The following is a 72,089-nucleotide window of genomic DNA, read 5'->3' as shown; positions in this document are numbered from 1 at the left end:
TGAAAATATTCCGTTGTCCAAACTCTGGTATATTTCATTATTTAATTCAGACTTAATACCTATAATGTAGAGGACAGTATTATTATATGACATTTTGCAGATGAGAAAATGGAATTTTGAGACAGAAGCAAACTGCAAACTGCTAAGTAAAATCCTATAAAACAAGGGGGATAGAGATAGGATTTGAATTTTGGTCGATTAACCTCAAAATCCAGTTCAGCACCCTACACAGCACCTGTTTCCCTGACCTGTGAGGAAATTTGCACCCATGCTTTGATTTCATGTAACCAAGGTCTTGTGGTAAATGGAACAGGAGCCCTTGGTTCTTTCCCCTGAAAATCTCTGCATGCCTCACTGTTCCAGGGCAAAACTGGGATTGTCCCACTTTGCAATAAACAATGATAAGATGGCACTGGATAGAGGACATGGGAAGGCAAATCTGTTGTAATATTGGCAAAAAAAAAAAGCTTTTAAAGTTTGCTTAGGCCAGAAAAAATTATGCTTAGGCCAAAAAAAAAAAAAAACCCCACAAAAAACCCCAAACAAACAAAAACAAAAACCAAGCAAGAGAGAGTTGAAAAATAGAAAGAATGGTAACTTTGCCATCTGAAAAAACAGAGATCCTGGTGGTATAAGACCTAGTGATTTATAGGTATGAAATTTCAGGGTAATCATAACATGCAGGATGACGCCACATGAGTCAGAGAGTTAAAGGAGATTAGAAGAGAAGGTTTGATGCAAGAGTTCAAGGGTCTGAGACTTCAGAAGGTTGGGGTCATTCAAGTACATGTTAAAGGCCCTCAAGTTGATTGCAGAATTCAGGATGGACAAGTTGAATTTATTTCAGGAGATGCAATTTTTGTGAAAGAGAAAATAACATGAAAGCCAATGTAGGCTCATTAAATATCATGAGTTTCTTTGGAGCAGAATTTTTTCAGAGGAGGACGTAAAGTGATAATCTGGAAATGGTAAGGGGATTCTTATGGGTCCCCAACTGTTTGTCAAGTACAGACCAGCGCCACCTGCAGGACGACAGAAAAATAGCAGCACGATTGAGTGTGCTTTTGAAGAAATGATGCCTACAGGGGACAGCTTCCAGAGAAGTCTTCTGCATTCCAAAGGCTTACTTTCTTCCCATCCCTGACACTGTTTATATGAAATAAATGGCAATAACTATTTCTATAGTTGAGTAGCATGATGTTGAATCTCGTCCATTCAGAAACTGCTGAAAATCCTGTGGTAGTTGGGGGAAGAAACAGACACCACTAAAATTATAATACACGCACAGCTATTTATAATAACCAATGGTAGCCTAAAATACTTAGTTATTTATGTTTTTTCTTAATAACTGCCAGGACAAAAGGTAGATGGATCAAAAGAACAAGACACTTCCTAGATTGAAATCTGAGTTTGGATTCTCTTCATTTTACTTTGGTGTTTGTTTTATAAGGATGAAAAATTCATCTGATTGAAACAAAGACATAGGCTCTGAATTAAAGACACCTCAAACTTTGTACTTATAATTCATCTCTTAAAATGGATGTTGGCACATGGAAACCTTTAGATAAGGACTGAAGTACAAGTTTATTTGCAAAAGAAAGGAAACATCAGCAAGAGTCAAGAAATGAGCCAAAGAAAGTCATTTAAAAGTACATTATTAAGCCATTTTTCATTATAGTTCATATTGCCCACTAAAATGATTCAAAGTATAAAGTTTTACACATACAAGGTGTATATTTGAAAATCCTAGTTGGAAAATACCCATTGCACTGCCCTGCAGATGTGCACACTGTCAGACTGACGTTCAGAAGTCCTCAACACTAGAAAAAGAGAAACACAAATTAATATATTGAGAAATCATCTATTACTGTATTCACTGTAACCTAAATTAATATCACCTGTAGATCTACATACACCAAGTTTTATTTAAAAGAGTAAGATTAGCCCTAGCCAGGTGGTCTGTTTGGAGGATAGTCCCATACACCAAAAGTTTGCAGGTTCCATTCCTGATCAAGGCACATACCTAGGTTGCAAGTCTGCTCCCCAGTCAGGGCACATCCTGGAAGCAACCCATTGATGTTTCTCTCTCTCTCCTTTTCTCTCTCTTTATTTCTCCCTTCCCCTCTCTCTAAAAATCAATGAAAGTATCATTGAGCAAGTATTTTTTTAAAAAGATGAAGAAAAGATTAATTAACAATTTTCTGGTAACAGGCGAAATTAGCCAGAGTCCCATATGATACATTCTTCACCAAATCCCTTACTGGCCAAAAAGAAATCGCCACCTTACATAACATTGTCAAGAAAGAATTACTTCCATCAGGCAGCAACATGCCAAAGGTGGTAAGATTAATTAAACAGCAACAACAGTGACGAAAATAATAGCAATGGTATTCACTGAGGTTTTACTGAGTTCCATTCATTTTCAATATACTAAAAGTTTGGTCCTCACAAGCCAACCTGTGGCATAGCGGCAGAAGAAAGAGAAGCCCACTGGAGGTAAGCAAATATCCCAAATTCATGCAGTTGGTAAATGACACAGCAACAACCCCAACCCAGGCAGGCTGGCTTCATTCACAGTGTGCCCTAGGACAGTGCTTCTCAAGCCTGAGTGTGCTCCAGAAGCACCCGAAGACCTGGGGACAGCCAGGTTCCTGGGGCCCCCTCTCTGAGCTCCTGATTCCGGAGGTCTGGGGTGGAGGCCAGGTCAAGCTCCTGCCGATGCTCATGTTGCCAGTCAGTGTCCTCTGTAGAGCACACCTTGTTTAACGAGTCATTGAGGCATTTTATAGCTGTTTTTCTTAGGCAACAGGCCAGAGGCTAAGACATTCTTCTGAGAATAAAGATGTCCAGGTTCTAGACCAGGCAAACAAATATTGACAAATCTACCAGAATCTTTCTGGTTCTCTTCTATCCCATAAAAGGGGGGAGATAAATTTCTTTCCTATATAAACCTGGTGTGTGAACAGACTACCTTCTGTAAAAGAAAGTGCTAAGAAGCAAATGTGTGAGAAACAAGGTGGTGAGATAAGTGTAGCACTAAACGTAACATTTCAGGGGAATACAGGAGCTGAGTTGTTCTTTTGAAAAGTGCGTGGGACATGTGTGAGAAGCAACTGATACAATGAACAGCAATGCATTTAAGGAACAAGAATAGGACTGAAGAGGCACACACAACCGCCAGGCAAAATTTTTTTCCAAAAACAAACAAACAAACAAAATGTTAGTGTGTAAAGCCTGATTAAGTAGAATCATTTGTTCAAGCCAGCATTCATAGGTTTGATGCAAAACCTTTAAATACTCATTTGTGGTTTTTACCAGGAATGTACCACAAAAGCGGGAGTGTCTCTTCAACATTAACCAGAGGTAATATCCTAGAGATTCTCCTCAAAGGGGCCTGAATTGCCAACTGTATCTAATGAGTGTTGACAAGCACACTAGGAGATGGAGATCCCCCTGTGAAATGATTATTGGGGTAAATCTCCAGATTTGCACCCACCTGTGGAGACAGGGAAAGAAGCAGGATTGGACACATGCAGAAGCTGGGCTGTAATGTAGTCACGAGGGAGGCCCCAGCTAAACCTGAGGGAGCTATCAAATTGGGATGGTTGTTCTAAGTCATCAAGGTGGAGAGAGGTAGCCTGGTATTTACAGTTCCTGACTACATTGATCAGTTCTTGTATGTAGGCTGCCTCGGAGAAGGGAGTATGCTCCTGGACAAGAGACGAGAAGGCAGGTAGTGGAGCTGCCCAGGGAAGGACTCCGGCTGCGGAGGGATAAGTGCAGAAAGGGCCCTGAGTAGTGCATCAGGGCATCCACTGCAAACAACGGTCTGGGAGTTAGGAAGTCAAGCTTCAGTCCTAATGATTTGGTAACCTGGTCACAATAGGCGAGATTTCTTTACTAACGAGTGCAATGATGTCCTCGTGGCTGGAGATCTCATACCCTGATGTTATGTGTTCTGTGATATCTATCCGTCCATTCTGATGAAGCCATCAAAGTCATGTCTTTTCTTCTATAAATAAATTAAACCCTGCAAACCATGGGCATACTCTGTGCCAAGCTAATGAGTTACTTAATTAATCCATCACTTAATAAATTTCTGAACATCAAGGGTAATTCTAGGAACCACCCAAAGATGGCAGCATATACATACTACATATAATGTTAAATTTCTTTGGATGCCATAGAAAACGCTCAAAATCTAAACTAGTTTGTATTCCAAGATTATTCTGAAGAACAGGTAAATGAGTCTTTGCAATAGCTCATCCTAAAAACAAATTTCACATTTTGTGGCAATGTGTTGCACACAGATACAGTGGCAGGTCTTCAAGTGAACGTACATGATGAGAAAATGAAAGAGGGCCCGGTAAAGAGTTCTGCCTTTCATCTTACTCGTGCAACAGCTGGCACCCACTTGATGACGTCTGTGCCTCAGTTTCCTCACTTGCAAATGGAGATAATTATAGCACCTCCCTCACAGAGTTTCCAGGAGGATAAAGTGAAAACATGCACAATTTGTAACAGATCCTGGTAGAGGTTGAGTTTGCTATTAATTTTTCACCACTTTTCATTGAGATAGCTGACGCTATACTTGCTTCTAATCAAAGCTGTCATTTATTAATTATGTACAGAATACAAGACTTAGCATTCACAATTGTATTGCTGGGGTATCCCATTAAATCTTTGGAACAAACTTGGGGTATAAATAATAGGTCACACTTATAAATGCAGAAACTGAGGTAGAAAGAGCTCACATGACATGTCCCAGATAAAACTACTAATAAACGGGTGGGATTCTGACCCGGCCTTAGTTACTGCCAGCACGTCACTCGGCTCTGTACGACCTCTGAAAGGGCAGCAACATCTGAACGGTGTCACCAAATTTCGATCTGTTAATATATGTTTCTTCCTCTTTCAACCAGAATATTTAAGAATCACCTCATCGCTTTAATTTTTAGCCCACATGATTGAGGATATAGCTAGCCTTGGAGTTTAAAAAACATAAACTAGAGTTCGATGATGGAAATTGTATCGTATTATTGGTTTTTACTCGGCAGAATTTAAGATGGTACACAAAATGCTACAATGTTTTTGAAGCAATGTGAACTGACAGAGGCCAGTGCAAAAAGAGTAGGAAATTACAAGTAGATGTATGTCTATATGATGCAACTTGGTGCTCAAGGATCTTGAAGAATGTTAAAGCAAAGGTAAGTGAAGTCATCTAGTTTGTACTTGCACTGGTGACCATACAGATGATAAAATACATGGTTATATATATATATATATATATATATATATATATATAAATAAAATGAATGGCATGAATAAATCATATATAAAATAATATGTAAATTGTATAAAATTATATATAAGCCACATATATGAAATCATATATATAATTTTTAATTCAGATATTCACATTTTCAGAATCCATATTCTGGACAGTAGAAAAAAAGAATCGAAGTTCTCAAAATTACAAATGTGTGGAGCAATTCGAGGATGAATACATGGGCAGCTAGAAAGTGCAAAGGTTTTCCTCTGAGTAGTAGCTCAGCTAATCACAGCACCACCACAACGGAACACCATACAGCTGAGAAATGAGGTCTCCGCATTTACCTTTTGTCCAGAGAATCTTTAGATGCCAAAAATGAGCCCACATTGTGGCAATATGTTGAAGATATAGATTAGATGTTAACTGCTACTTTCCAGAAAAGTGATCAGTACTTCCTACACAAGTAAATATTAAAAATGTTTTTATTATGACATCATATAAAAAGTACTAATGTAACTTACATATCTACAGATTTTTAAGCATTTTAGCTTATTGTTATTGAAGATTAATTTTTAGCAGCCAAAATGAATAAAATTTAAATGCTTTGGGTATTTTCCAAAACTCTTTGCACAAAAGAATTTCCCTACATTGTATAGCATATGTCATGTGTTGTTTTTTTTAATTTCTCAAATTTACTAGTTATATATAAGCATATGTATGATGTTTCCACTCCCCTACTTCCTGCCTTAAAAACACATAGTAGAAAAAAGTGTCTATTACAGGATTTCAAAATGCATCTTTGGATGCTGAAGATTAGGTGGTCTTTTTATAAGAAACAGGGAATTAAACTTTCCCTTGTAGACACCATCAAGACATAGCATTATGAACAAAACAAAACTCTTCAGGCCAGACAATTAATTGCAAAAGGATACTGAAAAGCATAGGGAAATGCTGAACTATTTATTTCAAGCTTGGTAATCATACAACCATGAACATTTACAAGATACTGTAAACTGCTTCCAACTGCTACTCTGTTAACCCATCCTGATCACATTCAATAGCTTGATATCTGCAAAACACATGGAAGGGAGGAAAAGATCAACAAACGTCTTGTACAGCAACCTAAACTCTGAATCTTGAACTTCCACTAAAGGCCACGTCTCTCTGCTGCTCAGAAAATGCAAGAACTAACCCATGTTAGGGTCATATCAACACCCTACAGGCTTTAGTAGTTACTGAAAGGAACTGTTCTTCCCTATCTCACTGCTGGCAACTTCAGGGTTAGATGAGGGACAGAGAATTAGCATCCATTGCTTAGGTCTCCTCCATATTATTTAAAAAAAACCCAAATCCTAGTGATGTCTTGCCATTTTTTAAGGATATATATACCTTTAAAGGATATGTGTATTAAGTTAGCTTATCAAATTTAAGTATTCTTGTCTTTTATAATGAATTTACATAATAGCTCTCCTCAATTTCCCTAGTTGATGCTGGAAGCACAAAGGCATATACTATGAGGTCTGCCCAGAAAACATACAGCCATTGTTAATATAGGAGAGTGGTTTGTGCAACATGGATGTAACCTGGCAGCCAAGGAGAATGGACTGGAATACATATGCATGAACACTGATAACTTGACTGTACTAGTCAGGGGGTAGAGTAGACTCCATTGAGTGAACATGTGTACTGTGTGGCTGTTGCATTCAAGTGACTGAGTGAGTAGAGCAATGCATCTGCATCATATTTTGCATTAAGCTTGAACATTCCTCCACGAAAACTATTTGAATGATTCAGAACGCTTTTGGGGATGATGCAATAAGTATAGCTCAAAACAAGTGCAGCACGAAGGCTTCAAAGATGGTCAAGAGTCTGTTGAAAGTGATCCACATTCTGGAAGGACTGCAACAAGCTGAACACCTGAGAATGTTGAACATGTATGGGATGCAACCAACACAGATCAGCGACTGACAATTCGAGAAGTAGAAGGTTATCTGGGGATTTCAAAACAACTCTGTCTGAGATTTTGATGTAGGATCTTTGCATAAAATGTCTCCTGGCAAAATTTGTTCTGTGGCTTCTGCTACCAGGGCAGAAGGAACATTGTGCTGTAGTTACTAATTGCTTGATTCAAACTGTTACCAATGACTCAGATTTCCTCAAGAAGGTTATAGCAGGAAATGAATCACAAATCTATAGCTATGATCTGGAAACAGAAGGCCCAGTTGTTCCAATGGAAGTCACCTGGTTCTCCATGCCCAAAGAAGGCATGGCAAAGTTGCAACAAGATCAAGACCATGTTAGGACTTCCGCCAAGATGGAGGCATAGGTGGAAACACTGTGCCTTCTCCCACAACCAAGTTTGAACACAACAAAGGTTTGGAGAACTAGGACACACCCAAAGACCAGAAAACGGAATTATACTGAAGTCCGACAACTACGAACCATTCAACGGGGACAGTAAGAGAGGTGGAGCCAGCAGTAGAGCTGGGTCAGGCAGGACAGATCCCCTGACTTGGGCGCGCAGGCAGCCCGGAACCAGTCGGGGTGTGGGGCAGACTGACCGTGGTCGCACATTCGCGCACAGTGAGACAGACCACACAGGCCCCAGGGGGCGAACCCAGTGGTGGAGGGCTGACGGCAGTGGCACACTCGTGTGCAGTGGAACGAAACGAGTGGGCCTGGTGACGGTGGTGTTTGCGGCGCCGGGGCCGAGGCGGCAGGCGGCAGATGGGAGCCATTGTCCCTCTTCGACCCCGCCCCCACATATAACGTCACAACCCAGCGACTTAGTTGCCCTGTTCTAGTGAACACTTTAGGGCTCTGATCCTGCTACGGAACAGGCACAAACAGCCCAAAAGATGGTGCAAGAAGAACTCAAAGTCCCAGAGGCAATAACTCTAAGCGACCAACAGATTGCCAGCCTCTCAGAAGCACAATTCTCAGAAGCACAATTTATCAGGATGCTCACAGAACTGGTAGATTATAGTCACAAATTAGAGGAACATATGAAGGCTAAACTAATTGAAATGAAGGGAGATGCACAGGAAGCCAATAGTGATAGAAAGGAAACTGGGACTCAAATCAATGGAATGGACCCGAAGGAAGAACAAAACATCCCACCAGAAAGGAAGGAAGAAATGAGAATTCAAAAAAATGAGGAGAGGCTTAGGAACCTCCAAGACATCTTTAAACGTTCCAACATCCAGATTATAGGGGTACCAGAAGGGGGAAAGAAACAGCCACGAGTGGAACACTTATTTGAACAAATAATAAAGGAGAACTTCCCCAGTCTGGCAAAGGACATAGACTTCCAGGAAATCCAGGCAGCTCAGAGAGTCCCAAAGAAGTTGGACCCAAGAAGGAACACACCATAAGGCATATCATAATTACATTAGCCACGACCAAAATGAAGGAGAGAATCCTAGAAGCATCAAGGGATAAGGGGACAGTCACCTACAAAGGAGTACCCATCAGACTGTCAGCGGATTTCTCAAAAGAGACCTTACAGGCAAGAAGGGGCTGGAAAGAAGTATTCCAAGTCATGAAATCCAAAGACCTACAGCCAAGATTGCTTTATCCAGCAAAGCTTTCATTTAGAATGGAAGGACAGATAAAGTGCTTCTCAGATAAGGTCAAGTTCAAGGAGTTCATCATCACCAAGCCCTTATTATATGAAATGCTAAAGGGACTTATATAAGAAAAAGAAGATGAAAAATATGAACAGTGAAAGGACAGCAAACACACAGCTATTAACAACCACACCTAAAACAAAAGCAAACCAAGAGGACAGCTAGATCAGGAGTGGAACCATAGAAATGAAGAACACATGGAGGGTTAGAAACAGGGGGGTGGGAGGGGGAGAAGTGGGGAGAAGGCACAGAAATAGCATAGATGGTAGGTAGAAAATAGATGGGGGGAGGGCGAGAATAGTGGGGGAAATGTAGAATCTAAAGAACTTGAGACACGTGGTTATAAACTAAGGGGGGGGAGAATGGTGGGGGAGGGAGTGTGCGGGTGGAGGGGAATGAAGGGGGGAATAGAACAACTGTAATGGTATAATCAATAAAATATCTTAAAAAATAAATTCTTCCCAAGTTTTCCTAAAAAAAAAAAGGCCACGTTAGTTGTGTTTTGATTGGGAAGGTGCTGTCCATCATGAGTACCCTCCAGGCCAAACAATTAATAAGGAGTACTACCTCAGTGTTCTTCATCAGTTGAGAGATGCGGTATGACGAAAGTTGCTACAGCTATAGGCAACTGACGACTGGCAGCTTCATCACAACAACGTACCTGCTCATGAATCACGTCTCCTGCAGTTAGAAACATCAAATCACCCACTCAGATGGCTCAGCCTCCCTAGGGTCTAGATTTGGCATCTTGCAACTTCTGTTTTTTCCAAGAACTAAAATTACCTTTAACAGAGAAGAGATCTCAGACCTCAATGAAATTCAGTTAAATATGAAAGAGCAGCTGATGGCAATTAGGAGAACTATGTGAAGTCCCAAAGTGAGTACTTTGAAGGGGACTGAGGCATCATTGTCCTATGTACAATGTTTCTTGTATCTTGATCTTCTTCAATAAATGTCACCATTTTTCATAATACATGGCTGGATACCTTCTGGACAGACCTGGGCATTCTCACTCACTACCTTTCTTTTCCATAGACCTACTGTGCACTACAACTTTTCCCCTCCCCTTCCCGTACCCTTTCTCTGTGGCAGTGTCATCAACATTTGTAATAGATGAAGCCACGTGGTAGGTTTTCTAAAGGGGCTGCACCATTTTACATTCCCACCAGCGATAAATGAGGGTCCCGATTTCTCCACATCCTTGTCAACACTTGCTTTTTTTCTGTATTTTTATTGCTATTATAGCCATTTATTGAGTGATATCTCAAATAATATTTGTTGAAGTCTTTATGCTGGTTTATTCAACACAAGGAAACTGCCATATTAACTAACAGCAAAGCCAGTTTTCATTAAGAAATCAATTAGCCCTAAATACTTCATCCAAAAATAAAACCTCTCATTTATTTTCAATGCAGACAGACATTTTCATCATGATGAAAACGATTCCTCTTTTCAGCTCAATTTCTAAGATATACAAGAAGTAAATCGAACGGAAGAGAGAAAATGTGAAGAGCTTCATCCTAACTTTGCAGCCTGAAAGAATGTTCCCGTCATCCTCAGCGTTTCATGGATACTCTCTTCGCTCTGATCTGATGGGCTTTCCCCGGAGAAGCCACCAAGCTTTCCCTCACATTAGCCTGAGAATGGAGAAAGCACGACAATGGAAGTGCACTCGCAACCCCCTTTACAGAAAGTAGCTAAAGCCAAAGGCTAACACCAGCCTGTGCTCTTCACAGAAATACTTACCAAGTTAAGGAAAAAAAAAATAGAAGCATACTATGTTGCCTCGAATAAACAAGACTTCATACACCTATATTTCAAGTTCCCTTTCTTGGGGTTTTGTACACGTTTTTGCACCTCCATATAATTAGTATTTGAAATGCATGAGAGTTACGCTTTTTTTTTTTTAAATAGTAAGCATAATTGTCCAAAGAGGATGTGGAAAATGAGGACCAGCAGAAGGTCTGGACTGCAAGACTTTCATTAACCCAGGATTTCTTTCCTTCCTCAATTGTCTGTCACCCAGGCCAGGGTCCAATACTCTGGACTCGCCCTCAGCAGTGACCGTTGAGGGGACCGTTGAGGGCTTGAATCTGCACCAAACAACAGAATCTAAATCCAGATTGACGGGACTATTGACCAATCACAGTACCAGGTTTCCTTTCCCCAGTCCAATCATAACGGCTGCTTGGGAGACAGTACTGAAAAGAAATGGGCGGGACAAGGGGAGGGCCATTAGAAACACCAACATCCCAAGACTCCATGCAGCAGTAAAGTGGTTGGTTCTTCAGCATTGTCTTTATATTGTCAAGATGTCTCTCTCTAAGAAGTTAACTTTGGACAAACTGGATGTTAAAGGTAAACGAGTCATTATGAGAGTAGACTTCAACGTTCCCATGAAGAAGAACCAGATTACAAACAACCAGAGAATCAAGGCTTCAATCCCGAGCATCAAGTTCTGCCTCGATAAAGGAGCTAAGTCAGTAGTTCTTATGAGTCATCTGGGTCGACCTGATGGTGTCCCCATGCCTGATAAGTACTCCTTGGAGCCTGTTGCTGCTGAGCTCAAATCCTTGCTGGGTAAGGATGTTCTGTTCCTGAAGGACTGTGTGGGCCCAGAAATAGAAAAAACCTGTGCAAACCCAGTTCCTGGTTCAGTTATTTTGCTGGAGAATTTACGCTTTCATGTGGAAGAAGAAGGGAAGGGCCAAGATCCTTCTGGAAATAAACTTAAAGCTGAGCCAGAAAAAACAAAAGCCTTCCGAGAATCACTCTCAAAGCTAGGGGATGTCTATGTCAATGACGCTTTTGGCACTGCTCACCGGGCCCACAGTTCCATGGTGGGAGTGAATCTGCCTCAGAAAGCATCTGGATTCTTGATGAAGAAGGAACTGGATTACTTTGCAAAAGCCTTGGAAAACCCAGAGAGACCCTTTCTGGCTATACTTGGTGGAGCCAAAGTGGCAGACAAGATCCAACTTATTAAAAATATGCTGGACAAGGTCAATCAGATGATTATTGGTGGGGGAATGGCTTATACCTTCCTTAAGGTACTCAACAACATGGAGATTGGTGCTTCCATGTTTGATGAAGAAGGAGCCAAGATTGTAAATGACATTATGGCCAAAGCCGGTAAGAATGGTGTGAACATTACCTTTCCTGTTGACTTTGTCACTGCTGACAAGTTTGATGAGAATGCTAAGGTTGGCCAAGCCACAGTAGCCTCAGGCATACCTGCTGGCTGGATGGGTTTGGACTGTGGTCCTGAGACCAACAAGAAGTATGCTCAGGTAGTGGCCCAAGCCAAGCTAATTGTGTGGAACGGACCTGTGGGCGTATTTGAATGGGATGCCTTTGCTAAGGGAACCAAAGCCCTTATGGATGAAGTTGTGAAAGCCACTTCTAGGGGCTGTATCACCATTATAGGAGGTGGAGACACTGCCACTTGCTGTGCCAAATGGAACACTGAAGATAAAGTCAGCCATGTAAGCACTGGAGGAGGTGCCAGCCTGGAGCTTCTGGAGGGTAAAGTCCTTCCTGGAGTGGATGCCCTCAGCAACCTGTAGTTGACAAAGTGTTCCTTCCTACTGCTCCCTGTCCACAGCCCATAAGTCATCTTATTGCCTTCACAACTCAACTTGACTTTTGTTAAAATCTACCCCTGTGTCAAGACCCAGGCAATGACCAAGTGATGGACCATTAGCAATTCTTAACATCAGCACAATGAAATTTACTTTAGTTCGGTCATGCATTTACTTGCTTTCTTAAAGTCCTCATTCGAACGTTACCATTGTGATTCTTAGGAAGTGGGTTGCCTATTAAAGTGAGGCAAATAAGTTGAATCTCCGCTCCTTTTTATTTTAGTCCAGCTTTGTTACTGTTTCACTACCTGAAACATGGGAACAAGATCAAACCCTAATTTTTGAGGAAGGGTGGGGTAGAAGTTGACAAACTATTAAACAATAAAAATGCCCAAATAATCTGAGAAAGAAAGCTACATTGAAGAACTCGTGAGTACCCTTAAACCTCTGCTAAGAGGAAATTTCTTACTAAATAAGGAAGGTGAGAAATCAAACATAGAGTTAAAAGAAAGATGTTAAACCCAAAGAAAGTGCATCTGTGCATATGTGTGCATAAGAGACACACGTGTCTGTTAGAATGGGAGCTAGAAATCAAGGCCAGGTCTCAAACAAGTATTTTCTTTTTAAATCAGATATCATTTAATAAGTAGCTAATATAACTGCTAAATCTAAAAACTTGGTTTTTGAGACACATATGAAATATATATAAAGTACGTTTAGCCATGGGAAAAATGGAGATATAAAAACCCTTCTATATTAGAAAACAGAATAAGAAAATACTAAGAAACATAGAAGAAGTGAAAATACCTGCTAGAGAAGATTTTGCCTAGTTATGTAGACAGAGGTGGCTGAGGGCAATGTTGGCATGAAATTAAAAATAGAAATGCGGAGTAAATTTTCCCAGCTGTCATGACCCATAGGCCCAGATTAGTTCTGTATATTCAGCATTCTGAAAATTGAACTTAAACTATAATCTTAACCTACCTTAAACTTCAACTTATTTCTAAGGACAATATTAATAAGGTCACTGTAATCCAAGGGTAGGTGTAGAAATTAAGGTATAGATCTAAGAACAGGTAAAAAAAGAAAAGCCAATATTGCAGTCGTTAAACAAAGATTATAGCATATTACTGTCTGTATGTAAGACTAGTGCACATTGATGGGCTCTTCTTCGTGAGGTCACCTAGGAAACCAACGGGTGACACAAACCTGTGACCCTCAATAAGTGAGTCTCATCTCTGTGTCTGAGGTGCCTGTCTAAGCTTTTACTACTTGAAAGCCAGCAGAGCTAAAGAAAAGGCATGCATTTTTTAAAAAAATACATGACCCAAAAAGTTCATAATTTTTTTTGCTTACTCTATGGGCTATTAGTTGTTCAATAAAGCCTGTTTTGCAAGGGAGGCTTAGGAGCGTATTCTCTTTAGTTGCATACCTCGTATTCAACCAGGAGTAAAATTCTTGGTCTCTGACAGATGGTCAATGACACAGGAAAAAAAATGCATCATCCAGAAATACCTAATATGGGAACCTAAAAAGTATACTCTTTTCTTTTTCTTATAAGTCCAACACCTCTCTCTATACATACGCAATATAGAATGGTGGAAGAGAAATAGGAAACTTCAATAAAAATCATCACCTATAACACCATTGATTCATTAGAATTATAAATAAATAATGCTGGATCAAAGTCTTAAGAACTCCCTGAGATGGTAGTAAAAGGATTTCCTTGGTTAGACTCTGTTTTTTTTTTTTCTCTAGGAGAAATTCTCTTATTCATTGTCCTTTTAGCCCCAAATTTGGTCACCTGGGAAAATTCCTTTTCGAAATTCTTTCTGAAGAACAGTCTTTCTGAAGCCAGCGTTGGAGAGCTGGGCCACATCAGGCCTCTGCAAGGCTTTTCCAGCTTTCTCCTTGCTGGTGCAGATTCAAGGAAGCGATGGTTTCTTATTACAGCACACAATTCAAGCCATTCAGGGCCAGGCCTGTGATTTTTCAACTTCCTCAAGAATCAAGATTTCCAATCTATATAATCACATGTGAAAGAACCTCACCCCTAAATTTCCTTTAGTTATAGTTCTTAATCCTCCAGTTCTTGCTTTTAACTACACGGCTGGGCCCACTATCATCTTCTTCACCTTAAGAATGGTTAACTTGGCCCTCTGAAAAGGTAAGCAGGGAGGGGAAAGGTGTACCTATAATTTGATCTTTGCCCATGGTCTCCTTACATTTTTGGCTGAAAAGCCCCAAAATATAAGAAAATGGTGACAATCTTTCTCTTGCCACTTGTGATATTGAGACAGATTTTTCAACTCAGAAATCACTTTCCTGGTCTATTAGCCAATTCAGGTTGCAAGCAATAAGCAGATTGTCCAATATTTCCTGGCTGTGCTCATTTGAAAAAATATTGTTGTTCAATTACAGTTGTTCTTACCCCCCCCTTATCCTCCCCTGCCCTCCCCCCCCCTCAATCCTCTTCCGTCCCCACTGTCCATGTCCATGTGTCCTTTATACATGTCCCTTGACTAGACCCTTTTCCTTCTTTTCTTCATTATCTCAAACTCCCCTCTCCTCTGGTCACTGCAAAATTGTTCTGTATTTCCATGTCTCTGGTTCTATTTTGCTCGCTTGTGTTTTGTTGATTAGGTTCCACTTATAGGTGAGATCATATGGTATTTGTCTTTCACCTCCTGGTTTATATCACTTACCATAATACTCTCTAGTTCCACCCACTTTTTTTGAAATTTTATTTACAGGGTCCAGTGGAAGTAACTCCATTGAGTGTGGTTGGTAGGGAGTGTGAATGTCTAGCACATGGTGGACAGCAATTTAAGCATTTTACCTAAAAAGTCATATGGTGTGCTTGAGTGCGATATTATTATGTTACATAATTAGATGCTTATGATTTTGTAATAAAAGTTATTTGTGTAATTAAAAAAAGGGTCATTATTTGTGCTGGGCCCTGTATTTATTTTTAGAGAAGGGAAAGGGAGAGAGAAAAAGAGGGAGGGAAGCATTGATGTGAGAGAGAGACATCAATCCATTGCCTCTCATACACACCCTGATCAGGGACTGAACCCACAACTCACGCATGTGCTCTGACCAGGAATCAAACTGGCAACCTTGTGCTTTGCAGGATGACACCCAGCCAACTGAGCCAACCCAGTTATGGCTTTAATCTTTATTTAAAGATTAAATTAAAGTGGTTTGGGGAGTTTTGTGCTGGAGATTTCTCACTGAATGATGCTCCACAGTCAGGTACACTAGTTGAAGTTGATAGTGATGAAATTGAGACATTAATTGAGAACAACCAACATTATATCACGTGGGAGATAGCTGATATACTCAAAATATTCAAATCAATAAAATTATGGGTGAAAATGAGAAATGTATCCTATATTATGGGAACAAACTATACAAACTTTTTCGCCAAAATAATGCAATATGTTATTCAGTGTTATAGAGTTGTTGTTTTTTTCATTTTGTATTTCTGCAATGCCAAGCTGGCCTTGCACCTTAAATCTACATTGGAATGCCATGATTTTCCCAGGTGCTTTCTCTGATGGCATAGGCTTTATGAGATATCTTACATGGAAATGAAGCACCGTACATCCAAGTAAGTCCTGTATGTCCAAACTGATTCTTCCTTGATTAAAACCATAAGCCAATTTCTTTTTCAGAAAAATGTAAACCACTGGCTTGTTTTTGTTTTTGCTTTGGGTTTTCTTTTATTTTGTTTTTGTGGGGGTTCTCTTTTTAGTTTTGATAAATGAATTATTTTGCTTTAGAATAACAAAATACACTTAAAATTACATTGAAAGAAAGGAGAAGGAAAAGATATGGTTAATACCAGGTATTACAGGGTATTGGCAAACAATGATGAAGTATTTTTACTAATTTTTCTAAAGCAATTTGAACTTATGATGGAAAGAGCTTTCAAGTGCCTTTCTTGGCTTCTATGAAACCAGATTGAGACACAGAGAGGCAAATTGAGCAACAGTGGATTTGATCAAGTGCTTACAAAACCAGTTACATAAAAGATGGAATCACAGTTATGTTTGCATAACTTTCCGTTGCCTGTTACATTACAGTGCTATTAAGGTTTCCAAAGGCTACAGTACAATTTAAAATCACTACATGAATATACTCTGCAAATGAATTTTTAATTTTAATTGCCATGCTTCCTTCAAAAGCCACACGTGAAGTTCCGAGAGACCCATACTGCACCTAGTTAGCTCCCTGGTACAGCTATAGGAGGCTGTTCCCAATAGTGCAGGTGACTCAGAATGGAAGGAGCCCCAGTGCGGATGCAGCTGGTTGTGCAAAATTCAACAAGGCTGGAATTCAAGGGACATCAACACATACATTCTCTCTTAAGAGGAGACATCATTGGCCTCTCATCATTTATACAAATGTACTACCTATATAATAGCAAATCAAAAAGAGTGACAGTTTTCCTTCTAAAGATTAAAAACTGTGTGTGTGTTGAATTAAATGCATCCTTATCCTGAAGCTGGGTTACTGTACTCACTTGTACATTCAAGTATTCGTTCCTCAACTTTTCTGGACCCAGTTGCCACCCATTGCTCTCTCTGCTATTGCAATAGGATAGTTAATTCTCCCAAGAGTTCACAGACCTACCTTACAAGTAAGAGAGAAAATAGGAGACTGCTTTTATTTCATTATGGTAAGTACTATATTACATAGATGAAGTGTATTATTTGAGGTGCCAAGTAATGTGCTGAAGTTGTATGAACCTCCTTTCTTTATGGGAAAGTGTGAGTAATATGGTTTTCAAAAGGTGTTATTACATTTTATGTTAATGGAATCCCATTTTGCTATTTTAATCTCTCAAGATTTATGTAAGTTTTCTAATGAGAAAACTTCCATCATCAAGGTACTTCTCACTCATATTTATTTTTATAGTGTATTTGATTTAACAACAGGTATAAAGACATGCTCCACACATATTATAACCCCTTTACTCCTGCATAGTTTCTGCCCTGAATCCTCAAACTCTCCCTCTGCAGATAAACTGGGCTCACAACCCAGAAGGGAACCTGAATGCAGGGTCCTGTGATTTGTGCATTCAGTTGCACAGTGACACCTTCTCAGTTTTAATGCTCTACCGTCTTGTAATTCCTAATAATATTGAGTTTCGGTCCCAGAATTTTTACTTTGTACCTGACCTTACCCAGATTAGGTAGCCAAACCTGTCGAAGGCTACCCCTCTGAGCCCAAAGTTAAAGAGAGAGAAGTTGTCTTCACTTTCTCCCTTTAGATATCCGCAGGTGTTTCTAACTCTTCAGAATCGCACAGAAGCCTCTTCCTGAAGACTTTCTGAAGATCTAAGACCCATAAAATGCTTCCCCAGATGAGCACCTATCCCTCGCAATAAACCTCATCTAGAAACTAATCTCTACCAAAATACGGTTTCTCAGTGTGTATGTTAAAATGCTTGAGAAAAAAGTCAATTTTAGCTTTCATAATGGTTCCACTTGTGTCCCAAAATGCCTTTCCTTGGTTCTATGCTATCATTACCAGACAAGAAAGAAAGGAGAAATTAAGAAGAATATGATGCCCTTTGATGCCAAATGTCAATGCTGAGCTAAGGTACTATACTTTCTCATTATAATTCTTCATTTTCTATGAGTAACTTTAAGTCTTTCTGGAGGTAAACAAAACAGGTAGTTGATTGAGAATATTTCTGTCAACAATCCTAACTAAATTTGGTCTAAATGTTGGGGTTTTTTAATGTATGTAAGAAAACATACATAATTGCTTTTATAGAAAGCAATTGGCATAAGTTAATGTATTATTTATTGTGGTGAATCAGGAAATTGTAGTTTTAGATAAACAAAATAACCTAATGATGGTAAGAACTATTTAAAAACAGCTTTTAAAATAAGGAACTTACACTTGCTCAAAGCACTTACTTTTTGTTTTCTTATTATATTCATAAAACTTTGGAATTAAACACCGTGATTTCTTTAGAAGATGGGTGATTTTGTCAGTTTGTGTCTGAGATCATACGTTGTCTGAGAAAAGACAACGTATGATCGTTGGAGGTTAGTGGAATGCTTCTGGTACGACCCCCTGAACGCTGGCAGTGAGAGAAGGAAGGTAAGGGAGATGGAGGAGATTACAAATTGTAACAGAATAATGTGTAGACCTTGTTGTCCAGTTGTACAGAGATGGTTAAGTAAGCATGGTGTAAGTAAGCAAGTACAGTAATGGAGAATAATTCAACTGATAAAGTAAGGGTGATGCGATAAAAAAATATTTTAGTATTCCCTATTTTAAGTGGCATACATGCATTAGCTCAAGATTTAAACTGCACAAATAACTAACTGATCAGAAAATCTTTAGGTCTCACAGTAAGCCATTAGAAAATAAAGGTGCACTCCCGGGAGATCTGTCTTCCCAGGAAGAACAGGCAGTATCGACTTTTCCAGGGAGAAATGCCTAATAGTAAATTTTAAGAAACTTGGGGTTAAGATTTGACATCCAACAGGCTGGAGGCCTTGAGATGCTACTGCAGAACAAAGTTCTCAATGTGTTCTTGCCACGCCAGCAGCACTAGAAACTCATTAGACATACAGATTATTGGCTATGGACATGACCTGCTGAGTCGCAACTCTGAGAGTGGACCCAGGAATCTGTGTTTCTGCCAATTCTCTAATGTTTCTGTCTCTTTTGTGTCCCTCAGTCCCTCCCCACCACACTCCAAGTCCCAGTGTTTCTATTTTAACTAAATTTGATAACCACATAAAAAGGAAATAGGAATTAGTTCTAGCAGTAGTCATGTCAACATCTAGTTGTTTTAACTAAGGCAAATTATTTCACAATCTAGCCACCTTTATACAGAAAAATAACATACTATCTATATATTTTCCAGGGTTCCTTTTGATTGTGAATTATATGACTCTGAAACCCTGACTGTTATTCTTGAGCATATTGGCTACCTTTTCATCTAATCTTTTTTTTTTGTCTAAAGTGATAAGTTTTATTTTTTATTTAATTCTAATTTTTTAACATTATTTTTATTGCTGTTCAAGTAAAATAGGGGAAAAAATGGCCTGGGAGCTAATAGGCACCCGACATAGAGGTCTGAACTTTAGAGAAAAACAAAAAAGCCAAAACACCAGAACTTCGGCTCTCTCAATATAAATTCTTTTGCAATTTGACTCTTCATTCCTATATATGAAAGCAAATTCCCCCAAAACTATAGTGTCTGAGAACTTAAAATAATAAATAGAATAAAATATAGTGAAATGGATTCAATTATTCTTTACCTTATAGGAAGGAAGTGAATCTGAAGTTCACGTCTAAAGGAGAAATTTATAATTCAGAAGAATACGTGATGTTTAAGTGTTTGATTTGGTTTTGCTTGTTTGTTTATAGCTGTGGTTTGGTTGCTTGTACAGATAGAAAATAATTAATGTGAGAAAGAGGCTTGTAGTATTTTTCATTGTATACCCTCTTACACAGTTTGAATTGGTACTCTGATTGTCTTTTCAGTTAGGAAAAAATATCTACAATTGAAAAGAAAATGGGTTTAACTGGATAGGCTCAGATATTACCCATGAAAGTAGCTTTACCTCTACTTTCCCTTGCCCATCCCACACATCCAGATGAATGAATCATACCTTGGGGGTATTTTCTTCTTTATGCAAGCTTCTTGTTTTGCTTTTTAACATCATTGGAATTTTCATTTGTTTACATACCCATGTCCCCCAGCTATTGAAGGACAAAGACTACTTCTTTTCAATGTTCCTAGAGGGCCTAGCACAGTATATAGTACTGTTGGAGGTTTTTATTGAGGATGCCATATTTTATACATTGAGAGTATAAGGTACATGATTCAAAGATATGTGGTAAAATAGAAGCTGCACACTGAGAACAGAAATGTAGCAACATCCACCCGGCTACTTAACAATAACTGCATTTTCACAATCAGGAAGTTTCTTTCCTGTTAGCTGCGCAGTGGGAGCAGAAAGGTAACAATGTCCAGGAAGCTACAAAAGAGGAACTCCATTCTCACAGTCAGTTGTTTCTTTTCTTGGTGAAACAAACAAATAAACAAAACCCCCCAGAATATCCCATTTAACATATTATGTTTCAGAAAAGAAAGCAAGCCAACCAGGATACAGGATAATCAATTATTAGAGAAAAGCAGAAAGTGGAATTATTTAATCAGTGAGAAGTCATTATGGAAAGTCACAAGACATGGATAATACGTATTTTGCATATTTTACCAGATAGAAGACATATAAGTTCTTAATGTCTTATGTTAAAAGTGGAACTGCTATAAAGACGTATTAGAGGTGTTGTGGTCTGTGTGTGTGTGTTGTGACAACCTTAGGAGACAACCTTTCTCAAGTGCTCACTGCGGTGTTTGGCAGAAAGTTCTAAGTATGTAAGCAGTTGCATTATTAATAGTAGGAGAATGGCTTACCTATATTACCATTCTTAGGATTGAGGACATTTTTGGAAGACTAGAATTCTTTTGGAGAAAAAGAAATATTTTAGGAAACCGTATGTATTAAACAAATCCAAAAGAACCTATGCACCCCGATGTTCATAGCAGCACAATTTACGATAGCCAAGAGTTGGAAGCAGCCTAGATGCCCATCGGTAAATGACTGGATCAAAAAGCTATGGTACATTTACACAATGGAATTCTATGCTGCAGAAAGAAAGAAGGAGCTCCTACCCTTTGCAACATCATGGATGGAACTGGAAAGCATTATGCTGAGCGAAATAAGCCAGGCAGTGAAAGACAAATACCATATGATATCACCACTAAACAACAAAACAAACAAGCAAGCAAAATATGACCAATGACACTCAAATACGTTACAGGCTGACAGGGTCCAGAGGGGAGAGGGGAGAGAATCATAGGGGAAAAGGGGAAGGACTCACATGAACAAGTATGAGGGACACATGGACAATAACTAAGGTGGGGGGCAGAAATGGGAGGGAGGTGGGGAGCACTGGGGGGGCAGGGCTGGGAATATAAGATAGAAAACTGTACTTGAACAAGAGTTAAATTTTTAAAAAAAGAAAAAAATAAACAAATTCAAATAAACAAATGCCATAAAATGTACCCAGTCCTCTGTTCACCCACAACACAGGTGGCAAACACAAGGCCCGGGGACCGAATCCAGCCCTCCACTTTGTTTTATCCGGCCTGGCACCCTGTTTCTACCAGGTGGCAGTGCTGAGCTCTCCCTTAACTGTTAAGGAGTAGTTACGTTTATACAGTCCTAAAATTACATTCAGCCCTTTGAAGGCAACTGTGAGGCTGATGTGGTGCCTAGTGAAAATGAGTTTGACACCCCGGGCCTACAGTATTTCGCTGTCCTTAGCAATATTTGAGTTGGATGTGTTCTGGAATGTACTGAAGCATATTCTCTTGAGCTCTAGTCATTCTCTCAGTGTCAAAAGCCCGCTCGGACTATTAACATTTGACTGCATTCTGCTTCCTAGAGATGAAACCAGCCAAATGATGTGATGTTTGGGCATACACATTCTTTCTCTTGTCTTTTATATGCTACCTTGAAGGTATAGTACAACTTTCACTTTCCTGTAACCATGGAAAGAGCAAGGACAGCTTTTGTTCAGTACATATTTTTGCGTGATACGTGGCAATAGACACACTCTACTTTAAACTGGTTTTTCATACATTCCACCCACAGTTGTTGAAGTGTAGTATTTCTTACTCATTTTGGCACCTGCGACACATAAAAAAATGATACTTTATAGGCACTCAATGAGTTTTTATCAAATGAATCAAGTAATGACAAATTGAAATTGCTCTCCCTTTTCATATGGGTTAGTGATAGACTTTACTTATCGATCAGGTATTTTAACCCCCAGATGAAGTGCTCTGCCAATGGTGTGTCAATGACTCTTAGAACTATGCTACAAGGTAGAGCCTTCCCATTCCACTAATTAAAAAGAAAACAGGAACAAGCACAGGGAGAAATAGTAACTGGCCCAGGGCTGAGCGATGGAGTTCCCTCAGAGTCTGGGCTGTAGCCCTCAGAAAGCAGGATCTCAGGGGGCCCTTCCGAATTCAGGAAGGTTAGGACAATGATTCCTACAGTATTCCAGAGACATCACGAGAGAAAAAATTAAGAAGCTGTATTCATAGATATGCACACTTTGGTTTTCCAATACTTTGCTATTTGTTTTGGTAATAATTGATAATTTTTGTTTGTGTGGATCCATTGAAAGAAAGGTTTTTTTCTGGGAAAACGAAAAGCGTACCATTTAGAGTTTGATGGTACCAAACAGCAGTGGACAGAAGTGGTTTCACGCTTGTGAGTATAAAGCTGCCGTAACAATCATACCCTGCATGTCTTTTTCCATACGAACCACTGTAAACTCTTTGCTCAGTCTTGTATAATTTCCAGGGATAGAAGCTTCCGTTATCTGTGGGGAAAAAGGTGGTTTGTATTTTAAAAAGTCACAAACCAGACTCCTGTAGGTTAACATTTTTTTTATATTCCCACACAACTGTGAGCAAGAAATTTAGCTCGTTTCTTAAAAAATGTAATTTTTTCTACAATATTTACACTATTTAATACTTGAGTATAAATATTCAGGAAAATGTAAAACTCTACCTCTATGTATGTTTCCTCTAATCAAAGATATAAATATATAACTTTTTACCTCTTCTTCACTGAAACCATGCAAAACAGCAACTGAGACAATGAATAAGAATGCTCACAGGGCCTTCTCCCGAAAGTGCTAAAACGGAGACAGGGCAAGTTCATTTCAAATCAGTAGTTCACAGCAGGATTTTTTATGAATGTTTTGTATGTCATTCTAAGATCACTGTATAGCCTGGCTGGATTGAGCGCGGGCCTGCGAACCAGAGGATCACGGTTCGATTCCCAGTCATGGCACATGCCTGGGTTGCAGGCCAGTTCTCAGCAGCGGACTCATGAGAGGGAACCATACATTGATATTTCTCTCCTTCCCTTCCCCTCTAAAGATAAATAAATAAAATCTTTAAAAGAAAAAAAAGGTTACTGTATAAATGAGGAGATAAAACTAGCAGACTTCTCAATTTTTTCACCTAGATTTCAGTATTTCTCACCAGACCTTTCTTTCATTGTTCCCAGAGGACTCTCCTTCATGAGCAATGCATTCTTTGCCAAGAGCTGGAGGATAGACATTACAAAGTTATTTGTTTGATAATCACCATCATTCCCACTGCCTCCACTCCACTCGTACATCAGAACTCAGAACACTGCAACTCAGCTTAAATATCTGTCTTTAGTAGCACGGCTCACTCTTAGCAGACTATACATACGATAAGGACAGATTTCAACACCTACACGGGGTTTTGGTGCCTTAATTCCCCCATTATCTATAACACAGCTTGCCTTTCTATTCAGGTCTTAGAGTTTCCACATCTGTGGCAACTCACCATGTAAGATGTGTGAGAGGGGCTTTTTAAGGGGGAACACATAATTGTAAATGGAAAGTTAGGAAAGGCAAATTAGTGCGTAGTTTCCATCAACACAAATCCCAAGGAACTGTAGATACAGGGTCATAATATCAGTTTCAAGAAAGAGCGCACACTTGGAGTTAGAGGATTCCCATAAAACTCCCTGGGCCCACATTTCCCTCAAAACGACTTATGTATCCTGGTGACTTTACTGTAGTTGGGAAAACACTAATATAAATTGCATATATGTGATTATACTACGATGTGTATCAGGGAATTTTAACAATCCACTTGTTTAGCTTTAAGGATTTAGATACAGACATGACTGAGATGATAGAGAAAAAGCTACTTAGCAAATGAAATAGTCTTCGACTTATTGTTTAGTGAGGAGATTGTAATCTACAGAGCACTTTCAAGAGGAATTAATTAAACAGTGTGTTCCTCCCTTAAATTATATTTATAATACAGCATTACTAGATGAAGTATTCTTAGTAAAGAATGCTGGAGTACTGGCCTAAAAGTGATAATCAGAGAAAAAGCAAAACTCTTCTCAGATGAGAAGGTGAAGGTCTCATGAGACATTAGAATTAACCCCTAAACTGACATGTACTATTACTAATTTTGTTTGGACAGAGCTAAAATGTCCCATGTAAATAACAAGATTCCCTTAAGAGGACTCTCCCAGGGTCCTGAGGGCTTGATGACAATGTGGTTTCCTGGGTAGAAAGAAGCCTCACGCTAATACAGGCTTGATCTTCTGTCCATGCAATTAATGATATTAAAAAAATTAATTACAAATAAAACAACCACATAGTTCATGCTTTTTACATTCTTTGAGAGGAGAGAAGGTCTTTAGTAAATAGACATGTAAAATAATACTATGAACAACAATAGCAAAAATCATAACAGGAGTTTTGATGTATTGAGCATTACTTTGTGACAGGGAATGACCTAAATCTTTATGTATATAAACTACTTTAATTCTCACAACTGCCCTATGGAATGTATACTATAATTATCTCCATCTGTAGAAGAGAATACATGGAGTTAGCAATTAGTGATACAGCTAGGAAAAGACTAAGCTGGAGTCAGCTCACAGGGCTACACGCAATGTTTTCTGTAGCAGAGGAGGTGAGTGAATATCTGTAACCACCTCCCACTTGTGATCACTATCATTCTCTTAATATTGCTATTTTACCTAGAATCTCTATTCTCGCAAATCTTAAGTTTAAGTCGGGGGACTCCAACATGTTATGAAAGACAAAATTTTGAATGTTTAGATGAAAATATATTTTAACTTTTGACCCCTCCTATTTATTAGCTACATGACCTTGAAATATCTTTTTAACTTTTTTAAGCCTCCATTCTTGTAAATTGGAAATAGTAATAATAGTTTTCCATAATAGAATTCAAAACTTCGAATGATATATGTGAAGTTGTTTTGTGAACTGTAAAATGCCCTACACATGTGGATACTCAATATCTATTTCTGGCTTTTTCATCTTATCCGTACCTTTCCAGTACTTCCAGCATCTCTGCATTTCCTAAGGTATAACACATGTAATAACAGATTCATCCAGGCATTTATTGGACAAACTTGTTGTGAGCCTACTCATGCAGCGCAGACTAGGGGAGCCAGGAGAGGTCTCTTTCTAAAGGATTAATATTTGAGTTAAAATCTGAAAGGTGTGAGGAAGCTAGCCATGAAGCTATCAGGGCCGGGGTGCAGGACAGAGCAATTTGGGCAGAGTGCGGAACGTACAACACCCGTACGGTGGGCCTGAGTTTTCACTGACAAGCATGAGGACGTCCCGTGCAGCTGGAGCATGGTCAGGGAGGAGGAATGCGATTTTCATCGAGTGCTCACAGTGCTCTTAGCAGAAGAAAAACCCTTCTGAGCTTGAAGCTGGTAGAGAGGAGTGTAAAAGAGTACATGAGGCACTGAAATGAAGAGCAGTGGGTGAACTGAAACCTGGTTCAGAACTCGAGAACCATGCTTAGGAAAATAGTATCTTTCTTATAAATTAGGGCATAGGGAATTAATCAATAATATTGTAATAGCTATGGATGGTGTCATGGGGGTACCGGACTTATCAGGCCACAAGTTACATAAAATAGTAACTTGAAACATAAAAAAGTAACATAAAATAGTAACATAAAATAGTTACATAAAATAATCACTTTCAGTGATTGCATTTTGCAACTAATCACTAAGTTGTACACCTGAAACTAATACAATATTGTATGTCAGCTGTAATTAAACATTTAAAAAATAGGACAAAGTAAAATAAAGCAGATGGTGCTCCTGCTGTACCAGGACACAGGTCCCCTGTGGTACTTCAAAGTGATGACAAAAAACCCAAAATCTTTCCCTAGACTTGGGGGTGGAGGGAGAGCACACTTCAGCCAGTAGGAACATGTGGATAAATAACCCGAAGACCCACTTCAGGACAAAGGAAGAAATCTGAAAACTGGAAGACAGTATGTGGTGAACTTATCTAAAAATTTTCTGGCAGGCAAGCAGAAGAACAGTTTCTTTACTCAGTATAAGAAAGAAATTTGCAAAAAAAAAAAAAAAAAAAAAAGGCCCTGGCCGGCGTAGCTCAGTGGATTGAGCATGAGCCTGTGAACCAGAGGATCACGGTTCGATTCCCAGTCAGGGCACATACCTGGGTTGCAGGCTGGTTCCCTGCAGGCCAACTCCCAGCAGCGGACCCACGAAAGGCAACCATACATTGATGTTTCTCTCCCTCTCTCCTTCTCCTCTAAAGATAAATAAATAAATAATCTAAGAATTTAAAAAAAAAAAAAAGAAAGAAATTTGCCAAGGACTGCATCACTTGAGTAAATAGTGTGATCTGACACCACACAGAATGATCAGCGCTAGTTATTTGCATGTGTAAATCTGTAATCATAATTTGTTGTCCATCCTCAGGCAGAAATCCCACCACTGTAGAAACTTTTACTTTTGCTTAAGATCATAGTGAGATGAACACATGTTACTTTTAATTTTATGGAACTGGAAAGAAATAACAAAATCACAGGCTGAAATTTATTTAACCTGATACTGCTTTCAGTGTGGCTATGAGTATTCTTGGAGTAATCATTTACCTTAGAAAGGGAAAAATAAGAACAGATAACTGCAGTTAACCCATAAGTCTCATATTAAAAGCAGAGGAGGTATCTTCCTGAATGAGAGATAAAATACAGTCACGAGGACTGGCTCCTCTTGAGTCAGAGAGCACCTTTGAACACCAGTGAATTATTAAAACAAACATGAAAGGTCCCATGCCAAAGAGCAAGGAGCCAGGGCCAGGTGCAGCGACTCCACATAAATCACTAAATAATGGATTTCTTTGTTCCTTGGGCCTTTATTTAAGGGGGATTAACATTTGACAAAGAACCACATTCTGAAGGGGCAATGAGCCAGCAGACCCAAACAGCTATCAGCTGACCTTTGAAAGAACAGGATGAGCTTGTGAAGGATAAGCCCAGGGAGGTTGGTTAATGCTTGATGGATTTACATCTCTCTGAGACACAGATGGTAACATTGTGCAGAGTTGGAACCGAGCCCCAGAGAACAGTACACTGCCACGTTTTCCAAACCTAAGGCTATTATGAGGACCTAAGGCTTTGGATTTACTGGTTCAGTGGTATAGCTCTAAACTCCTCAAACTGGTACAAAATGTTTTGGAGTAATTCTCTTTCTTCTCTATCATTCACCTACCCAACACTGCCATTCTTCACTCACCTATGTGCTCATTTCTCTTCCTGTGCTTTGCTTTTGTCACTGGGTCTCCCTTGTCTCCAGTCCACCATCTCTATTATTCCTTCAAAGTTCAGCTCAGAATGCATCACATTCATGAAATCCCTCTCTGACTGATTTTACCCATCTTTTTTTCATTCATGTGCCCTTTCAAATAAGCATTCTTTATTCATTCTTTGTTCTTTATCTGTCATATATTGACATATACTGCACGCAGGAAAAGTGCTAAGGATGGGGAATATATATATACATGGAAATCCAGGGTTTGAGAATACAATAATTTAGAAAGTAAAGAGACATGTTTTTTTAAAGCCATATTTAATAATTGTTGATTGAGAGATCTATCCAAAGTGAAATATGAGTTTAAGAAAAGTATTCAAATCTGCCTACAGGGGCTAAGGAAGACCATCATGAATATATATATTAAGCTGAGATTCAAACAATCAGAGTAAGAGTTTAGGTGGGAGGAAGGTAGGGAAAAAGAGTGGTTCAAGAAGCAGATGCAAAAACAGGAAGACAGGAGAAGATGTCATTTTCCAGAACAGTGAAGCATACAGTGGAGGGGATAGACCATGCAACTAATGAGGAATGAAAAAGCCAAATCATGAGGACTCTTGTGTACCATGAAAAGGAAATTATTTATTCTAAGGGTGGATATTAAAAATACTTCTAACTAGTCCAACACTGGCACTGATGTATTAGAACATTTCCAGGAGAACATAGCCGTGCCCAGCTTAGCCTTGTTTGTTGCCAGATTATGGGACTATTATGCAAGCACCAAAGGCAGGGGCCAGGTGCCTGCATAATATATGTGCAATTGTCATTAAGTGTATTCCTTTTATTAAATTCTTATAAGCATTGCAGTGAGCACAGCACATACTATCACCAATCATGTGCACTAATGAATTATTGTACATTTTTTCACATACTAATCTTTTCAGCAACTCGGGGAAGAATTTTTCACATTCCTTATAGTACTTGGTACTATGTACTAGGTGTTTGGTACTTACTTAAGAAATACTTGTTGAGTAACTAATTTCTTTTTCAGTGATTGCATTTTGTTGAGGACTGGTTCTCAACCTTCACTTCAGCTATAACAACCTGTGGAGATTTTAAAAACCACTATATCCAGGACACACCTGGATCAGTTAAATCCTACTCTCCATGTGTAGGACATAGGCATCAGAAGTCTTTTAATCTGAAAATTTAGGTTAACTATTTTTTAAAAATCACAAAAATAAATTTCAATGCTTATAGAATTTTAGGGGAAAAGTATCATGACCTAAGAATTTTATCTCCAGCTATGGTATATTTAATGTTCAGAATATACAGAACAGCTTCAGGTAGGCATGTGCCACTCATTTTCATTCTTTATATATTTATTTGGTACTCTACTGAAGCCATCCAAAAGAAGAATAAGATTAAGAAATTGGTTAAGCAAAAGTAATAATATATTCTTTTTTCAAGATTTCATTTTATTATTATTATTATTTATTGTATTTTCCCTTTGCCATTTAACCCCTTTAACTCCCTCCCTCCCACAATCACCACACTGTGTTGTCCATGCCCATGAGTCCTATTTCCTTTGACTCCATACCTCCACCCCCTCATCTCCCCCGACTGACTGCTTAGCTGTCATCCCACTCTCCATCTATGAGTCTGTCTCTATTTTGCTTGTTACTTCAGTTTGTTCATTAGATTCCACATATTAGTGAAATCATATGGTGTTTGTCTTTCTCTGACTGCTCTATTTCACTTAGCATAATGTTCTCCAGGTCCACCCATGCTATTGCAAAGGGTAAAATTTTCTTCTTATTTATGGCTGAGTAGTATCTACTGTGTAAATGTCCTGTAGTTGTTACATCCACTCATCCACTGGTGGACATTTGGGCTGCTTCCATATCTTGGTAATTGTAAATAATGCTGCAATGTATATAGGAGTGCATATGTTCTTTTGAGTTAGTGTTTTGGTTTCCTTTGGATATATTCCCAGAAGTGCGATAACTGGGTCAAGGTCAGATCCATTTTTAATTTTCTGAGGTTATCTCCATATTGCTTTCCACAGTGGTTGCACCAGTCTGCATTTCTACCAATAGTGCACTATGGTTCCCGTTTCTCTACATCCTTGCCAACACTTGTTTATTGGTTTGTTGGTGATGACCATTCTGTCAGGTGTGAGGTAATATCTCATTGTGTTTTTAATTTGCATTTCTCTGATGATTAGTGATGTTGAACATCTTTTCATTGTCTATTGGTCACCTGTATGTCCTCTTTGGAGAAGTATCTATTCAGGTCCTTTGCCCATTTTTAAATATCAGTTGCATTTTTAAATGCCAATATTGAACTAACAGAAAGGCATGTTAAGAAAATAATCCCATTCATAATTGCTTTCAGAAGAATTAAATACCTAGTAATAAATCTAATGAAGGGTATAAAAGACTTATACACAGAAAATTATAAGACACTGAAGAAAAATTGAAGAAGATCCAAAAAGAGTAAATATACACTGTGTACATGGATAGGAAGAATTAACATCATAAAAATGTACATACTACCAAAAGCAATCTATAGATTCAATGCAATTCCATCAAGATTCCAGTGCTGTATTTCACAGAACTAGAAAAAGCATTTCATAAATTTGTATGGAACCAAAAAAGGCCCTACATAGCAAGCAATAGAGATCTTGAGAAAGAAGAATAAAGTTGGAGGAATCATGCTACCTAATATCGAACTACACTCTAAGGCCATAGTAATCAAAATAGCATGGTGCTGTCATAAAAACAGACACATAGATAAATGGAAGAGAATAGAAAGTCCAGAAATAAACCCACACTTTTATAGTCAATTAATATTTGACAGAGGAAGCAAGCATATACAATGGGCTAAAGATAGTTTATTCAATAAATAATGTTGGGAAAATTAAACAGAGTTACAGAAAAATTAAACTTGATCACCTTCTTACACCATACACAAGAATAAAATCAAAATGGATTAAAGACAAGTATTAGATCCCAAGCCACAAAAATTCTAAAAGAAAACATTGGCAGTAAAATCTCAGACATTGCTCATAGCAATATTTTATCTAATATATCTCCCCAGACAAAAGAAACAGAAGAAAAAATAAACAAATAGAACTGCATTAAACTAAACATTTTTTGCACAGCAAAGGAAACCATCAACAAAATAAAAAGACAACCCATGGAATTGGAGGACATATTTGCCAATATACCTGATAAGGGGTTAATATTCAAAATTTATAAAGAATTTACAATGCTCAACACCAAAAAAATCGAATAGTATGTTTTTAATTGTGAGGTTTTTCTTTCATTTTGAATCCCAAATTCATGAATTCAACCATGGCATCCGAATCTTACACATTCTTCTCTTAGTTATTCTTCTTCTGCTTTACTCCTTGCCAGGGTATGAGTCTCTTGAACCAAATAGCTATACTGTAAATCTCTAAAAATACCAAGCTAATTTTCAATTTTGAACTCTGCAGGGAAATATATAACAAAAGTTTCTCTTTTTTTTTTGTCCTCCTGTGTCTCAAAAGCAGTTCTGCAAAGAAAGCATAGTGACTATTACTATTATGAGAAAATGTGAGTCTTGACTTTCTCTTTCTTCGCAATTCCTTCTGAACAACTTGAGTAGTTATTGCTTTTTTAAAGAAAGAAACTCATTAGAAAACTACTCGGTGGCAGATGATTTCAAAACACCGGTCATTTTGTTATCTTCCAAGTAGATCATACATTAACTATCTTAACTTTGGAGGAAAAAAAATCTGACTCTATTTTGCAATGAAAAATCAAAGACCAAAAGAGACTGGAAGAAACTACCTTAAAATATTTCATGTTTTGATTTATAACTGATAAAGTCTTTAGTGATTTTAAAAATGGTGTTCTTTCAAATACATTTTCAGAGTGTGTACTATGTGATTATAATTGTAACTATGAAGTTAACCTCTGGCTTTATAACTGAAGAGGTTGAGCAATTTTAAGCAGTACTTGCCTGGGGGAAGTGTTTTTGTATTTTTTCTCTTGATCCTGCTTTATACTCAGTGTATTTAAAAGAAGATAAAAAATACAAACAGTGAAAGGACAGCAAATTCACAGTTATTAACAACCACACCTAAAAGAAAAGCAAACCAAGAGGACAGCTAGATTAGCAGTGGAACCATAGAAATGAAGAACACATGGAGGGTTAGCAACAGGGGAGTGGAAGGAGGAGAAGGGGGGAGAGGTTACAGAAAATAAGCAGCATAGACGGTAGGTAGAAAATAGATAGGGGGGAGGGCAAGAATAGTAGGGGAAATATAGAATCTAAAGAACTTGAGACATGTGGTCATAAACTAAAGGAGGGGATGGTGGGGGAGGGGGTGTGCCGGGTGGAGGGGAATGAAGGGGGGGGAATAGAACAACTGTAATGGTATAATCAATAAAATATATTTAAAAATAAATATATTTATTTATTTTAAAAAATTAAAAAATAAATATATTTACAAATAATAAATATTTATTAAATTCCTGTTATATACCTACAGTTTTAAGAATTGACATATATGACTCAGTCCCTGACATAAAAGGAAAATCTAGTTTTTCTTTAAAAAATTTGTCCTGTATGTGTATTTTGTTTGTTGACAAAAAGTCTGAGAACATTGAAAGTAAAACTTGCTTGTTAAACCCAGCAATTCTTCTCCCTAGTTTTGGATATTTCCTTACTAACTTCCCTGCTGTAGAGTTGTGAGTTCAGCCAGATACCAGGATATCCATGTAAGACACTTAACTATGTAACCCGTAACAACTTATTTATTAGTTTTATAAACTTTGTGATAGTAAATAATAATTTCTCTATACTTAAAGTAAATTTCACAAAATTAAAACTCTATCCCTAAATAGACCCATGCACTCATAATTGCTAGTATTTATGGGGCATTTACAATATATAAGAGAGTGTTACAAAATGTTTTACATCCATTAAATTTATTAAAACTTCGCAACACTAGGTATTATTTTATCCTTATGGTATTGATAACAAAGCTGAGAAATGCATTAAAACCAAGACTAGTAAAAGTCACTGACTTAGTAAGTAAATTCATTTAGGTAATGAGAGAAAAAAATAATAGAACCTTGTTTTCTCTTTTCCGAAAACAGATACAGAAATTCAGGAGTGGGGAGGGTTTTACGTTAGTCTGCACTATCATTTTTTGGATGAGATAGCTGAGTCATGGAGAAGATAAATGCCTTTGCTATACTTTATATCACTTTTAAATGTGCATCAATTATAATCAGGCACATGTTATCCCACAGAGTGGTGGCTGTTTCCGTAGCGCACAGAGACTCTGTCCCAGGGCAATGCCTCTGACCCCAGCTGCTGCTGGCACTGGCTACTAAGTGCCCACATCTGCTCCCCTTTTCAGGAGAATCGCCTGTGGTCAATGGGAGACACTTTGCCAGGGGAGTGAGTTAATCCCACCCCCACTGATGACTTCTAGATTGTAGGTTAGAGAGGCTGTCTGGAGCTCTGCCCCTGTGGATCAGGAAAGGCTAGGCTTGACTTGAGACCACACTTTTCCTTGGCTCTTTGTTCCTGCCAGGACTGCTCCTTTCCCTCCATTACGGGCTTTTCCTGAAGGGCACTTCTTCTGTGGTCCACAAGCAATCTAATCCGTGCCTATTTCTAAAGAGCCTGACTCAAGAGACATATATGTATATATGTATATATGTGTATATATATATGTATACACACACACACACATATATATATATATGGGAAATTGTTCATGCATTGAAGAAAAGAACATGTAAATAATTTACAATTCAGATATTTTGCTCCCATGGTTAGGTGTATGAATGATCAGATGATTTGGAGACGATGTGTTATATTTATACAATGGAATTTCATTCAGCCACGAGAAAGGACATCCTGCCATTTGCCACAACATGGACGGACCTTGAGCACATTTGTAATGTGCAACTACTCAGACAGAGAAGGACAAGTATGTTGGTATCACTGACACGTGGGATCTGAAAAACCCAGATTCTTAAAACCTAGGCTGAAATGGTGCTTCTCAGGGAATGAGGGAAGTGGGGCAGGACAGATGCTGTGGAAGGGGACAAATTTCCAATGAGTAGTAAACAAATCTTAGAGACCTAATGTGAAGTATAGTGAATACAGACAACAATACTGTACTATAGTCATCAAACTTGCTAAACAACTGGAACTTAATTATTCTAACAATTAGCAAGAAAGTATAAGTATGTAACATATGCTAATTAGCACTACAATGGCAATCATATTATAATATGTAAAATATCAAATTAACATATTATACACAATGTTATATGTTAAATATATTTTAAATTTACATGACGTTATATGTTAAGTATATTTTAATATAAAAAAGAAGTACCATATTTTGCAATGTACAATGCACATCCACATTTTTGGCCCAAACTTTCAGAAAAAAAATTTTTTATTTAAATATTTCAATTCAATTTTTACTTATTTATATTTAGGAATAAAACTGATTATTGTATTCCAAGGTATTACTTTTCATACAGATATTATTACTGCTTTTTAAAATTATACTTTTAACACAAAAGCATAAATAACAGAATTAAAAACAGTTATACAGATACAGAATTACTACCCATGCATAATGTGCAAGCTTATTTTTCTCTCAAAAATTTGGTCAAGAAAAGTGTCCATTATTCATGACAAAATATGGTAATAATCATTGAATTAACCATGGGCACTGAAGGAACAATACAAATGAGAGAACACTACAATTTGGCACATAAACAATCCTTTTTCTGGAAATTAATGTTACTAAATTAAATTAATATGCTAAAGAATAATTCAATAAGACAACTCATTTATAAACATACTATTTATTTAAGAAGTATAGTGAAATGATTGCTAATTCTAAAATGCACCCAGGTGGCTAATGCTCACTTCTTAGCAAGGACACAGAGGCCCAGAGATGCCCCATCATTTTACTGAAGCCACCCTGCCTGCCCCTAGTAGAACTGAGCCTTGAACACATGCTGCTTACAGTATATTGATTCTTTCCCATGATACCTAAAAAAAGAAAAAGATCTTATAAAGACCCTAAATACCATACAATATCACTTATATGCAGAATTTAGTGAATAAAATAAACTGACAAACAAAATAGGAACAGAGGTATAAGTACATGGCACAGATTGACAGCTGTCAGAGACGGGGGGAGGAGGAGGGGACTGGCGGCAAAGAGAGTAGCTAAAGAATATATATACGCATGACCCACGGATGCAGACGACAGTGTGGTGATGGCAAGAGGGAAGGGGAGGGCAAGGCCTGGGTGGAGGTGGGCAAAGGGGTGAGGGATGGGGACATTTATAACACTGTCAACAATAAAAATCAAGTTTTAAAAAAGTCCTGTATTAGCAATTTTATCAAACAAAAGCCATATATGGAAACATTCTATGTGCTCAACAAATAAGCTTTTGCTGAAGATAATAATAAAGATGTTAGTTCCATTTATTGAGCATTATATGGCCAGGGGTTGTTTTAAGAATTTTCTGTACAATATACTTTCAATCATCAAAGCAAACCCATGATATGAAAATCAACATTTTACAGAAGAGAAAACCGGAGATGGTAGAGGATTTTCCGGACCTGGCAATTTCCAAAGACTGTGCCATTAACCTGTAAGCTATAGGCAGTTGGTAACTGGGAAGGAAAAGTCCTAGAAACCTGGGCCATGGAGGTCAGCTCCAAGGCATGGATGCTAAATACCTTTGCAGACAGTCCTTAGCTCTAGGGGGTCAGCACAGTGGTGCCAAAGGGCAGCATCCAATTACAGCTGTGTTGAAGATGAGAGGAGGGAATTTGTGCTTTATTTCATTTATATTATAGCCAACCTGATGCTAGTGTACTGGTCAAAACCCAAGGACAGAAGAATAATTTTAAGGAGTAAGATAAATAACATTCTTTAAACAGGATGTATTGATTAATAGCGATGGTCACTGAGACACTCAATGACAACTTTTAAAGAATAAGACAAACAACATTCCCTAAACAAGATGTATCAGTTATTAGCAAAGGTCACTGGTACACTCAATTACAAGTTCCTTTAGAATGGTTGGAGTTGATTAAATATATACACAGGAGCAAATGACTTGCCCTTTTAACATAAACTCTGGGTACACAAATAAAGATAACCTGGAAGATATTCATTGATAAAATTGGATGGGATGGATTGTGAAGGACCAACAATGATGATGCTCAATGTGCGAGTCCTGTCCAGGAAGTTTCCAGCCACATACTATGAAAAATAGAGACACGTACTGAAGAAGATATAAGATACAAGAAACAGTGTACATATGATAATGACACCTCAGTCCCCCTCAAGTAGGCCCCTTGAGACCTCACACAGTTCTTCCAATTGCCATCAGCCACCCCATCATATTTTCTTGAATCTTGTCAATCTCTTCTGAAATCTCTTCCCTTTCTAAGGTAATTTCAGTTTTAGGAAAAGCCAGAAGTCACAGGGTGCTGAACGTGGGCTGTAGAGAAGCTGAGTCACCTGAGTGATTTGATGTTTTGCCAAAAAACTCCACAGGAGTCCTGATGCTTGAGCAGTGCACGGTCGTGATGAGGCTGCCAATCACCAGTTGCCCATAGCTACAATCTTCTGAATCCTTGAAATAGTTTCCTCAGAGAAATCTTCAAGCTTAACACAAAATTTGATGCAGATCCCTTGTTCTACTTGCTCAGTCATTTTGAATGTAATGGCCACACAGTGCACATGCTCACTCAATGATATATTCCACCCCCACTGACTAATACTGTGAAGTCGTCAGTGTTCACTCATGTGCATTCCAGCCCACGCTCCTTGGCTGCCGGATTATGTTGATGTCATGCAAACCATTCTTGTTATACTAACAATGGCTTTGTTTTTTCTGGACGGACCTCATATATACAGAAAAAGACAAATTGATATCGTGGGAGGCGAAGGAACAAAGCTGGTTTCAAACGACAATTTTTAAAGATTAAGGTCAATATGTCAGCACAATATGTGCGTGGCATTTTGCAATCCTAAAGGGCCACATATTTTTATGTTTGTTTGTCTTAATGGTAAGCATGCTAACATTTGACATGCAAAATATCTGGATAGCACAGTGCCTATAATGATCATTTAGTCATAACTATAGATATACAATTAGAGAAAATCTAGTGAATGCTAATAATACATCAAGAATATAGTTCCCTTTTTAATACTTTTCTACCTATTTCTCTCACAGGACTACATTATCATACCACCTCTCATAAAATGCAGTTGCGATGTCATAGCTTACTAGTGTTAGAGACAGACTTGTCTAGACACAAGAAACAAAGTGCATAAAATGGGAGGAAATGAACACTTGCTACATACCAGGACACTTACAGAGACGACTCATTTTATCTCAATGAAGAAAAATAATATCATTCCCATTTGTAGATAGAAAAACTTAAGGACAGAAAAATAATTTTCCAATACACATGGGTACACAAATTTAATCTGTGCTAATCGGACCATAAATCCCAAACTCTTAACATTCCACACTGTTACCTAGAGAGTAGAATGGGCACTGGGCACTTCTGGATCTAGTGTAGCCCATGAAACCCAGCCTCCCATACAAAAATGCTTGCATAGGCAGTGAGTCCAAGGGGATTTTATTCTAGTGGCCGATTCAGCTTATTGTGAGCTCCCACATTAAATATAATGGGGTAAAATACATTTTAGGGATTCAGTGGAGACTTGGCAGCCAAACAGTTAATTTTTAAATTTTTTTTTTGTGGTAAAATCTATCTGGAGTTTTAAATAACATTTAAAATAATATTCAATTATTTAATTTATAATTAGCTATAATTAAATTGTGTTGCTATCATATCATAGGCACTTATCTGCTTTAGTACGTTTTTGCTATGTAACTCAGTAGAGCTAGTATAAACCCGAAATGAGCAGAAATTATTAAATTACACACTGAATTGTGCAATGTAAATGCTAATATGAGCACCCAGAAATGCCTGACAGTGCTTTGTATGTGCTACTTGTGATTTGTGAATTTATACTCCACTTGCAAAAATGCAATATTTAAAATTATTCCTTTCGAGGTAGAGAGGACCTGAAAGCATTAGTCCATCCCCCTTCATTTTTTGAGCTGTGGCAACAAACCTGCAATGATTAAATAAAGCCTTTTATAGATGAACAGAATTAAATTATAATAATTTAGTATGCAATGTAGGTCAATGGTATGTTAAATTCCATACAACCAGAGAACAACTTTTAATATCAGGAGAACTTAAAGCTTAGAAATATCAATTGTTATGAGGTCTTCTGCCAGTATGTTCTGAAGGGCATTGTAACCTTACATTTACAAAGATAAAATATTAAATTGTTCTCCAAAACAATGAGGTCCAACAGAATACTAATGAATATTTTAGATTTGTAAGGAAATGCTGTATTCTCATGAAAATCTGGGTTCATAAAAATGATAAGCCTAGCTTTACTTATACAGAAGTAATCTTGGAAGCTTTCATGTTGTAACGAGAGTCATCAAGAATTCTCCAAATATTGATTGTCGAAAATGTGGATACATTAGAACAGTCTATGAGCTCCAAGGAATACAGGTCCGAAATAAATGTCCGAGAATCACGAGGTGCTGCCCAAACTTCTGTCAGACGGCCAGCAGTGACATCTGAGACCACTGGTGTGACAAGCCCTGTTCCAGACCTGTTGACTTAGATTTACTTGCACAAACAGTATTTGCTAAAGACAGGAAATAGGTGTAATATATTTAGATACCTCTCTAACCTCCTCTTTCCACTTTCCTTCCTGCTACAGATAAAGCCAATACGTTTCCTTGCTCAGAGAACCAACAGTAAGTGGTAGTTCTTTGTTTTAAGGTGAATACTGTATTACGCCAATATATTTATGCCTTGCCAATGGTAAAATGATAGAGAGTAAATTAATCTATAATTTTCAAAACTCTGTTGGTAATTTTTATTGAGAGTAATGACTTTGTTATTATCTTCTTTTTAATCTAAGGTAGTAACATATAGCTTTAATATCTCAAAAGCACCTAATCAAATTTAACATCGAAATGAAATTTTTATCTTGTATTTTCAAATGAGCAATATAATTCATCCCCATGTCTATGACTTTTAGAAACAATTGTACTAAAACTTCCTTTAATAGGAAAATTTAAAAATATGGTTGTATGTGTGTACATACTTACGCACATACATAATAATTAATAATTTTATTAATATTTTTACTAATACTCATGTATATCAACTTGTGTTAATATAGACATTATTCAAATGAGGATGAGAGACTATTGTTAATAGTTTTAAATCCATCAAAACCAAAGTATAGTACTGACCCTGAAGTAAAACATATTCTCTTAAAGATTATCAGTATGAGATACAATTCCCCTCATGAAATGTGCTCAACTAAAAAAAAGAGGGAGACTTTTTAAAGTGTTCCAATAAAAGGTCAATCTACTTAGGCAGCTAACTTTGTATAAATAAATTAATTAAAGATTGTATCTGTTTTATCTATTTATATCAGGAAGCAATTTCCAGATAGAGCTTTTCCTAATAATAAGTGATGCTGGATAAACAGGTACTAAAAGACGACAGAGCTACCTAAGGACAATCTGTATGGAGCTATTTACTTCATAGAGAAAAGATTTTACTTTCAAAATATTTTATTAATGCCTTTCCCCTCTGTGACTGAATGCTACGCAGGGAGCTTAGGGACGAGATTTACACTGTTGCCAGAGACGTTCTGGAGTTGCCTCTTTTCGCTAGTTAAAACCAAAGAGGAGAGAATCATAGGGGAAAAGGGGATGGACTCACACGAACATGTATAAAGGACACATGGACAATAACTAAGGTGGGGGCGGAAATGGGAGGGAGGTGGGGAGCACTGTGGGGAGCAGGGCTGGGAATATAAGACAGAAAACTGTACTTGAACAAGAATTAAATAAAAATTAAAATAAAAAACAAAACAAAACAAAACCAACGTCTGCCTGGGTGGCTAACTCTCTGGAGGAGAATCAGAGGAGATTAAACGGATGGCATGCTTCAAGCCCAGAGTTACTTCTAAGGATGTGTTGTGAGGGCAGTTGGGGCCACTGATCTGAGCTCAGGTTTGATGAAGAGGTAAATCAGGAGGAAGAGTGTCAGAACTCTCAAGCAGAACATAAGTCCCATACTGCCAAGAATCCCAGTGGTGTTTGGTGAATTCAAGAAAAGGGGAGATAATTCATCCTTGAAAAGGAAATTACAAGTTGCTCTTCAGGAAGTGTCAAGATAGTTATTATCACTTAGAAATGTTTATGGATTTTCTACACAATAAAACCTAGAAATTTTTAGAACTTTGTATAGTTCTGGCTTGCTTTCTATCCCATTGAGAAGTGGTGAAATGAAAGAAAATAATCAGAATGAAGATTAAATATTACACCGAGAGTTTGAAATTGCTGCTTCAGATGCTTTCTTGTACTGGGAGTTGTATTTAAATGTATCTCTACCTGCAATGCACACATCACACACACACATATGTTAATGCTTTAAGTGGCCTGCTATCTGGTCTGTATTGTTTAAAACATTTCCGTCCCCTCTTGCCAGCTTTGAGGAGGACTATGAGGTCAAACTGGATTTATCCCTCAGTTCTTCTGTTTGCAAGTTTATGTCATTGAATTACTAAACCTCTGATCCGGGTACTGCCTCTCTGTAAACTTGGGTATTAAGTAACAGCATCTAACGCCTAGATTGTTATGAGTTTTGAATGAGCCCAAACAGAATGCCATTGTTCCGTGTGACTCGCTTAGGGCAAAGCAGATGGTCCTGAAAAGTTGTACGTAAACTTTCATCTATTTATGAATTGAATCCCTCTACATTCACCTTTCTAGGTGATGCTTAAGAAGGATCTGATTTTATTTTTCTCCATATAGTGAGCTAATTTTTCTAATACTATATGCAAGATAACCTCCTCTTTCTCTTAAATGAATTTTTACACTACCTTTTTGGTCTGTGTCTTCAATTTTCTGTTCACCTCCCTTAGTCCATTTGTCTGTTCCTACAATAATATCAAATTTTGGTCAACATGTTTAAAGTCTATCTTAATAACTAAACATAAAAAGATACCCAAATTAATTCTTCTTATAAATGGTATAATTATTCATATGCCAATCAGAATTTTTATTGGAATTTTAAGAATTGTCATATTAGTTTAATTCAAATTGAATTTTTAAAAAAGATTTTTATTTATCCACTCCTAGAGACAGAGGAAGGGAGGATGACAAGGATAGAAACACCAATGTGTGGTTGCCTCTCATGTGACCCCCGCTGGGGACCTAGCATACAACCCAGGCATGTGCCCTGAATGGGATCGAACTAGTAACCATTTGGTTTGCAGGCCAGTACTCAGTCCACTAAGCCACACCAGCCAAGGCCAGATTGAAATTCTTATTAACACATACAATTTAAGAGCATGGAAATATATCAATTTATGCAAATCTCTTAATTTTTTAAGTTTTTTTTCCTCACCCAAAGACATTTTTTCATTGCTTTTAGAGGGACGGAAGGGAGAGAAAGAAACATCGATATGAGAAAGAAACATCAATCAGTCGCCTCCCATTTGCACCTGGATCCAGGGTCACACAGGACTCAGGATCATACACACCCACACCAGGGGCTGAACTTGTCACCCAGGCATGCACCCTGACTGGGAATCAAACCTGCAACCCTTAGGTTATGGGCAAGTGCTCAACCAAGTGAGCCACACTGGCCAGGGGAGTTTATGCAGACCTTTTAGGTCTTTGACTAGGGTTTTAAAATTTTCTCCAGAAAGGATTTTTTTATTCTTGATTGTTTCATAGATTCTTTATAGTTTTTGTTACTACTATGTGTGGGATCTTTCTTTAAATCTTAATTTCTACCTGAGTGTGGCTGGTGTATGGTGATAGTATTTTTTGTAAGTTGATATTACATCTAGCAAGCTCTTTGATTACCGTGTATTCTCTAGATAGATGACCATATCACTTGAAAATAATAAAATACTATCTCTTCCCTTACAAGACCAGTGAATATATTTATTCTTTGTTACAGCTTTGATCAGGAACTCTCCACTTTGGTGTTGAACAATGGCAGTGACATCTGACATCGATCATTTTTTCTTGTTCCCAATATTGTTATAGATATTTAATATAATGCTATTACCAAATTAATGATCTCCTTTATTTTCCTGTGTTCTTTTTTTAGCTATAACTAGGGATTGAATTTAGTAAAATATTTTTTCCACATGATTTTTTTAGCCTATTCATGTGATAACTAGACCAACGCATTTTTTCATTTTGAAATAATCTCACAGTCCTGATTCAAAATTTACGTGATCATGATATTTTAAATGTATTTTTGAAATGAGTGTGTGAGTATTTTGTGAGGATTTTTACATGTCATTTGTGAAATGAGCCTATATATTATGTCCTATTATCCTCATCTGTTTGGCAAACCAATGCCAGAATCATTTTCATTCACTGACACTCCTCAGGTTACTTTTTTAGGAGAAACAGGCTTGAGAGGAAGTAGTCACACTATTGTATACTCACATAACTCTAGGCAGTAGCAATGTAGGGTAGTCCCTGTATCATTATTTTCATTAGTTGGCGACACTTGCTGGAGGCTTTTATGCTTTCATGATGCTCTCCTGCAGAGAATTTCATGATAAGGGGGGAACAGTGATTGTTATGAGGTAAAAGCAAGATTGTTACTGAAACTACATGATTAGGTCAGTCACTGTCCCAGGATGCAACACCTTCTTCCACTTCATACTCAACACATACACGCATCTCCCCACGCATGCGTACCAGGTAGAGGTCTGAGAGACTTAATTCTCCCCTGCTTTCCTCACTCTTTTTAATACTTTCTTGGAAGCTATGCTTTCCTTTTGTTTCTCTCATTCCTTCGGGGTTTGTGTTAGGATGATAACCAGAAACCTGCCCGTATTGACATTCTGATTGCAACTGAAGGCTGAAAGCTCACTTTTTAAATGGACCATTTTATGAATTCCCCTCTTAAGAACTAAGCAAATTCTCCCTTGTTTATCATTTCAATTTCCTTATATCTAGACAATGGACCTTTAAGGCAAGTTATACTGGTATACGGTTTGCAAATACATCGTTTTTAATCAGTTAATAAGCAGTGATGGGTCATGATTTTCTTTTTCATGTGAGTGTTTCAAATAATGCGGTGGCCCTATCATCAGTGTGAGGAAGGAACAGGATACTGCAGTTTAATTGTATCTTTTACATGTATGCTTCAGAAAGGCCAGCCTGCTTTCTGCTCTCTGTAACTGGGTAGTAATCAACCATCCACGCTTGGAACCGCACATCTTCGAAATCTTTGGATCTGGCTTTTCTGTAACCACACTCAAAAGAAATTACTAATCTCTTTGAAAAAGAAAAATGAAAGGAATCTAAAGTTTGTCCCCAAGTAATAAGCAGAGGAAATGTGTAACTACACAGATTTGGAGTTTGTCTACATGCAAGTAGATGACAGGAGGAAGCAGTTATTAACCTAATGTTTTCTAATGCTCTCTGTGGGACTTGACTCAGTGAAAGTAAAATACACAGTATTCTATCAGTATCTGGCGAAGGAGGGTGTTGGAGCTAAATGCTTTGGTCTTCCAGCTGGTGCTAGATCTTAATCGTATTTGCCTCACCTCTAATACTTACTTCCTGAGACCTGTGATGTGTAGATCTTCCCCATCCTTTTCCAAAAGCATCACAATTGGTCAGGGCAAAAGAAAAAAAAAACTTTAGCCTCCACCTTTGCAAACATGGGAAAGGCCAAACACTTCCCACTCTAGGTACTTGAATGATGGGCTCCCTTGATCGTGTGCTAAGGCTCTGAGGATGGACAGGAATGATATCTTGTTCAGTCAATCATGTTCAGCAATATCTCGTACACCATTCTAGACATAGTGTGTTAAATTTGATGGATGTCTGTTACAGGAAAGAACAAAATCTGATTGTCATTAATGTGGGGGGGAAAGGAGAATCTGTTGTCCTTTGTTGCTCTCAAATTCTACAGGAGGCCTGCTTGTGGCCATAGCCAGAGAGATGGGACATCAGTCTAAGTGAGTTCTCTGGAGACTTTGGAATCTTCTGCAGCTCCCACCACCGAGTAAGCACTGTTTAGCCAACAGGCATTTAAAAGAAAGTGTTAATGGTATTCTGCCTTTTCTAAACACTTGGTCTTGCTATGAGAAAACATCTAATGTACGTGAAGAAATTGAGAGAAATTAGATCCTGCACATAATCAAAAAGAGTTTACTGGCTAGGCTTTATTTTTTTTCAGATATTCATTTATTTTTAGAGGTGGGGAAGGAGGGGTAAAGAGAGGAAGAGAAACATGGATTGGTTGCTTCTCGTACCAGCAACCCAGGGGAATTGTCCTGATGGGGAATCAAACCAATGACGCTTCACTTTGCGGGATGACACCCAACCAACTGAGCCACACCAGTCAGGGCTGGGTGGGCTTTAAATTATCCACAGGGATAACTTCTGTGTTTTTGGAGTTAGCCTGTGAGTTTCTTTGTAGGGAGAGACTTTGAAATGTTTTTGAGACTTTGTAAATGTTCTTAAAGGAAGTGGCTAGAATCCAGGTTTGAGGATTACCATAATCTAAGTCATAAAAGGTGTATGATCAGAGGAAAGGATAATGAAAGTATAAATAGGGAACCTATCCTGATTAAAGTAATGGAATAAAGATTATCTAATGAATGATGTCACAGATTGGGTTACTTGGTAATGTTCAGAAATATGAGACACAAGAAGTTTAAGGAATCCACTTGGGATTAATTCCCTGGGAGGGGAGTGGAAGGAAGCAAGATTGGACAAAGGTCAGAAATCAAGCTGTGATGTAGTCTCATTGTAGGTTTCAGCCAATCAACTACTTCAGAGTGGTTCTTAAACTGAGATGTTTCAGCCTGTAGTCAGAGTGAAGAGGCAAGGCCTTTACACCCCATGTCTGGCAGTCAGAGGATGAGGGCGCCCTGGGAGAGAGCATGATGTTGGAGCACATGGTTGTCTTGGGCAGACACTGTCCCTAAGATTTATGCGGGCAACACTCCTGGCTAAGGGAGCAAGCATCCCAAATGATAATCAAAATAGTAATGTTGGTGTTAGGACTTGTACGTACATGCTAATTTTTAATGCTTTCACATTCTTTAATATTATCTACATTTTTAAACCTTACAAAAATTCTATGAGGTGATTCTATATCCCTGTATTTTAACTTGACAAAGGAAGACTGTCAATTTCATATGCTTAAAGACGAGCCAGGTAAGAGAGCACCAATGACACAACAGCAACAACCCAGGCTTCTTCTTTTTTTTTTTTAGTTTTTAAAAATATTTTATTGATTATGCCATTACAGTTGTCCCACTTCCCCCCGTTTATTCCCCTCCACCCTGCACATCCCTCTCCCACCATTCCCCCTTTCGTTCATGTCCACATGTCACAAGTTCTTTAGATTCTGTGTTTCCCATGGTATTCTTGCCTTACCCCCTGTCTATTTTCTACCTACCATCTATGCTACTTATTCTCTGTACCTTCTCCTTCCTCCTCCTCCTTCCTACTCCCCTGTTGCTAACCCACCATGTGATCTCCATTTCTGTGGCTCCGCTCCCGATCTAGCTGTCTTAAGTTTGCTTTTGTTTTAGGTGTGGTTGTTAGTAACTGTGAGTTTGCTGTCCTTTCACTGTTCATATTTTTTATTTTCTTTTTTTTAGATAATTCCCTTTAACATTTCATATAATAAGGGCTTGGTGAAGATGAACTCCTTGAACTTGACCTTATCTGAGAAGCACTATATCTGCCCTTCCATTCTAAATGAAAGCTTTGCTGGATAGAACAATCTTGGATGTAGGTCTTTGGATCTCATGACTTGGAATACTGTTTTCCAGCCCCTTCTTGCCTGTGAGGTCTCTTTTGAGAAATCCACTGACAGTCTGATGGGAGCTCCTTTGTAGGTGACTGTTCCCTTATTTCTTGCTGCTTCTAGGGTTCTCTCCTTCCTTTTAATCTTGGGTAATGTAATTCTGAGGTGCCTTGGTGTGTTCCTTCTTGGGTCCAACTTCTCTGGGACTCTCTGAGCTTCCTGGATTTCCTGGAAGTCTATTTCCATTGCCAGACTGGGGAAGTTCTCCTTTATTATTTGTTCAAATAAGTTTTTCCACTCATGGCTGTTCCTCTTCCCCTTCTGGTACCCCTATAATTTGGATGTTGGAACGTTTAAAGATGTCCTGGAGGTTCCCAAGCCTCTCCTTATTTTTTTGAATTCTTGTTTCTTCCTTCTTTTCTGTTTGGTTGTTTCTTTCTTCCTTCTGGTCCGGTCCCTTGATTTAAGTCCCAGTTTCCTTTCCATTGCTATTGGTTTCCTGTGCATTTCCCTTCATTTCAATCAGTTTAGCCTTCATATGTTCCTCTAATTTGTGACTAAAATCAACCAATTCTGTGAGCATCCTGATCACCAGTATTTTGAACTGTGCATCTGAAAGGTTGGCTATTTCTTGGTCGCTTAGAATTATAGGCTCTATGGTTTTGAGCTGTTCTTGAGCCATATTTTGGTATGTTTGCATCTGTTAGGTATGAGGGGTGGAGCCTAAGGTGTTCACCAGGGTGGGGTGACCCAGTTGCTAGTTTGTGACGCTGTACATGGGGGCGGGGTCAGAGAGGGAAAAAATGGTGCTTTGCTCTGCTCTCTCTCTCATATTTCTGTTCCCTCTGCGGCTTCCCACAAGCAAATTGGGCCCTTCTGGTGCCTGTTCCCTGGTGTGCAAGCTTGTGCACCCTCCAGGACCCTGTGGGTCTCTCCAACAAACTCTCTGTGAGCCTGGGAGCTTCTCCTGGCACCTCGACCCTGAAAGTCTTTCCAGTTGGTGCTTTCAGGCTCTAATTCCCATTGCTGGGGTCCTAGCCTGTTCGGTCTGTCTCACTGTTCGCTCCTTTGCTGGGTTTATCTGTGCTCGAATGTGTGACCGCAGTCAGCCAGCTGCCCTGTGCCCTCACTGGGTCCTCCTGTCGCCACCCCACGCCTGGGATCCGCTAACTGCTGCCGCCTTTGCTCCTGGGTCGGTCGGACCGAACAATCTTTCCTACCGACCCCGCCCGGATGCTGACTCCACCCCTCTTACTGGTTTGGCTGAGTGGTTCATTGTTGTCGGACTTCCGTACAGTTCAATTTTCTGTGTTTTTGTTGCTAAAACTTTGTTGTTTTTAAACTTAGTTTTGCAAAGAGGCACAGTGTTTCCACCTATGCCCCCATCTTGGCCCGAAGTGGAGACCAGTCTTCTTAACACTTGCTTTGTTTTTTTCATCACAATACATGTGCCAGAGTTTGGGTTTGCTTCATAGGGAACCAGGTGTCTCTGAGAAATAAAATGGGTCTTTTTAACATTCTATTTATGTTTGCTATACAGAAATAAGTTCATTGTTCTTTTTGTGTTCTTCTTTTTGTCTTCAAATTTTCATTTTTCTTCTCCTCTTCCTCTGTTCTACCCAGAAGCTACAATATACACAAAAATCAAACTGTTCTTATTGTCATGAGTGAAATTTTAATTGTGTAGAAGAGCTTTACTTTCAAAAACACTATAGAAACATCTGCACAATTTGTATTCCTTATAGAACCCTTACAGGAATATGTTATCAATTTTTTAATTTTTGTTTCAACACCTTCCCTTCCCTTTCTAGTTAATTCATTGGACATAATAGCTTTATTAAAATGCCAACAAAGTCCTTCATTAGTTCAACAAGGTAACATAAATAAAAATTATCATAATGGGTTATGCTTTCGATTCAAAATAGGTGTCCTAGGAAAATATTATTTGAACTCTCAAAGTCTTAGGAATTTTATTTTATAGCTGAGGGTCAAGATTTGACTTAATTACTAGTATTTTTAATTTTTTTGTAATTTTGTCAAATATGTTGAGCAATGTGCCAGGTATTTATCAGCTGCCAAAAGAGTTACAGTAATGTATGACTATTTTTTTCAAGGCAGAATATTCAATTTTTTAAAAAATATTTTTTATTTATCTTTAGAGGGTAAGGAGAGAGGGAGAGAAACATCAATGTATGGTTGCCTTTCAAGCATCCCCTGCTGGAGGCTCACCTGCAGGGAACCAGCCTGCAACCCAGGCATGTACCCTGACTGGGAATTGAACCGCGATCCTCTGGTTCGCAGGCCTGTGCTCAATCCACTGAGCTATACCAGCCAGGGCTAGAATATTCAATTTTTGAAACCTCATGCCCCCAATTTACTACAATTCAGTGGGAAATGAATACTGAGGTTGAAGAACTCTTGGGTTCTGTCTCAGCTACACACCAACTAGCAATGAGGATGTCAGGAGGTCACTTAACACCTCCAGGGCTCTGCTCTTCTTGCACTTGAGCATCACGATGCCCAACCTGTTAGCTACACCAGGCTGCCGTGAAGTAACTAAGTCAATTGGTTTGACAAAGTCAGAGGCACTCTTCTGAAAGTTAACAATCATTTTGGAATAAAGATCTTTCCTTTCTGTAATTACTATAATGTAGATTCATTATAGCTAATGAAAAAAAGAATGTCCTATTTATCACATGAAGATAAACTCATTCTCTTGTACTTCTGTTTACTCTAGCTTGTTCTTTGCCTGGCTTTTTGTCTGAGTATTAGTTTTCCAGGAGAAAGGGGTGAGGTCCTATTTCTGCTACTGTCCTTCAGAAGATTCATAATGTTACTTATTTTCATATCTATCTAGATCATCAATATCCCTATGGAATATTTTTTTCTGTCACCTTATCTTAAAATTGGCCCCAAACCCCTATGCCATAGAGGTTTTGTCATATACCCATGAGAGAAGCACAGCTGCCTTGAGATACGGATGCTGGGTGGTAGTCGGTGGCGCCCTTCATCTCACTGCCTTGCTCACACATGCACACTGGAATGCAGAGCTGTTTCTCCAGATTCCAAATTGTTATATGCTATGGGCCTTCTAACACTCTTGAAAAGTAGCATATCCCTCACATGTTAAATATGAGAATGTATATGAATTTGCCTGGGCTGCCATGACAAATAACCACGGACTGGGTGGCTTGAACAACAAATATTTATTTTCTCACAGGCCTAGAGGGTCGAAGTCTGAGACCAAGTTGCTAGAGTGGTCCGTTTCTACTGATTTCTCTTCTCACAGCATTGTCCCACGGCCTCTTCTCTGTGTGTGCTGAGGAGAGAGAGGCAGACAGAGAGAGAGAGAGAGACAGAGAGAGGCAGCACGGGTGAAAATGCACTCCCTGGTGTCTCCAGTCCTGTGATATCAGGGCTCATCTTTGCATGCTCATTTAACCTTAAGTATTTTTAAGGGCCAAAATACAAATATAGCCTCACAGGAGGTTAGGACTTCAACCTATCAATTTTGGGAGGGCACAAACTTTTCTTTATAAGAGGAGACAAAGGATCTCCCATATACTATTTGGTGTGTTTTTTAAAACTTAACTTTGAAGCATAAGCATTTCCTTCTTACAAAACCATCATAAACATAACTTTATGTCTAATATATGCTAATAAGAGGATGCACTCTCATTTATTTAGACATGTTATCCCCCTGTTATTGAACGTGTAATTGTTTTACCCTTATAAAGATGAAAGTGCTAAAAATATATGGCTAAAGTTTTCTTAGTATATGTTATTTCTTCAGGATTCTATAATCTTGAGTAAGTGAAGCAAAAATTGTGAGCGTATGAAGCGTATTCATACAGATTGGGTTGGTAAGCTCTTAAAAGTGGTTTTCTGGTTTTAGATCCAAAAGGAGAGTATTACCTTTTTGGAATTTGAGGCAATGTAATTAAAAAAAAATGGTTGGAGTGGAAATGAATGACACATGGACAGAGCTATGGAGAGTGGTTGAACGTTTTTTGTCTTTTTGTTTCTTTAAATTGCTACTTTTAGTGAATTTACCTAGGGTTCTAGGAATGGCGCATATACAAGGCAGAAGAAATGGCCCATGCTAACTGGTAGATTGAAGAGATGTTAATGAGGGGATATTTATAGAGATAAGCAGTGTTAAGGAAGCCAGCAAGGACTGGTGCAGTAGTATCCCCATAATCATAACAGGTGAGAGCTATTTTTACTCCTAGACAATGGACAGTGTGAAGAAACCGTTCCAAAACATGAAAAAGTTGCTCTGTAGACAAAACTGTAGAAATAGGGTGGAATTGGATAGTGTACTTTAAGTATTTACAGGTGTACTACAAGAGCTTCAGTCTAGTATATCTGTTTGTTCTTTATTGTCCCTGCTTGAAAAACTTGCTTCTGGGCCTGAGTCCATTAGAATTCCACTGGCACCCTGTGACAAATCTGCTCTTGTTCTGTTACTAATGAATTTGGGGAAACTGATGTTACATTGTTTCTTTTTTCTCCTCTTGCGTTCTTAAGAAGTCCTTGCACTAAAATACCAATGCAGGTCTTTGTTTTGTTTCCCCAGTGATGGCCTTATTCCCAGCATTGATGTTTCTGGCTGCAGTGTTGCTTCCATTGTCTCCTGCAAATGGACAGGTATGATCGACGTTGAGAATATTTTCAGAACAAGTCAAGCAACCTTGGAGGACAGCAAGCTACTAGGTCAATTTTCAAAAGTGAAAAGAGTTACAGTATTTAGTATATCACAAAGCACGGTAGTACCTAAGCACATGAAGGAATTGAAGGCTAAAATATGGATAGTCAGAATTGAGATATGTGTAAACATAATGTGTAGCAGACTTCAAAGACTTAGTTTAAAAAGGGAGGTGAAATTTTTCATTAATAATTTTAATATGGGTTACATGACGAATGCTATATTTTAATATGCTTTAAATATAGTATATATTTAAATCTAAAATATACACAAATTTAAGTATATAATATAGTCATAGACACATTTAAATACATAATATATTTATGTAAGTATATGCATATATACATATATTTTATGTTTAAGTATGTTTGTATATACTTTTAAATATACTTATATAAGCATAAGTGTATTTATAAATATATTTAGATACATATATTATATATTTAAAATATACTGTAAATATAATTTAATCTGTTTATTATTTTATAAAGTGGCCACCAAAAAATACAAATGACATATGATGATGTTTTAATTATTTTTGTGGTGACACCAGTGGTCTGTGGATTTAAAAGATAACACAACTCCTCCTATCCCAAGATCTTGTCTAATTTGCTGTCACTTAACCCATTTCAATGTGACCCCCACTGAAAATTAACAATTTGCTTATTTAATCTCAAATTAAGAAAGCTTCATCACCACATTTAATTTTTATAATTACTGTGTGAGAATAGTTATACATTTTTTTAACTTAAAAGAAGAAAATTCACTAGGGATATTAAGCATTTGGATATTTTCACACTTTTTACAATTAATCTGTGTAAGATAAGATGCTCTAGTTGTTTCTAGTATGCTGCTTCACTTTATTGATCCCAAGAGCAGCATCAGTGTTTCCCTTGAACTGGCGTGTAGGCTTTTCCGACCTTGGAAAACCTTGGAACGTGAGGAGCTTCGGACCTCGCCCTCTGTTCCCACACCCTTCCTTGGCTTTGGGTGCATAAGATTAGCTCAGACCCTTCAGACCAGAGAGTTCTGACACTGGGTCGAACCTCATTTGGCCTTCAGAACTGAAGTCATTTTTAATCAAATTTTCGATCTAAAGACAATATATTCACCACGAAGGGCTTCATGTAAGTAGTTCTGTCTTCCCAATTTCATTCCTAAAGTTCCTTTCAAGGTCATTTCTGGTTCCCTGTTATCTTTCTCATCCATCTTTTTATTTTTATTTATAAAATTATTTAAAATGGAGATATAATTAGATCTTTGGCATAATTAAGTATTTGCTGATGCTCTACCTTTCCTGTGCCTGGTGTGGTTTTCTGGGCCCTAGAAAACACCACTAAGATCTGGAACCCCCAGTCCAGACCACTTTTTGTGAAGTGTCTGCCTCTGATGAGAATAAGTCTACCGAGTCATGATCTGCTTGGGGAGGAAAAGTGGCCGATCTCTCAAAGGAGAAGGGCCAGGTCCCTGTTCCTCAATGGGCTTTTATTGGGTTCAATTTGCACAGGCATACAGGCAAAACTCGTCAATCAATGTCAGACAGTAATAATCAAACAATAGATAATATTCAAAGAACTGTGAGGGCTTATTCTGAGTCAGGGTCAGTTAGCTAAAGGGCTATAAAACTTCGGGAAATAAACTCATTTCATGCATAGACCCTTATCAGAAAATTGAGGACATTCTTAGCAAAGTAGTTTTCACAGGATTTTATGCATTTTTTTCTTAGGCCTGATTGCCGTGGGAAACACACCCTTTCCAGCACAGAGCTGCACCCCACTCCAGCATTGTTTCAGGCAGGGGAAGTAAGGCAGCCAAGACATTAGGAGACTTCTTTCAGACATAATGAGGACTCAGGCTATGTCAAAGCCATGGGGCAAGGGTTCATCACCCTCTTTTTCTATAGCCCCCCAAGTTCTTCCCTGAGGGCCCCTTTGTGACCCGTCTTAGGTCATCCCTCCCTTGGCGAATCTTACTTATCATTGGCTAGCCAGTCATCTGCCTGGGGCCAAGCAGGGTCAAGTAAAAGGGAACAAAAGCAGCATCCCTGTGTGGGAAATAAGCTTTGTCTCCTTAGTGGTTTATAGTCCCAAGGTCTCTTTACTCAGCCTTAGCCATGGGGGATTACAGCTTCTGAAACCAGGCAGGGCAGCTCCCAAGAGTAAAGCCTTGCCAGAACCCAATGAAGAAACACTAATCCCTTCTCTTTCAACATCTAGTAGACCCTGCCGGTTATTTTGTTTGTCGTGTGGTATTATACTCATTTATGCCATATTGTCTTTCCGGTATAAATTCTTTAAGTATAAACAGATACCACATTTTATTCATCCATTTTCTTTTCAACACTCTTCATATTTCTCATCACCTAATAAAAACTTTATTAATACATACTTAAAAAGAAACAAAAATATGTCTGTCTTCTTCAGTAGAATTTTTACCTGCGAAAGAAGTTGGGATAAGAAGCAAAAAACAATTACTTTTACTTTCTCAAGGGACAAATTTTGATATGTTTTGAAATGAAACTATTTTAAGGAGGTTTTTGAGGATGAATAGGACATACAAGAGATGTTATTTTGTGCTGTGATCATCCACTGCTAATATTTCACATGTGCAGCCTTTCCAATTTAGGAATAAGTAGCTGGGAATGCTCTGGATCTGTGGATACACTGGTACACTGGCATTCATTCTGGGTCTCTGTCTTTAGGAACATACCAGCAGGTGGGAGAAATGGACACATAAGTAGAGAGTGGCGACAAAATATGGTCAGACCTATGTTCTCCGTATTTGGAGAGGTTTGCAAAAACTCGGTACTGTGGGAGGGGAGAAGAACTTATTCCAGAGGCCCTGTTTAGACTTTTAACTTCAGATCTTGCTCATGCTCTTATAGCATCACATTCTTGCTTCAATTCAGATCATCAATTTGTGTCAACCTTATGGAACAACCACACACCTTACTCTACCTCTAGGCTTAGACACACCCAACACCCCACAAAGATACACCAAAAATATAAGCATGTGATTTAATACTTTAATTATATTTCTATTACTAAAATTAACAGTCAACGATAATCTATTAATTGGCTGGTTTTTTCCCTCCAATTGCCTTGGAGATGTGTTTAATATTATAAAACTGCCCTTTGAATAATTCCATAAAATCTGCTACATAATAGGTAGAATCCTTTACTAGAATATTGAATGCAGTTGGACTGGGCCTACACATTTTTTCTTTAAATACAGACAGCATGTTGGACCAAAGTTCCCCTTAAAGTCTAGATGAGTCACCTGTCTCTCCTCTTAACAATCCTTTGCTGTAGCTTGATTGTGAATGACAATGCCTTAACAGGTCCCATCTTAAAACATTATTATTGCATTATCACTCATGTGTCTATAAAAATCACATTAAGACATCTTTTAATACTAGCAAGTGGTATTTGTGGCCTCAGAGGTGTTTTTAATTGTGACATGAACTACATCCACACTCAAAATTTAGCACTACTTCTTTCCTATTTAAAAAAGTCATAGCTTTGGTTCAGATTCATTGGCAATGCATAACAATTAATATTGGTTTGAATGGAACACTTTTTTCTTATCTTCACCTGAGGACATGCCTTTCAATTTTAGAGAGAGGGAAAAGAGGAGAGAGAGGGCAGGAGAGAAACATCACTGGGAGAGAGAAACATTGATCCGTTGCCTCTCACACACTCCTACCAGGACCTAACCACAACCCATGCATGTACCCTGACCAGGAATTGAACCGGCGACTTTGCAGTTTGTGAGACATCTTCCAACCAACTAAGGCACATCAGCCAGGGCTAAATTAAATACCTTTTAAATAATCTTTGTTTTCTTGAATTAATTTATTTACTCAGTTGCAATTTTTAAAACTTTAAAAAATAATTTTAATTTGTTTTTCCTTAAGGATACAAATTTCGATGCTTTGTCAACCACCCAAGAAGAAGTCCAAAGTGGGATTGTAAATATACACAATAACCTAAGGAAATCAGTCTCTCCACCTGCCAGCAACATGCTAAAGATGGTAAGAGGTGGTAACAAAAGGAAAGTGGCTTGTGGAGCTGAGATAAGCACAGACTCCTAGTAAATAAAATTGCTTAGAACATTTGTGACAGGAAGTTCTGTCTTTGTTATTTTATTAAAAGTTTGTTATTGACAATGCATAATACCTTTTTTTTTCATTCCACATACTATTTTTGTTTATAAATTGTGCATCATACTACCATTATATGTTCACTGGAATAATGCAATCTGGAAGAATAGATTCGCTATCATATCCATTTCAGAGTTTCCCATCTCTTGTGAAATATCTCTTCCCAGGAAAATATGGATATGTAGAATGTACTATATATAACATGTAATAATCTATTTCTATGTTAATATATATACTTTGCATATAATTTTAGGGTACTTATAGAGTCCTGCAGCTCATTCTTAAACCTTCCCCTAATTTTGTGTGTGCCTTCTGACCTTGATAAATTGACTTTTAGACACTTTTACCAGGCATTTTCTGTTCATTTTGATCCAAAACAATTTTCTAATAAGTTTTCTGACTGCAGGCAGCTCTCTATCAAGTCTTTCACTGTACAGTGAGTTTACTTATGTGTGATTACTAACATCATCCTTATTATTAATGTCCACTCCACACAGGTTTCACCTTACACCCTCAACTTTTCCTCTAAGACATGTTTTCAGTTGGGGAAATTCAGCTCTTGCTGATTTGAAGCTTGAAGGGATCCTCTTTAAGGAAGAGTACACAACTATCTTACCACTGCAAATTTTAAAAAAAATGACCATGCATATCCTGTGTTCCCCTAGCACAACCTTAGAAGAACCTATGCAAGTGAGAGATGCAAAACTTAAGCTTAATTGGCTCTATGGGACAGAGAAGAAATTCTTAATTGTACTTTATAATGGTTAAATAACTAGTCCATTTTACAGAACTATCTAAGTAATGGAGGCAGAATTAAAACCAAATCTTTTGACATCCAATAAGGGAACATCACGTTTTTCTGATCAGTATCACTCTTAATCTAGAATCAGAAAGGTCTTTTCTCCTTAGGATCGATGTAATTCAGGGTAAATAACATAGTTCTGGGCCCATTACTAAAAGCCACATCTCCCCAATATATTCCATTGACAGGTCAAGGAAAGGAACTAGGAATGAAGTAGGCCATTTTAGTCTCATAGGAGAAATAATCTCAATAGATCTTCATGTTTATTGATATTTAGTTAAGAGCAACTGCTAAAAGTCTGTAGGTATCCCTGCCATGCTATCAGACATAGATTATTAACTGCCTTAGGTTTTGTAGTTGCTCAGGACAGCCATACTATCTAATTTCTTTAAGAAACAGAAAAAGACACATCAAAAAATATCTTTGATTATAAGGACATTCACGTACAGTAAAATGTACAATGATGTGAATCAACTACCCATCTCATTACAAAGTTTATGCTCCTTTGTGGTTTGAGTCGTTGAGCACTTCTTTTTCTCCCTCTTTCATTTTAGAAATGGGACAGCGAGGCGGCAGCAAATGCCCAAAAGTGGGCAAACCAGTGCATTTACAAACATAGTAGTGCAAAGAATCGAGCAATTGGTATGTACACAGATAAATTTTTATTGAGTAGATAAAAAAGTGAAATAATAAGGGGCCATATGTTTTGATGTTGCCTTACAAAACCTTGTGAATACATGTTGCTTCAAATGCTACATTTTTTCTTTTTTTTCATATTCAAGACATTTTTATTTTATTAATTTATTTTTTAAAATTTAATTCTTGTTCAAGTACAGTTTTCTATCTTGTATTCCCAGCCCTGGCCCTCTCCAGTGCTCCCCACCTCCCTCGCATTTCCACCCCCCACCTTAGTTATTGTCCATGTGTCCTTTATACTTGTTCATGTGAATCCTTCCCCTTTTACCCTGTGATTCTCTCCCCTCTCCCCTCTGGACCCTGTCAGCATGTTCTGTATTTCAGTGTCTTTGGTCACATTTTGCTTGCTTCTTTGTTTTGTTGTTTAGATTCCTGTTAACGGTGATATCATATGGTATGTGTCTTTTCACCTTCTGGCTTATTTTGCTCAGCATAATGCTTTCCAGTTCCATCCATGATGTTGCAAAGGGTAGGAGCTCCTTCTTCCTTTCTGCAGCATAGAATTCCATTGTGTAAATGTACCATAGTTTTTTGATCCAGTCATTGACCGATGGGCATCTAGGTTGCTTCCAACTCTTGGCTATCGTAAATTGTGCTGCTATGAACATCGGGGTGCATAGGTACTTTTGGATTGGTGCTTCAGGGTTCTTAGGATATACTCCTAACAGTGGAATTGCTGGGTCAAATGGCATGTTCATTTTTAGTTTTCTTAGAAAATTCCATACTGTTTTCCATAGTGGTTATACCAGTCTACAATCCCACCAACAGTGAACTAGCGTCCCCTTTTCCCCACAACCTCTCCAACACTTGTCGTTTGTTTCTTTGTTTACGGTAGTCATTCTGACTGGTGTTAAGTGGTATCTCATTGTGGTTTTAATTTGTGTCTCTCTGATAGCTAGTGATATTGAGCATCTTTTCATGTGCCTCTGGATCCTCTGTATGTCCTCCTTGATGAAATGTCTGTTCAAGTCCTTTCCCCATTTTTTAATTGGGTTGCTCATCTTCTTTGAGTGGAGTCATGTGAGTTCTTTGTATATTTTGGAGATTAAACCCTTGTCTGAGGTATCATTGGCAAATATATTTTCCCAAGCTGTTGCTTCTCTTTTTATCTTGATACTGTTTTCCTTAGCCATGCAGAAGCTTTTAATTTTGATGAGATCCCATTTGTTTATTCTTTCCTTTATGTCCCTTGCTCTAGGGGACATATCAGTAAAAATCTTGCTACGTGGAATATCTGAGATTTTCCTGCCAATGTTCTTCTCTAGGGCTTTAATGGTTTCCCGGCTTATATTTAAGTCTTTTATCCACCTTGGATTAATTTTGGTGTATGGTGTAAGTTGGTGCTCAAGTTTCATTTTTTTGCATGTAGCTGTCCAGTTCTCCCAACACCATTTGTTGAAAAGGCTGTCTTTACTCCATTTTATGTTACTGCCCCCTTTGTCAAATATTAATTGACTGTAGAGAGTTGGGTTTATTTCTGGGCTCTCTGTTCTGTTCCATTGGTCTATGTGCCTGTTTTGGTGCCAGTACCAGGCTCTTTTGATTACAGTGGCCTTGTAATACAGTTTGATATTAGGTATTGTGATCCCTCCTACTTTGTTCTTCTTTCTCAAAATTGCAGCTGCTATCTGGGGTCTTTTATGGTTCCATATAAATTTTTGAAGTGTTTGTTCTATATCTGTGAAATATGCCATTGGTACTTTAATAGGTATTGCATTGAATCTGTAATTTGCTTTGAGTAGTATGGACCTTTGATGATGTTAATTCTTCCAATCCATGAACACGGTATATGTTTCCATTTGTTTGTGTTTTCCTTGATTTCTTTCTTCAGTGTTGTATCGTTTTCTGTATACAAGTCTTTCACCTCCTTGGTTAGGTTTATTCCCAGATATTTTATTTTTGTTTTTGCTTTATCAAATGCGATTTTTTTCTTGATTTCTGCTTCTGCTGTTTCATTGTTGGTATACAAAAATGCCTTTGATTTCTGGATATTGACTTTGTATCCCGCTGTTTTGCCAAATTCATTTATTAGTTCAAATAGTTTTTTGGTAGAGGCTATAGGATTTTCCATGTACACTATCATGTCATCTGCAAACAATGCCAGTTTTGTTTCCTCCTTTCCGATTCGGATGCCTTTTATTTCCTTTTCTTGTCTGATCGCTGTGGCTAGAACTTCCAATACTATATTGAATAGAAGTGGTGAAAGTGGACAACCTTGTCTTGTTCCTGATCTTAGTGGAAAAGCTTTTAGTTTTTGCCCATTGAGTATGATGTTGGCTGTAGGTCTTTCATATATGGCCTTTATTATGTTGAGGAATTCTCCCTCTATCCCACTTTGCTGAGTACCTTTATCATAAATGGGTGTTGTACCTTATCAAAAGCTTTTTCCGTGTCTATTGATATGACCCTGTGGTTTTTGTCTTTGCTTTTGTTTATGTGATGTATTACATTTACTGATTTATGAATATTGAACCATCCTTGCATCCCTGGGATGAATCCCACTTGGTCATGGTGTATGATCTTTTTGATGTATTGTTGGTTGCGATTTGCCAATATTTTATTGAGGATTTTAGCAACTATGTTCATCAGCGATATTGGCCTAAAGTTTTCTTTCTTTGTTGTGTCTCTATCTGGCTTTGGAATTAGGATGATGCTGGCTTCATAAAAAGAGCTGGGGAGTTTTCCCTCCTTTTGGATTTTTTGGAATAGTTTGTGAAGAATGGGGGTTAGCTCTTCCTTAAAAGCTTTGTAGAATTCTCCTGTGAAGCCATCTGGTCCAGGGCTTTTGTGTGATGGGAGTTTTTTAATTACTTCTTCAATTTCATTTGCTGTTATTGGCTTGTTCAGGTTTTCTGATTCTTTTTCATTGAGTTTTGGAAGATTTTATTTTTTCTAGAAATTTGTCCATTTCACATAGGTTTTCAAGTTTCTTGGCATACAGCTCTGCATAGTAATTCTGTACAATACCTTCTATTTCTGTGGTATCAGTTGTAATCTCTCCTCTGTCATTTCAGATTGTGTTTATTTGGGTCCTCTCTCTTTTTTTCCTGATGAGCCTACTTAAAGGTTTGTCTATTTTGTTTATCTTTTCAAAAAAGCAACTCCTGGATTCATTGATCCTTAGAATTGTGCTTTTAGTCTCTATGTCATTTAATTCTGCTCTGATCTTGGTTATTTTCTTCCTTCTACTTGCTCTGGGCTGTCTTTGTTGTTGTCCCTTGAGTACTTTCAGGCATCAGGTTAGGTTGTTTGTTTGAAATGTTTCTATCTTCTTTAGGTAGGCCTGTATTGCTATGAACTTCCCTCTCAGGACTGCCTTCACTGTGTCTCATAAGTTTTGGGTTGTTGTCAGATCATTTTTATTTGTTTCCAGGAACTTTTTGATTTCTTCCCTAATTTCTATCTTGACTCATTTGTTGTTTAATAGCATACCACTCAATCTCCATGATTTTGGGTGTTTTGGGTTTTTTCCTGTGGGGTTAGTTTCCAATTTCAGTCCCTTGTGATAATAGAAAATGCTTGGTATGATTTCTATTTTCCTAAATTTGTTGAGTCTCATTTTTTGTCTTAACATGTGGTCTATCTTTGAAAATGTTCCATGTGCATTTGAAAAGAATGTGTATTTAGTTTCTTTGGGATGGAGGGCTCTATATATAACAATTAGGTCCATTTCATCTAGGGTGTCATTTAATGCTGCAATATCTGTGTTGATATTTTTTTGGAAGATTTGTCCATTTTTGACAGTGGGGTGTCCCCTACTATAATTGTGTTGCTGTCAATATCTTTCTTGACATCCTCTAGGATTTTCTTTATATATTTGGGTGCTCCTATGTTGGGTGCATATATATTTAAGATGTTAATGTCTTCTTGGTGAATTCTTCCCTTGAGTAATAGGAAGTGACCTTCTGGGTCTCTCTTTATGGTCCTGTTTTTGAAGTCTATTTTGTCTGATATGAGAATTGCTACCCCGGCTTTTTTTTCTTGTCCATTTGCTTGGAAAATTTGTTTCCATCCTTTCACTTTTAGTCTGTGGTGGTCTTTTTACCTGAGGTGGGTCTCTTGTAGGTAGCATATGTGTGGGTCTTGCTTTCTTATCCATTGAGCTATTCTATGTCTTTTAATTGGTGCATTTAATCCATTTACATTTAAGGTTATTATTGAAAGGTACTTATTCATTGCCATTTATGTACCTGTGCTCCTCCCTGTCTCTCTCTTTTCCTTCCTTTCCTTAAAGCAGCCCTTTTAGTAATTCTGGTAGAGCTGGTTTGGTAGAGGCATATTCTTTTAGACTTCTTTTGTCTTGGAAGCTCTTTATTTGGCCTTCTATCTTGATTGAGATCCTTGCTGGGTACAGTAGCCTTGGTTGTATGCCTCTGCTTCTCATTATTTGGAATATTTCTTGCCATTCTCTTCTTGCTTGGAATGTTTCCATTGAGAAGTCAGTAGCCAACCTTATTGGGACCCCCTTGTATGTTACTTCCTTTTTCTCCCTTGCTGCCTTTAGGATTCTCTCTTTGTCTTGGAGTTTTGCCATTTTAATGATGATGTGTGTTGCAGTAGGCCCTTTGGGTTCTACCTGGTTGGGACTCTCTGCGATTCCTGGATCCATGTGACTTTATTTCTCCTTGACTTAGGAAAATTTTCTGTTATTACTCTTTCAAGTAGGTTTTCTATCCCTTGTTCTTCTTCCTCTCCTTCTGGTATTTCTATTATTTGGATAGTATTACGTTTCATATTGTCTTGCATTTCTCTTAAATTCTCCTCATTTTTTATGAACCTCTTTTCCATTACTTGGTCTGTCTGGGAGAATCTTTCTACCCTGTCTTCGATCTCACTTATGCAGTCTTCCACCTCATCGATCCTACTCTTCATACCTTCTATTGTGTTCTTCAGTTCAGAAATTATATTCGTCATATCCTCTTGGCCTTTACCGATGGTTTCTATTTTCTTTTTCATGTTGGTATAGTTTGCAGAAAGTTCATTGTAGCTCCCCTGTAGTTTCTGGTGGCTTGTTGTAAGCTCTTTGAATTTCCTGATAACCAGTGCTTTGAATTCCATATCTGTTAGTTGACTTGCCTCTATTTTATCTAACATTCTTTCTGAGGCTTCCTTTCTTTCATTTGGGGTTGTTTCTTTGTCTTCCCATTGTTTGTGTTGCTCTTCTTATTGGCTTCAGCTTCTTAAATTGATCTGTTCTGGTTCCCTGGGTTTATGGTGTGAACTTCTGTGGTAGGATACCTGTGAAATTCAGTGGTGCAGTCTCCTGCAGGTATCTTGGTGTTCTCTGCTTCCATCTACTCCTTTCTTTATTGTGTGTGTGTGATCAGTTGGAGGGGGAGGCAAAATGGTTTATGATAGCAGAAGATTATTTTATGTTATTTACAGACACAGTCAGTAGAGAAGAAATAGACAATCTTTGGGCTATATAGAGAGTTAACTGTGCTCTTTGACCCAGCTTGCCACTTTTAAGAAAGGATGGACATAAGTGAAGTCTCTTGTTGGGAAGGGGAGGCTTGTGAGTTGTAGCTAGAAAGTAGTGTAGTTGCGGGTGGTCAGATTTTGAGGTAAGGTGAGAGTACAGGTTAGTAACTAGGTGTAGCGTGTGAGTAAATAGAGTCATAGAATTCAGGAACCTGTAAGGTGGTCTAAGGTTTGAGAGATGTGTTATGAAGTATTACCGTTGTATAGAATAGCTCTTATTTACCATAATATTAGAACAACATTCATGTGATAGACTCTATGTGATCTGTCTAAATGGGGGTTATAGAGCTTGGGTAGTATGCCAAAGGAAAGCAAGTGAAGTATAGAAAATTAGCAATACACTGTGGAGGAAAGAGCAGTGGGAACCTGTCAGGTAGTACAATATAACCAGCCAGGACTAAGAAACCTGTACAGAAAGAGGGGGAATACAAAGATATTCTTAAAATAAAAAAGAAGTGAGAATAATGCAAAAAAATAATAATACACCTAAAAGAAAACTAAGCAACACAAAAACAAACAATCCAACACACACACACACACACACACATACACACACACACACAAGTCAGGAGAAAGGAGGAATAAGCAGAAAGTTTGGGAAGAATGGAAGGACTAAAACCGGACAAAAAGAAAAAGAAATGAGGAACAGAGTGTTGAAAGATAGAGCAACAATACAGTTTAAAAGATATAAGATTACTTAGAAAAGAAGTTAAGAAAGAAAAAAAGAGGAGGGGAAAAAATAAACCACAGACTCTCACACACACACACACACACACACACACACACACACACACACAACCAAACCTTCCTTTGTCGGTTTCAAACTGTCCAAACCAGTTTTTCTGATTGTGGCGGGGCCTCTCTGAGGGCAGGTATGCAGGCACACATGCACGCTCAGGAGCCAGGCTACCAGATTGGGATGTGGGCGCTCGCACCCCTGACAAGCTGCCTGGGTCCCATGGTATCTGGCACTGTCCTTCTCAGTCCCGTGGTGGGACCCACGTGTTCCAACCCCTCCCCTGGATGGCTGCTGGGTGGTTGGGCTGTACGGCAAGTTGCTGTCGCAGAGCACCTCAGTTCACTTTCCAATAGAGACTTCTCCACAAACCCTGCCTCTCAGCCCAGCCCAATCCCCAAAGACCGACAGGACAGTGTTCTTCTCAATTCCCTGGGGCTGGCGGGCTGGTGGACTGGCCACCACAGAGTCCACAGTTGAACAGGGCCCTCTACCCCTGCCACCCTTTACGTTAACTTAAGCCCACAGGTCTCTGCCAGGTATTACCCAGCCTGCCTAGACGGGGAGAGGGGGAGTAAGTTTTCTCCTAGGGACCCTGTAGCAGGCCCAGGGCTCCCATGGAGTCTGTTGCCGGCCCACTGGGTGCCGGGCCTCTGGAGTTCCCTCTGCCACAAAGGAGTTCCCTCAGCCTCTGGAGTTCCCTCAGTGCCCCGGCACTGGACCCAGATGGGGCCTCTGTTTCTTACTGATGGTGCTGGCCCAGATTGCCCGCTTCTCGTTCGTACTCATGCACCACTGGAGGTCGCCTGCCATGGGTGCGCTGTGGGCGCAGCCGCTTTTGTCCTCACTCGCCTTCTGGAGTCCTCACTGACCTGCAGCTATCTGGTTCCTCTGTCACACTCTCTGGTTTCTTATTTTCATAAATGTTGGGGAATTGTTGGTTGATTATGCTATTCTTCAGTAGATCCGCCTGGATTTTCTACCAGGTGCAGGGGAGTTGGGTTCCCTCCGTGCTACTCTGTTGCCATCTTAAGCTCCTCCTCCAAATGCTACATTTTTTCAAGTTAAAGTATCTCTGTGAGAGAAAACTCTAGAGAAGCACCACTCGGTGCTTATGCTTTTATCTTTTCCAAAATCTCTCTCTCACGATATCACATTTGTACCTCTTAACCATCTGTTAACAGGAAAGAAAATTTTTTTCCTGTTAATCATAGTTAGGAGGAAAATAATTCCTAAGAAGTGTCATATCTGGGAAATTGAGAATTAGAATTTCACACATCTAACCCAGTGTCAATTTCATATTATAGAGTCTTTTAAAAAGTATTTATTTTTGAATTTATAAAATACATTGAATTTTGTCACACTTTTTCTGAATTTTACTCAAAAATATTTAGCATTAACATCTTTTTTTTTCTTCTGGCTATTTTTATTTTATTTTATTTGTTGTTCAAGTACAGTTTTCTGTCTTTTACTCCCATCCCAGCCCACCTCCCCAATCCTCCCAACCTCCCTCCCATTTCCACCCCCCTTAGTTTTTGTCCACGTGTCTTTTATACTTGTTCCTGTAAACCCTTCCCATTTTCCCCTGCAATTCCCCTCCTCTCTGGTCACTGTCAGCCTGTTCTTTATTTCAGTATCTTTGGTTATATTTTGCTTGTTTGTTTGTTTTGTTGTTTAGGTTCCTGTTAAAGGTGAGATCATATATATATATGTATATATGCATATATATATATATATATATGTATATATGTATATATGTATATATATATACACACACACACTCACACACATATATATATATATATATATATATTTTACCTCCTGGCTTATTTCACTTAGCATAATGCTTTCCAGTTCTCTCCATATTGTTGCAAAGTGTAGGAGCTCTTTCTTTCTTCCTGCTGCGTAGAATTTCATTGTGTACATGTACCATAGTTTTTTGATCTACTCATTTACTGATGGGCACCTAGGTTGCTTCCAACACTTAGCTACTGTAAATTGCGTTGCTATGAACATGGGGGTGCATAGGTTCTTTTGGATTGGTCTTTTTAATCTTTGATGACAATAAATCATGTCTTTTGTATGTTCTGGATGCATCTTACAATGCATACAGTACTATATTAGATTCAGAATAGCCTCAGAGACATGACCTCCACATAAAGGGACCAAAAAACAATTATATATCATATGTACGAGCAAGTAAACAAAATATTTACTTAAATTATTAAATGACACATATAGCGAAGTCCAATTTGGAAGTAATAATTAACTCACCAGTTTTGAAATAGAACTACCATTGTTATTTATTTGTATTTTTGGTACAATAATTCAATGAAATTATGAAGAGGTGCGGCCATATTTAGTAGAAGATTGAAAGAAATGATTTTGAATATCCCAGTCTACTGTTAATATCTCAGCTTCTTTCTTTTCCTCTTACAAGAGCTATTTGAGAGTTTACTTAATTTCAAGATTTAAAAAATTCATTAAAATGTTTCTGGGCTGCAGAGCACTTTTAGCCTAATTCTTTGAGGAGAAGTTGGCCTGTGACATTCTGATTTGCTGACGAAAGGGAGACCCATAAACTTTGGAAATATTGTCCCTCCTAGTGTCACCTGTTTCATGCTTAAGGCTCTCAGACTAAGATTTTTTTTCAAAATTTACACAAAACAACCCTTACCATTTATTAAAGTTGCTATAAATAATAAGTTTCTGATAAGTGTGGGTTAGGGTAGGAGAAATGTTATGACTTGCTTTCCACTTCCAGGAAGCTAACAGTGCACAGCTGAGCGCATGAGATCGACATTCATGAATTTACTATGTGAATGAATGTCGCTAGGAGAATAGATGTTAAAGAAGGAGGACTTCATCCATTCATAATCTGCACATTGAGATCAGCATCAGTGTGTTGGGTACATATGGCTTCTATTCAGCTGATAAGGAACTCTTTGCGCATTAATTAGCAGTTAGCAATAAACAGGGGCACTGTAGAGCAGTGATTCTAGATAGCATAGCTATCATAGCAGTGAATCACTGTCCGAAGAGCGGTGATTCTAGGTAGCATAGATAGATAGATGCATACATACATAGATCTATTTATGATCTATCTATCTATCATCTATCCAGGCATATATACAGGCATGTATACCATTGCATGCTTTTTTGCTTACCTCAGGAATGATCTGTTTCTTCTTAGGTGAAAAGAATTGTGGTGAGAATCTCTTTATGTCAAGTAGCCCTACTTTATGGTCACGTGCAATCCAAAGTTGGTTTGATGAGAAAGATGATTTTATCTACGGTGTAGGGCCAAAAGATTCCAGTGCAGTGATCGGACATTATACCCAGGTAAGGGAAACAAGTGAAAAAAAGCTGCTGTCAATGCCCTGAAAAGAAAGCCTCTCCAAATGTTGACGATTCCAATATTGAATCGGGAAGATCTCAAGTAGGTAAAGGACAGTCTTCCCATTTTGTGGGTATTTCTGCTGTGAGCTGTCACTTGTCAAAAGCCTGCAGGCTCTTGGTAGGGAAACATACTCCGTATTTTTTTAGTAGTCTCAATGGATAATGTAGTGAACATACATAAAAATGAACTGTTTGAGAGATTTTTAATTCAATTCAATAATTTAAATATTTCCATAAGTAATCATGATATATCAGTAATGTTTTTCCCTTTTTTATTTCCTATTATTCTTTGTGTGTGTGTGTGTTTCCTTCTCTAATGCACTCTCATATCTTCACTGATGGGCATGTAGGTTGTTTGGTACTCATCTTTCCTTGTTGGATGTGGAATTGCCTATTGTCCCAATCAAAGAAGACTTAAATACTATTATGTCTGCCAATATTGTTCTGCGTAAGTATATGCTTTCAAATTTGCTGTCAATGATGCCATCGGCAACTTAATATCTTAAATTTATCATGTGTTAGGCAACCCAGACTGAAAAAGCATATTTCCATGAAGGGGAGAGATTAAACTTTAGAAAGCTTTTCTAAATTTGAGACATAATCAACTTCTCAGACAGCAGACCAACTTCTAGGTTTCAAGTGTAATATATGAAGCCTACTCCCTCATGATTAAAATTATTTGTCTTCCCCTTCAGTTGCTTTCCTGAAGCTCAGGGTTACATGGATATATGTTATGCATAGTTGTCTAGATTTGGTACTGTCAGTTTTTATTAAATCCACATTCTAGAAAATGAAAGCTTGATGGTCCAAGGGTCAAGGTGAGGTAACAAATAGTACTCAAATATTTGTTGTACACAAATGTTCTTACTGTTGGTTATCTAAAATACCTGTAGTATACCATTAAGAACTGATGACATCTTGGGCTTCAAAAGGTTTTCAGGAAAACCCTAATATATTTCAAATTATCAAGAAAAGGTAATATCTTACTTAAGTCTTTGTTTTTTAGAATTTAACACAAAATTTCTGAAGAAAACATCCAATAAAATATTGATTTATAGCAAGAAATATAGGCCTTCCTCAAGCAATATATTTGACTTATCCACAAAAATTCTATAAATATAGTGAAGATATAGTTATAATATACAGGTTACTTTCAATGTTTGAAATTCCTTGCTACTAGAGGGAGAGTTTTCCCCCCAACCAAGCTTCCTACATGATTTATTTTATTTTTTTTAAAGATTTTATTTATTTATCTTTAGAGGGGAAGGGAAGGAGAGAGAGAAATATCAATGTATGGTTGCCTCTCATGTGTCCCCTGCTGGGAACTGGCCTGCAATCCAGGCATGGGCCCTGACCAGGAATTGAACCGTGGTTGTTTGGTTTGCAGGCCCACACTCAATCCACTGAGCTACACTAGCCAGGGCATCTACATGATTTATTTTAAAACTATAGATCAGCCAGGTGAAGTTGGGTTCCAGTTTGAGAAGTATGACCTTCAGATTCATTTTCCTGCAAGCACCAGTTAGGATTTAATAGAAAGAATTGAAGTGCCCTGAGAGAATACATCCAAGCCCACTATCTGGCTGTGAAAGGAGAGGCAACTAAAGCAAGTTATCTGTATTAAAAACTTAAATGAATAACAAGAAAAGCATGAGTGAAAGAACTTCTAAAATATTTTTATATATATTTCACAAAAGCTTACACACCTTCATAGCTATATTTTGTGCAAGGAGACTGAGATTCAGATGCATTGCCCTGGGTCTTTGGACCAGTAGGTCCAAATGAAACTTTGACTCTGTTGTATTTTCAGATAACAACAGCCAATTGGTTAATAATTATCAATGAAGCACAGGCTAGTCATTTTAAGACCACTTGACCCTGGAGGTTAGTGTTAATGAAACCTTTCCTTCTAACATTCTCATTTTTAGTGAACACGAAAACCTCACATACAAAATCCCTAGATGTTCAAAATCTTTCCTACCATATCCACCTTTCACAAAATACTTGGAAATGTCACCGTCGTGCATCTAGAGGCCAAAAATTATCTTGAAGCATTACTTTCTCTAGTTTATAGTATAGAACTTATCCATAACTAGAGTTTCCTTTTAAAATATAAAATTACATACAATATTAAATATTTTCCATAATGCAACCTTCTATCCCCCAGGAGATTCTAGTATTTCTCACAGGGGTGTCCAATCTTTTGGTGTCTTTGCGTCACACTGGGAGAAGAGTTGTCTTGGGCCACACATTAAATACATTGTGACACATAATCACAAAAACATATATCTCATAATGTTTTAAGTAAATTGATGATTTTGTGCTGGGCAGCATTCATAGCCACCCTAGGCCACGTGTGGCTCTCGGGATGAGGGTAGAACATCCCTGCAGGGGATGTGCCTCACCTGTAGTCAGCACCTTGGGGTGCACTGCCTTTGCAACTTGACCAAGCCGACTGATAGAGGAAGAGTGTTGCCACAGTAAAATATACTCTCAAAACTTTAGACTGCATTTACTCCATTTCAGTTGCTCAGATGTGAGATTATGGTCAGGGGAGTGTTGGTGTGAATTACTCTTTTACTTTGCACTGCTGTCTAAGTGTGCATTGGGAATATTCATTTTTCAGGTGGCATGATTAAAACATTGAGTAAATATTCAGATATATGTGATGGATGCTACCCTTGGAGCATAAACTGAACTAAAGAATTGAAAGAAGTGTTTGATGTGTTATATTTCAAATTTCAGTGGTAATATTGTTGGCAGAAAATATACTCCTTACCTGCAAGGACCACCCTGTGCCAGCTGCCCTAATCACTGTGACAATGGACTGTGCAGTAAGTTTGAAGTCACTGATTTACTAGTATAATTAAATGACCTGGTATTTCTTCTTAAAAGTTAGAAAATCTTCTGAATGGAGCCAACTTAAGCAATGCCTTTATGCACAAGACAACAATAACATTACTCAACAGGGGGTGTTTAAGCAAAAATCTTAAGTCATTCAGTACATATATGCATTATTTGCAATGAAAGCTCATTGCCACAGGTAACCTAAAGGAGCATCTACCATCTAGGTGCATCGGTGACTATGTCAAACCCATTTCATATTGGCATATATGACAATGTTTCTGTGAACATAATTTATTGTAGTTAAATATGAAGTTTCTTTTTATCAAAGTTAATGTTATAGAAAAGGTTGCATTTTAAAAAAGACAATAGCTACAAATATAAAGGTGTGAGGCCACAGACACAGCTCAGTCTGGACAGGCACGCCAAATATAATCCTTTACATGTCAATGAGTTCATCATAGTACATTCTTCATTTTTTCTCATAGTATAGTTAGAATCATCAAGTTTAATTGATCATTTGCACTCTTATTTGTTATAACTTTTATGTACTTTTAAAATTTCTACCAAATCTGCATATAGTATTATTAGCTAACAGAAGCTTCAAAGCTATCTTAACACAAAGGAATAAAGTTAATGTCAAATATCTGCTTCCCAGCATTGTTATGAATTAATGTACAAAGAGCTGATATTTTTGTTTAGTTGGGATGAATTATTAGAATTACTATGAACAATACAATTGACCTATTAACTAGAATTTTTACTTCTCAAATGCATTCATCTGAGTCAATTGTAGCATTCTTTCTGAGTGAAATATATAGCCATAATTCAGAATATTGATGATATAAAAGCTATAAATTAACTAAAGAAGAAAATATTTGTGCCTCTGTGGAATACTATTTGTTAATTTTGGATTTTTTCCTATTAGTAATAAGTAGCCAGTTGAAAGATTTTAGACAGAAGAGTGATAAGATCAAAAATGTGTTTTATAAAGAGTTCCTAGGAATATGGAGAAAAACTGGATAGAAGCCAGCTGAGATAATGTTGAAAAACATGGATTCAAAAACAAATGGATATTTTTACTGTATTAAGGTGAAATGAATGAAGATAAATGGACAGTTTATGAAAGACGGAGAAAGTAGAATAGCTAGTGTTTGCTACCTGTGCTTTTTCAGCTCAGATCAAAGTAGAGGGGGGTGAGTTCTGGTTGATTCCTAGTTCCTGGTTTGAATTGTTTAGTGGTGGGGAATGCTATGCCTTTGAGATTGGGTGAATTGAGCTGGGAGTTGGGGAGAGACGCCAAAGAAATGCCAAGCTTGTAGGCAGGGTGGTTAATCTAGTTTGAGATTTGTTGAATTTCTGGCCATTGAGCAACATCCAGGTGGAAATGTCCCCTAATAATACTAAAACTTCTTTCTGTTTTACTTTTTATACTTACTTCTTAGAACAACTCCTTACTCCTGAGAGAAATGCTGATCCCATTAGAGTCTAGTGGCAAGAGCGCCCAATGTAACTTTCTGCAATGGCAGAAACATTCAATTTCTGCACTGTCCCGTAAAGTAGCTCCTAGACACATTGGCTACTGAACATTTGAAATGTAACTAGTACGTATCACTGAGGACCTGAAATTTCAAAGCAATTGAATTAATTTAAGTTTAAATTTAAAAAAAACACATGACTATTGGCTATATTTTTGGTTGGTGCAGTTTTAGAAAGATTTATTTATGGTAAACTAATTTTATCCCTTTTTTCTGAGGGAGGAAAGTTAGTCAATTATTTTAGAAACATTTGAAAAAGCTCAAATTTAGAAAGAAATGGTGCCTTAATCAGTGAATTTCACTAAGGGGACTTATGTGTCCCTCAAGATATTGAAACAGCCATCAGAGAGAAATGAATGATGCCAATTTTTTTGCTCTATTCCCCCTCCACCCTCACATGGGATTTAGTGTTTGTGTTACTGCTGTGGAGGATAATGACAGTGAAGTTACTAATTTTCTGTTTTTATTCCAGCCAATACTTGCGAATATGAAGATGTTTTTAGTAACTGTAAAAGCTTGAAGAACCAAGTGGGTTGTGAAAATAAACTCACCAAGGGCAGTTGCAAGGCTTCCTGCAATTGTTCAGACAAAATTTATTAAAAATAAATGAAATGGGAGGAAGGTGGAGAGCACGGGGGGTGGGGCAGGGCTGGGAATATAAGACAGAAAACTGTACTTGAACAAGAATTAAATAAAAATAAAAATTATAAAATAAATAAATAAATGCCCAATACAGATGGAACCTGGCTAAGTGGAGGAGAGCTACATCTACTTACACTTGACATTTATTAGCTAGGAAATCATAGACACGTTAGCTATAAATTTGATTGCAAATAGTAATGTCTTTCTTCCCCCTGGATCTGTTCTTAACATCCCAAAAAGTGTTTACATACAGGGTCTTTAATTCCTCAACTGCCATTCACCCTTCTTCTCACTCATCTAGTTTCCATCCTTGTAACTAAATTAATTTTTTTCTTCCTGAGGTAACCCCCACCTTCATTTTGCCAAAGATTAACCTTTGTTTTGCCAAATTTCTTCATATACATAAATAGAAGACCACACCTTCCTATTTACCCCTCTCTTCTTTTAGACAAATCTTCCTTAAAGAAGAATTTAATATAATACACACAAATACTCTTTCCTTCCGGAGACAGAACTTAACTCCCTCCCTTTTGATTCTGGGCTGAGCTCAGTGACTCATTTTCAAAGAGTGAAGTGTGGAAAGGAAACAACATAACTACACAGAGAAATCTGCCAAATGCCATCTTCACCAAGTGATCAAAGTTAGCATCACCTGGAATAAGTCATGTGGACTCATGTACCCATTCACATGATGAGATTAGGAAGTCATTTCCCTGCTGAGGTAATCTTTCCAAAAACGTATAACCCAAGTCTTGTTGTGATGTAAAATATTAGGCAGACTTAAACTGAGGGACATTCTACAAAATACCTCTGACCCGGACTCCTCTAAACCATTGAAACCATGAGCAACAAGGAAATTTGGAGAAACCAGCATAGACCCGAAGGGATGAAGCAAGCGTGAGGACCAAATACAATGTAGAATTTTGGATTGGATTCTAGAACTGAAAAATAGTCATGAATGGAAAACTGCTGAAATCTGAATAGACTCTGTAGTGTTTTTAATAGCAATATTGATTTCTTAGTCTTTACAACTGTACTAGGGTAAGTAAGATGCTAACATTATGGGCAAGTGAAGCCAGATGTGGAGTATGTGGAAACCATTTGTACTATCTCAGCAACACTTTTGAGTCAGAAAGATCCCCAAATAAAATATGCATTAAAAACAGAAAATCTATTTTTCTTGGCTCCATGACACTTCGTACTTGTTATCTCGATTATCTGGTTAAACTTTTTCAGACTCCTCTGCCCCCCTAAGTTTGAATTCTGCTACTTCCCTGCTAAATGTTTGGTTTTGTCTTTTTTTCTCATTTAAAATCATTTATTTATTGTTTAATTACAGTTATCCCACCGTTTTCCCCCATTGCTCACCCCTACCCCCTCACCCAGCACCCCCACA

General features: G+C 38.0%; 2 protein-coding genes across 6 annotated transcripts; both read left to right on the top strand.

Annotated features, from left to right (window-relative positions):
• The first annotated feature begins 11,213 nt into the window (after positions 1-11,213).
• Positions 11,214-12,467, top strand: PGK2 (phosphoglycerate kinase 2). The gene has a single exon (XM_037054634.1). It carries the CDS (start codon positions 11,214-11,216, stop codon positions 12,465-12,467), a length of 1,254 nt encoding a protein of 417 aa, XP_036910529.1.
• A 2,099-nt stretch (positions 12,468-14,566) lies between these two features.
• LOC118992634 (cysteine-rich secretory protein 3-like) lies at positions 14,567-71,863 on the top strand. Of its 5 annotated transcripts, XM_037054657.1 has the most exons (9): positions 38,510-38,616; positions 50,265-50,335; positions 54,310-54,426; positions 55,912-55,999; positions 65,464-65,612; positions 66,020-66,117; positions 68,415-68,503; positions 70,524-70,653; positions 70,771-71,863. In XM_037054657.1, coding segments are annotated over exons 1-8 (741 nt in total). In that variant the 5' UTR covers positions 38,510-38,615; the 3' UTR covers positions 70,652-70,653; positions 70,771-71,863. The 5 variants fall into 5 exon arrangements, with proteins under 5 accessions (XP_036910567.1, XP_036910552.1, XP_036910542.1 ...); XM_037054672.1 differs by lacking the exon at positions 38,510-38,616 and adding an exon at positions 14,567-14,649 and having other exon boundaries at positions 70,524-71,863; XM_037054647.1 differs by having other exon boundaries at positions 70,524-71,863.
• Positions 71,864-72,089: the final 226 nt, after the last annotated feature.

This window comes from Sturnira hondurensis, unplaced genomic scaffold (assembly GCF_014824575.4).
Source record: "Sturnira hondurensis isolate 20B ecotype Veracruz unplaced genomic scaffold, ASM1482457v3 Scaffold0000880, whole genome shotgun sequence".
Taxonomy (NCBI): Eukaryota; Metazoa; Chordata; class Mammalia; order Chiroptera; family Phyllostomidae; genus Sturnira; species Sturnira hondurensis.
The sequence above is the reverse complement of the archived record's forward strand: the minus strand, read 5'-3'. Positions and strand labels throughout refer to the sequence as shown.

Excerpts from the sequence above, each read along its gene's own strand:
- PGK2 (XM_037054634.1), top strand. The coding sequence starts at position 11,214 with ATGTCTCTCTCTAAGAAGTTAACTTTGGACAAACTGGATGTTAAAGGT.
- LOC118992634 (XM_037054657.1), top strand. Across the intron at positions 54,427-55,911 it reads CCAGCAACATGCTAAAGATG|AAATGGGACAGCGAGGCGGC; the intron begins GTAAGAGGTGGT and ends CTTTCATTTTAG. Across the intron at positions 65,613-66,019 it reads TGATCGGACATTATACCCAG|GTTGTTTGGTACTCATCTTT; the intron begins GTAAGGGAAACA and ends ATGGGCATGTAG.